Source organism: Oratosquilla oratoria, chromosome 41, assembly GCF_046742065.1.
Source record: "Oratosquilla oratoria isolate Oo_2021 chromosome 41, ASM4674206v1, whole genome shotgun sequence".
Taxonomy (NCBI): domain Eukaryota; kingdom Metazoa; phylum Arthropoda; class Malacostraca; order Stomatopoda; family Squillidae; genus Oratosquilla; species Oratosquilla oratoria.
The window spans coordinates 34,000,745-34,072,833 of record NC_134817.1 but is presented as its reverse complement, the minus strand read 5'-3'; the positions used below and the strand labels follow the sequence as shown (position 1 = coordinate 34,072,833).

The window sequence follows — 72,089 nt, the reverse complement described above, 5'->3', positions numbered from 1 at the left end:
TTGAATTATCCATCTAGCTGTCCTAGTTCTCGAGATATTGCATTTTGAATGGAATTAAATCGGGCCTATTTTGTCCGAGGAAATCGGGCCGAAACGTGCGGTCTGACTAATCGCCGATCAAACGTAAACAATGACAGTTTTTACTGACAGGCACAATTTTATATAAAAAATTAGCATATGGTTGCATTATTTGACCTATTTTCTTTAAGATGTGTGATTTCCATGTAATTTGATCATAGAATTACGTTTTTATCCTCTGCAAAATTACCCACCACAGCTACGAATACCGTCAAAATTACATGAAAATCACACATTTTAAAGAAAATAGTTTGAATAATTCAACTATATGCAAGCTATTACACTAATAACCCAATAGTAACAAACTTAATAGTGTAGTTTGATCCATACCACCAGTGATCATAGATAGCGGGCAGGACGAATCGTAGCTGTGGTTCGTAATATTACGGAGGATGAAAACGTAACTTATCTTTGATCAAATTACATGAAAATCACACATTTTAAAGGAAATATTTCAAATAATTCAACCATAAGTCTATTACACTAATAACATAATAGTAAGAAACTTTATAGAGTGAAGTGTGGTCCATACCACCAGTGATAGATAAGATGGCGAGATGGATGTTGATGTTATCCGATAATCCGACCCGATAGAAAAACACTAATTAAAACCATCGATTTCTCAACTCTACCATAACACGCTGCCTTTATTTTGGTATTAGAATAATCCGCGATACTAGTAGTTTTGGTTCATTATGGTCAGTTGCCCGCACGATAAATTTGTTAGCTCATTTTTTACTTTGAAACATATACCAATTTTCGATCTACTGCTGTTTATCTTATGTTTTTATTGACCGACATGTAACTGATGATGTGAATGTTTGAAATTTACTATGATCATAGTAAATACACTCGCACAACATTTTTATTAATTAAATTTCCCGCGGTATGTAAATTTGGCCGTTTGAATGGCGTGCGCATAAAATGACGCGCTATTGTGCTCGTCATCGACGGTGGCGCCTCTGGTGGTGTTTGACCTACCTACATGCAAAGCATGCAACTAATTCAGATTGATAATCTATCTGCCATCATCAATTTTTTTTAAACACTTTTGTTACACATTGCCTCTACTTAATTCTTCCATAAAATTACGAACCGCACCTTCTCTACTGGTATATCAAGCACCACCATTCTGCCCCCATATCAATTACTCACTGGTGAATTATTATTTCTCAATAGTTACAATTTTCAAAAAACTTTTTTTCTATTAAAAGAAAATAAACAAAAAATAAAAATACAGAAGTAAATAAATTATCACTAAGAAAAACTACATCTTGTTACACACACAAGTGTGTTGGATCAGTTGGGGTGCATGCCTTGTCAGTGCATGCCTTGTCAGAGTACTTCCCTACTAGTGGGGAGACTGGTGGGGAGGCATCATTTTGGTATTCAGATGGGAAATGGAAATACCACTTCAGTTCACCAAAGGCCATCAAACACTGGTGAAGTGTAAACCTAATTGGACACGGAGCAAGCTTAATTTACGTCGTCTTGTGAACATTTCATTTACAAAAACGCTTGCAATGATTTCACTAGGGTATGAAATTTTTCTCCATTCGAATTTGAGTTCATTTTCCGATGGAAACTGCCACACAACTGACCCAGTGTGCAAGATACCAACTATTCAATGCAACTGTTGCAATGCTGGCACCCAAATATACTAACAGAAGGGGAAGTAAAATAGCCTACAGGTTGCACAGCGTCACTAATAAAAATTAGTTTCTGGTTTTGTGGTAACTTAGCTATACATGAAACTGTTCAATCTACAAAAGATCACAATGCAATTAAGAATAAAAAAAAAAAAAAATGCCCACATTGAATCTAATAGAAATTTTCGTATAATAATACCACTATACTAAGTCAAAAACCCTAGTTAATCCTTACTCTCAAATCAACCCAGGGATTCTCACATCGACCTAGGTTTCTATTAACACTACGTACTTTTGATATACATAAACATCTTGTACCCATTTGAATAGCATGTTAATGTAATGTTTACAAAATGTTTAAAAATCACCTTGGCCATGCAACAACCAATATGCTACCACGCCCAAACCACCTATCAGATACTCACCCTTTGCCCTACTTTCGAGAGCCACAGGTCTAAGTATTCGTCACAAAGAGAAAGCATTAACCTGTCATAAGCATGTTGCAACAACCACACTGGATAAATTGTATACATATGGCATATGCTATCATATCGCCCCTTTTGTTACCTATATCCCATCCGCTTTGGTCTTTTAAAATGAAATTATACCATACCTCTTCTTGCAACGGTATCTACAAAACCTACCTGGCCTCACCCTTTCTTTGTACAATTTTATTCGTATTCTGTGAATCAGAATATATTCAAACTTTACACCCAATTCTGAACCATTCATTGTATCTATTCTATAGTATCTAAATGCACCCATACCTCACCGGTTCTTTAATGTATTCACAGAATGTCTTCTTAATTAATAGCTGGAACATTCTCCCTTGTCCTTTCCCGTTTCTATTCCAGGGAGTTTTACTAACAGGTCAGAAAATTTAAAGGTCTGACAATCAGCTGTCACCTCTAATATTTCACTTTACCATTACACGAAAACTATGGCTCAATAAGTCTCACAAATAGATTTAATATGATCTCCGATCATTGGACTTCAACTTACCACTTATTATATCCTTGAAGACCTTCATGGTGAATAGATGATAGCCGATTGAGGTGAAGCACTGATGGACGACACTTCACCCTCACAGGGTAATTTGGAAGGAACAGTAGATTCAGAGTGGAGAGAAAATAGGAAATATCAGATACGGTGAGTTGAAAATTGAGAATACAATACGGATAATTATTTGCTATTTAGTTAGTTACCTAAAAATCACATATCACAATTAAAATATAATTATTTTAATGATATATTTTGTTTATTTATTTTGTCAAATTTAAACTATATGTTTTATTGAATAAAAATATAAGACATTTTATCCGTGTTTTAGTAGTATTGCTACCTTCACCGTATGTGATCCTACGTCGAAAATCATAACAAACAAATGAGCAACGTACGAAATTTAACAATGGAAAGAGGAAAAATAATTTCTTGGATAAAGAGACAAAATATATAATAATATTGAAAATTTTACTGAAGATATATTTATTCTATATAATATTCGCCACATATATAATGAAATACCCTTGCCTGTGTGTCAAAGAAATATTCTGGGACACCAGTGAGTCCAAATAGGGTAAATAACGTCACTTTATAAAATGAGTTTATGTGACACCAACCACAACAATACAAATTTCCATAAACTCTTCATTCTATTACCATCGTAACATAATTGTTTAATTTATGTGTTATAGTGTTTGTGTTAGTAAGTCTTATGTTGACATTCAAATTCAACATTCTAAATAACTTATCGCCGGAATACATATAATACCGTAAAACTATTTTTTCTAACCTAAATAATTATCTCGTACTGAAATGGAATATAATATGGCATGCAGATATACAATAAAATAGGAGTGGGAGGTCGATCAATGCCTGATTCAAAGGTGGAAGTGACCGATATATAAATAATGTTATTATCATGTTCTTCAGAGACATTGGTAGACGCCTGATCTTTTAGATACACCACTCCAGTACTATAGAATTAATACGGATAAATAGAAGAAGTAGTTTTTAATAACTACATCCAGCAGAATAGTGGAAAATTCAAATGGTGAGTGAGTAAACGTTGAGCAGCGTTTACCGTTGAGTGGGTGTGACGGGTCATACGTTTTTTATTGATTTTTTACTTTCCAATCGTATATACAAATATGAAAATACACGACATAAAAATCAAGGATGGCACAAAAAGCACGACACTTATTTCCATAGTAGTCGTCCTATAAACAAAAAATCCATATACATTTAAACAATAAATCTTTGACATGTTTCTATAACAGAGAAAGAAATAACTAATGTATATAGCTAAGATCATAATATATTACTACAACCCTGCAAACATGATTTAGTAGGCCAACATTGGCCCTAGGTTGGCGTATATCGGTAACAAATCCAATGTTGGCCCACTAAATCATGTTTGAAGGAAAATAATAATCACTAACGCTGCTGAAGTATTAAACATATAAAATATAGCAATAATAGTGATAACAAAAAGAAAGGAACATTGGTAATATGATACAATAATAATGATATAAAAATAGTACTGATATTGTCAATTATACATAAAGGATATATGTAGAGAAAATGGACATCACAGCAGAAAGACTACAATTTAACTGACTATAAAAAGATACATGTAGAACTACCACGACCTAATAAAAAAAAAATCAATTGAGGCATCTAGCAATGCGACAAAAAAAATGTTAACATTACTGGGTGGAATGTTTAGTTTGGCTAAAAATGAGCCAAAGCGGATTGTCTGGAATACGCCACGATTTGAGTATCCATATAGATGAGTAGCCTACGCCAGAGTATGAAATGTGGTTTCCGACATTATTATGAAAGACTTATTCTATCCTTTTTTTTATACCACCAGTAAAATTTCTTTCCTTGGGGACAGACTGAACAACCTCACTAGCCATTCCACAATAAAAACAATAATTATCTAGCCCAGGTGCCGTAGGCAACTAGATTTCATCTCCCTCATTGCTCTTTACATTGCCTCTTTCTATAGCTCTAGCATTCTCCTCTTCAAAGTCATTTTCCCAGCATCTCAAGCTCCACAATAAAAAACTTCACTAACTCTACATTCAATATATTCTTGAAATATTCCCAATCCCCTTACCGTCTTCACCAACAACAGACCATAAATGGGATGTGTTTTTGGGTGTTAGTTTAGACATTAGTCTCGCTAACTATAATAATCAGTGAGATAGAGTGCAGGAGTAGGTCTATGGGTGGACATCCTAGATCCTAGAGTTGCTGTAACGTTTCGGTTGCTCCGCATAAAATGTATTCCATTCTATGAAGATAAATGAATTAATGATTCCTGATTAAAAATTGAATAAACTGGAAGTTGAAACTCAACCAGCATAATTTTCGCCTGTCTGGAGTGTGCATCATCCCTGTTCAAACCTCCTATCTTGTTAGAAAATAAAATTATCTTAAATTCATCACCATCATCACAGCTATTACTATTTCATAGCTTTTTGATTTGGCTTGCCCGCGTCAGTTGCACGTCCTTGGTCGCTTGCACGAGCGACCTTGCGTCATTCGGAACCCACAAATGGCGGCGATGAAAGCTTCATGACGTCACCGAGCGAGAGCGCATCCGCCCAAGTCTCCTACTGGCAAACCCTGCTTGGCGAGAGTTGAGCGCGGAGGGCATTAACCCGCTGACACACTTTGTAGATTTTCTTCTCGCAGAATCTTGGCCATATTATCCACCGGCGAGGGGGACCCTCGGACTGCAAAATTTGAAATGACATATGTTAACTTGCTCACTGAACTCTGGACATCTCAGGACATCACCTTATGTTATATATATATATAATATATATATATTTATATATATATATATATATATATATATATATATATATATATATATATATGTGTGTGTGTGTGTGTGTGTGTGTGTGTGTGTGTGTGTGTGTGTGTGTATTTACCTAGTTGTATTTACCTAGTTGTATTTTACGGGAAGGGGAGCTATGCTCGTGGGGTCCCGTCTTCATATCTCATTTTATCTAAACTGTTTTTAAATTCATGTATTGTTTTTGCACACACCACTTTCTCATCTAACTTGTTCCAACTGTCTATTACTCTGTGAGGAAAGCTGTTCTTTTTCAAATCTCTTCTATAGCTGTCTTTTTTATTTTCTTTCCGTGTCCTCTTGTATTTCTGTCATCCCATTTTATCAGATTCTCTCTATCAGTAATTTCTATGCCTTTCATGATTCTGTAAATAGCTATCAAATCTCCTCTCTCTCTTCTTTGCTCTAGTGTCTGTAGTTCAAGTTTTTCTAGTCTCTCTTCATATGATAGTTTTGAGAGTGTTGGTGCCAATTTTGTAATTGCTCTTTGTATTCTTTCAAGTTTTTTTTATACATTTTTTTGTACTTGGTGACCATATCGTTGCTGCATATTCCAATCTTGGTCTTATCAGGGTGATTAGGATTTTCTTCACCATTTCTTCATCCAGGTATGTAAATGCAACTTTGATTGTTCTTATTAAATTATAAGTTTCTCCAAAATTCTTATTTATATGTTTCTCAGGTGACATATTATTCATAACAATGACTCCCAGGTCCTTCTCATTTTCTACTTTTTTTATTCCTTCTTCTCCCAATTTATATGCTCCTGTTATTCTGTTTTTGCTTTTTCCAAATTCCATTATACTACACTTTTTTGTATTGAACTCCATCTCCCACTTCCTACTCCATTCTTGTACTTTATTTAGATCTCTCTGTAGTGATTCACAATCTTCTTCAGTTTTCACTCTTTTCAGTGGTTTGGATCATCTGCAAAGAAGCTCATATAGCTTTCAATTCCTTCATCCATATCATTAATATATATAGCAAACATTATTGGGGCCAGAACTGTTCCCTGCGGAACACCGCTTATTACTTCATCCCATTTTGAGTGCTGGTTTCTTATCACTACTCTCATTTTTCTTTCTTGCAAAAAGTCCTCCATCCAATTTAGTAGTTTGCCCTGTATTCCTCCTTCAGTTTCTAATTTCTTAAGCAACTTCTTATGTGGTACTTTGTCAAAAGCTTTCTTTAGATCTAAAAATGCACAGTCCACCCATCCATCTCTTTCTTGTATTATATCTATTAGCCTTGAATAGAAACATATTAAATTGGTGACGCATGATCGTCCTTGTCTGAATCCAAATTGCCTTGGATTTAACACTTTGTTTTTTCCTAAATATTTTACCCATCTACTTTTGATAATTCTTTCACAAATTTTTGCTATTGTACTTGTTAGAGAGACTGGTCTATAGTTTGTAGGTTCTTCTTTATTTCCTCCTTTATATATAGGTACTATATTTGCTTTTTTCCAATCTTCTGGAACTTTTCCTTCTTTCAAGGAACTATTTAGTATGCTATGTATTTTGTCTGCCAGTTCATTCCTGCATTCTTTCAGTATCCAGTTTGCTATTTCATCTGGTCCATGAGATTTTCTGACATCAAGATTACTCAAGTGTGTTAATATTTCATTCTTTGTTACTTCTATTTCTTCCATAGGGGGGACTTTCTCTTTCCATTCGTTCTCTTCAGGTTGCATGTTCTCCCTTGTAAACACTGATTTAAAATGTTTGTTCATAATTTCCGCCATTTCCATTTCCTCAGTGTATTCAACTCCCTCCTGTCTTAATTTCTCCAAGTCTTGTTTGTTTTTCAGTTTATTGTTTACAAATCTGTAGAATAGTTTTGGTTTATCTTTACACTTTTCTATGATATCTTTTTCATATTTTCTCTTTTCCTCTCTGCACATTTGTACATATTCATTTCTATAACAGGTATATATTTTCCATTTTTCAGGTCTTCTGTCTTTTTTCCATCTGGTCCAGGCTTTGTCTCTTTTGTCTTTTAACTCCCTACAGCTTTTGTTGTACCAGCATTTTACATATTCTTTTTCTTGTTTTTGTCTTGGGACATACTTTTCCACTCCTTTTTTGTAAATTTTTGTCAAAATATTCCATTTCTCTTCTATTGTTGTTTCTTCTTTGTATATTTCTTCCCAGTTTTCCTTTTGAAAGAATTCTCTTATTTTATCAAAGTTTGTTTTTTCATACATCATTCTTCCTTTTCTATATTGTTCATTTCTTTTCATATATTTTTCTTCATTAAGTTCCAGTTCAATCAATATGTGGTCACTTTTACTTATTGGTGTTTTATATTCAATTTTGTCCACTATTCTAGGTTCGGATGTAATTACTAGGTCTAGTCTCGATGGCTCTTCTTCATTTCTATACCTAGTGTTCTCCTGTATCCATTGTGTCATTGTATGGTCAGTAACCATCTCAAGTAGAGCATTTCCCCATGAACCGTCTCCACCCTTTACAGTCATTTCTTCCCAGCAGATTTCTTTGCAATTAAAGTCGCCCATCATAACTATTTTTCCTCCCTCTTCCATTATCTTGTGTAATGTTATCTTTGTGTCCTCTAACATACTTTTATGTTCACTCTCTTCCCATGAGGCTGTTTTCGGGGGCACATAATTTATCACAAACTTTCTGCTCTTCTTATCTCTGTCTTCTACTTCCATCATTATCATCTCTACTGTATTCTTTCCATATGTGACACACTTCACGTTTATATCCTTCTTAGTCAGGAACATAACTCCACCTCCTTCCTTTTTCACTCTGTTTCTAATCCAATAATTATATGCATCATGTCCTACACTGTTGGGTGGTAGTGGACCTTTTAATTTTGTTTCTACAATTCCCATTATGTCTGGTTCTTTTTCTTTCAAATAATCATTCAGCTCATTCAATCATGTTATTAATCCATCTATATTTGTGTAAGACACTCTTAGTTTTCTGCCACTTCCATTGTGTTCTCTGTTTCCCTTTTGTTTTTCTCTTGTATGTCGACTTTCTTTAGTTTTATATTCACTACTCTCCAATAGAATATCTCTTTTTCTGACTCCGTTCTTATCTTGTTTTTTTCCTTTGCTTCAAGGCTTTTCTGTTTTTCCTCCTCTATTTACTATTTAATCATTTCCCTTTTTATCCATACCTTTTTATATTGTTCACTTATTGCTAGTTTCCCTGTTTTGGATAAGATATTCTCAGCCGTAGTTTGTGACCTGAATTTAATCTTAATTGGTCTGGTCTTGTCTGTACTATATTTCCCGAGCCTGAATTTTTCTTCGATTTGTTTCATTATTTCTGGTTCATCTTCCTGAACTAATTCTAGTAAATTTCTTACTTTTTCATTTTCCTCTTTGATTCTTGTGGTTCTATCTGGGTTATGTTTCTCTTCCATTCCTAATATAATTATACATTTCTTTCTGTCTGCTAAGTCTCTTACTATATTCTCCTTCTGTCTCATCACTTTAATAACTGAGTTTTCAGTTTGTTCATTCATTTGCTGTCTGATTATGTCAGTGAATGCAACTTTGCTATTTTCTTGAATTTTTTTTCCAACCCTCCTTGTTCTCCTTATTATTCTCCTTTAAGACTTTATTCTCATCTTTTACTTCTTTTAACTGTTTTTTTAATTCTTCAATTTCCTTAGTTAAGTTTTTGTTCGCCTTCTCTAGTTCTTCCAATTTTTCAACTCTCCGTATGTGTGTGTGTGTGTGTGTGTATAAACACTATCAACCTCTACACAACATAATCTGATTTAGGGAGGCGAAATATATTTTTTTTTCAATATATGTATAAAGACTATACATATATTAAATTAATGAAAAATAAAGTATGTTAATGGAATAATGAGATTGGTCTAGTTATTGTCATCAATCACCTGTCCATCACTGCTAATTTCTCATCTAATCTGAGAATGGTATGTAATATACCAAATTAAGTGCATTCCATTCTAATTCTTTATGAGTTACATATACCACACTTGTAATGACATTAACTTTTCGCAGGTGTAATGACGTCATATCGGCAGATGTTGAACTAACACCGACACGTGATAAAAAGTGACAAGCAATCACGTTTTATTTTATCCGCTCCAGCAGAGACAAATTAACATATTCTAAAACTCCATAAAATATTCAATCAATGAAATGTACGACAGGAAACAACATATTGCCATAAATGTTTGAAAATATTATTAATTAACAAAATAGGGGATTTGGTGGGCCCAGGGAAACCACAATGACCACATAAGGTCGAGGGAGTAGGAGAAAGTTGGAGACAAAAAAGAAACGACTTTTGAGTAAGAGTTATGTTGTGGAAGAATAGTGGAACTAGGAAACACAGACTTGGCTTGGTAGAGAGCAAGAAAGAGAGAGAGGAGAGCAAGAGTGAAAATGGCTCTCTCTTTTTGTGTTGTACTAGTTCACCAGTGGTGAATCAGAGGTTATCGAATGAGGCGGGAAAACCTCTTACTCCCCTCCTGTCCCCTCCTCACCGCGTCCTCCATCTTCTTTGCCTCCTCCACCCACTCTGCCGCACTTCCTCGTACCTTCAATCCCTTCCGTACCAGATGTCATTTTATCTATTTTGTTATGACTACCGCCAGACCATTTCATTCGTCTCCTTGGTATTAATGTCACACCTCTCGTGCACTGGGTTTGGCATCTTACCTGACTGCCGCCAGGCGATTTTATTCACCTCCGTGACACCTCATAGGTAGTTAAAATGGTAAAGTTTCGGTGCTACTATACGGGTCGCGAAGTGTTCAAGAATGGGTCGCAAGACCTTGTTAGAAAAAATCTTTGTACCATTGTATTTTCATTTCATTGTGTTTTCAATAAAAGAAGACTTTCGAAATTGCTTTTTAATGCTTGGGTCGCCACATCTTCACCAGACCTGGATTTGGGTCGCGGCCAAAAAAAGTTTGGGAACCACTGTACTATAGCGTGAGGTCTAGCGCCATATGTCGCCTAACCAGGTGAAGCCGCGTGATCGCTTTCCTCCGGGACGACTCACCTGTCCAAACATGTGTCCTGCCCAATTATATATATATATATATATATATATATATATATATATATATATATATATATATATATATATATATATATATATATATATATATATATATATTATATATATATATAAACGTGACCTGTCCACGTGAGCTAACCTAACATATTTGTGTCATTCTTAGATGATGTACGAAGTGTGTATCGCTAGAATAAATGTATGGATATATATATGATAACATTTTTATTTTTACATTTCTTCCTTTAATATGAATGTAATTAGAAATCCAATTATCTAAGTCATTCCTACGATATGTACAAAATATGTGTTTATCGCTAAAATAAATGTATGGAAATGGTAGACCGCACGCCATGCACGACCAGTAACTAGGCGATTATCCGCATTTCACAATATTATTGAGAGTTTGGATAAAGTACCGATGAAGCCACGTAACTTTCGTTGGATCCTGTCTCTTACTCTCAAATTACACAGGGGAACACTTTTTCAGTAACTTTGAGTTGCATTGGATATTTTAACGGATTTTGAAAGAGTTTTAGGCGCTGATTTCAAATCTGAAATTAGTTTTTCTCTACAAGCTCTAGTTTGTATGCAATTTGAGGTTAATGAAATTGTACATATGTGAACTTGCGTAAACCATGTATAAGCATTTTAACGTCCATATATATAGATAGCTTCTAATATTTTGATCATTCTTCTTTTGTTTCAGTTCAAACATGGCTTCCAGAATGAGACATCATTGCAGAAACAAGCCTGATGCCTTCTGCTACATATGTGGATGCTACACACTCAATCGTCAGAGACGTAACATATCCTCGTTCGTCAAGCGTGCCTACAAGGCATATTTTGAAGTTCATCTTGGTGATCAAGACAAGCAATGGGCTCCTCATGTTGTGTGCCACAATTGTGAGGAAATGCTTCGAGACTGGACCAAAGGAAAACGCAAAGGTCTGCCTTTTGGAGTTCCAATGATTTGGCGCGAACCCACCAACCATGTAACTGACTGTTATTTCTGCATGGTAAACACAACGGGTGTTGGGAAGAAAAACCGACATAAGATTACGTATCCGAACATTCCCTCAGCTATTCGGCCTGTTCCGCACTCTGAAGAAGTACCTGTTCCAGTTTTCAAAGGCTTGCCTTCATTGGACGATAAAGACATTGGACATGATACAAGCCAGCAAGACAGTTGTGACAGTGAATTGTCAGAAAAGTGTTCACAATCGGAGGACTGTTCTTCAGACACTGAACCTTTCCCCGTCCCTAAGCCTCTTCCCCAGGCTGAACTGAATGATTTAGTGCGGGATTTAGGTCTTTCAAAGAAAGCAGCAGAGCTTTTGGCATCAAGATTACAAGGCAGAAATCTTGTTGATCACTCTGTTAAAGTATCATATTTCAGAAAGCGTGACCAGCTTTTTGTGACCTTCTTTTCAAAAGACAGACAGTTTGTTTACTGCCATGACATCCCAGGGCTTCTCAAAGAACTGGGTGTACCTTACTATAGTCCTGCTGAATGGAGACTCTTTTTAGACAGTTCAAAACGCAGTCTAAAGTGTGTTCTTTTACATAATGGCAATGTTTATGGAGCAGTACCTGTCGGTCACTCAGTGCATTTGCGGGAAGAGTATGATGATATGAGAATGGTCATGGACTTATTAAAGTATCATGAGCACAATTGGATAATTTGTGTAGACTTAAAGATGGTCAACTTTCTTCTTGGACAACAGAAAGGTTTCACCAAGTTTCCATGTTTCCTCTGTATGTGGGACAGCCGAGCACGAGACAGACATTGGGTCCAGAAGGACTGGCCTATTCGTGACACCCTTGAAGCAGGCATGCCAAATATCATACAAGACCCAATTGTAAACAGAGATAAGATCATCTTTCTTCCTCTTCACATCAAATTAGGTTTGATGAAACAATTTGTCAAGGCACTGGAAACCGAAGGTGAATGTTTCCAACACATCATCACAGCTTTACCAGGGTTATCATTTGAGAAGATCAAAGCAGGCGTGTTTGATGGCCCACAGATTCGAACCCTAATTCGTGATGATCAGTTTGTTACTAAGATGACCGCTTTAGAAAGGGCAGCATGTTTATCCTTTGTGGCAGTCGTTCAGAACTTCCTTGGAAACAATCAGGCGGCTAACTACAGTGAACTTGTGAACAGAATGCTCCTCGCTTTTCGTGATCTCGGGTGCAACATGAGCATCAAGCTTCATTTTTTGAACAGCCACCTTGATCAGTTCCCTGACAACCTGGGGGCTGTGAGTGACGAACAAGGAGAACGATTCCACCAAGACCTAAAGATCATGGAAGAACGCTACCAAGGGCGCTGGGACAAAAGTATGATGGCTGACTACTGCTGGAGCATTAAACGAAATTGCCCAGATGAAATGTACAAACGCAAAAGTTACAAACGCAAATTCCTGCCTGAAAAAATACACAAAGAAATTGATAAGCTTCCATCAGCTGTGGTGATGTTCTGAAGGATGCTAATCTAACTTTGGGATAGATGTTCTGTTAATGTTCTGTTTCTTTTGCCTTAATAAATGTACAGAAATGGCTTTCATACTGTTATAAGATTCAAGTGAACAAAAGAATTGTGGCTGATATTGCAATTTCCTATAATAACGAAAATTTAAAAAATAAATAAAAATGTCAAATTGCATAAAATCTGTAGCTTGCAGACAAAACCCGACTTCAGATTTGAAATCAGCACACTCAAGTTGACTATAGAAAAGTCTTTTTTTAAATGCAACAAAATGAGTGTTCCCCAGTGTTATCATACCTACCCAAAAATTCATGTAGTTCCAACTTAGTCTATATCCTTGATTTCCAAATGTTCTACTTAGATTTGAATATGTGTATTTCTCCATCTCGGGCTAAATTGCCCATGTCATCTCTACATTCTGCGTTCGCGCGCGCGCCTAGATACAGTGAGTGAATAAAAGACTGAACTATTGACCTTGTCCGTTCATCATAGGTTTTGTTGGCAGTTAAGGTATCGGAGGACACGTGGTTGAAGACTGATACTCCACTTCCTTTGATGTTAAACGTTTTTTCCTTCGGATTTTCTTTTTCTCTCTCACATTCTCTTGATCAAGCTAGGTAGTCTTTCCACACCTCATCTACGACTTGGAAAGATAGTTTTACATCTTTGTTTCTTTTTCACATAATTCATTTGCACAATAATGCTGAATAATAAATTAATCTTGAACTTAATTTGGGTACGGGTAGAAAAAAAGTAGGCAACTAAGGGCGAGCCTAACGCATGAAATATAGAAATTACACAAATATATATTTCTTTGTATTTGAATTAATGCAATGATGTTCCCGAGAAACAATTCATCCAACGAGAAAATTACTAAATATGTTGTAATATATTAGGTTCGCACATACATACATATACCAAGGCTTTTCACCCCTTACAAGGGAGGTAGTCAATAAGGAAAAGGCATAAAATCATTCCCACCCATTCCATCCCTGAATACACTCCACACCCCTCCACCCTCCCTCTCATCTTAGCACTTCCTGGATGACGGGTCATCCCTGCACCTTGTCCACTGCCTTGGGTCAGAAGCAGTGTCGCAAGACACAGCACATCTACAACAAGGCCGCTTCATTAAATCGGCGACCCATCCCCCCTCTCCGTCCCCCCATGCATAAAGGAGAAGACGGGGAGAAATCCCTTCGGGCTGCGTCAAAATTTGCTCACACATACTACCTCACCCCCCATTCCACCTCATGCATCACAACATCATCCATATACAACCATTCTCCATTCACCCCTGTCTTCTGTCCTCTCCCGTCCTTCCTCAACAGACATTCCCCTCTTCCCCGTAAAAGTGGAATATATGTTTGTAAAATTCTGGTGTACTCTGGGTGTTCTCAAATAGTACAAATCGGGTTTAACATTTTGCAGTTAAAACAAACGTTTCATCAGCCACAACAGCATAAAAGCACAATCTCAACATTGCGATAAGATAAGGATTATCTCGTACCTCTAATGTTGACTTGTTCGTGAGGTTTTGTTTTCTATTATTGGTACCAGGTTGACGTTGTTGGTCGAGAATAGTGATCAACTGCAGTACTGCTACCGACAATATTTTTTTGCCTCATTAAATTACTAAATTGGCAGTCAGTGCTAGAATGACTTCATCAGTGGCAAAACATCTTAGACAAACTTTTTAATATGCCTCTTAGAGTAATTGGTCGATTGTCTGTGTTTTTAACGGCATTTCTACTCTGGTCAGGTCTAGATTCCATACTCGCTAGTAGATGACGTCACGTTTTTGTGTTGTTATCACTTCGGGCAATGTCGGGTATTTTCGGAAGTTTCCGAAGTCCTATGTGACGGAAGACATTCAGAGGCTCAATAAAACGCAATATTAGACTTCAAGCTTCTTTTGTGGAAGAAAATTAAAGTATCAAAACTTTATAACATTTTTTCACGTGGAATGATGAATTATATAATATATAAATATATTACTTTTACTGGGTGGACGTTTTTTACATTAAAAACGTTTGAACTGCTAGGAAAAGACAAGAGACTTGAATTTTTTTTAATATAAAAATGGTCTTATTTTTATTTACAGCAGAACAATATTAAAATACATGTATGTGGAAAATCTCAATATTAAAATACATGTATGTGGAAAATCACTTATTCTTATTTACAGCAGCACAATTAAAATACATGTAGGTGGAAAATATCTACTGGTAAAAACACTTTATTTTTATTTGCAGCACAATTCTCAATCATCCCTACATTGAGGGCAAGTGTAAGTGTCATCTGTGCACATTTCCCTGACATCATGCACAGACAGATTTACACAGTTGTTATGATACCACTGCACTCTATCATCAGTTTTCCAGGACGATAGACATGACACTTACAATATTTGGTGATAGTTTCATACCTCTCATTTTGTGGCAATCTAGCTTTATTGAGTTTTTTATGTGGAAACATGGTGAAATCTCCCTTTTCAAGACATACTACAAGGTGTTCCCTCATTTTACTAACATCAAATGTTACTGACAAAGGATCAATGCCTGCATGGTCGCCGCCATCTTACACAGGAACTGATGACGTATACATCCTTGCATATGATCCCGTGACGTCATCTACTAGCGAGTATGGAATCTAGACCTGACCTTTCTACTCTGGTAAATACATTCTCGCCGCTGACGTACATTCATATACATATTTCAAGTATTGTTCTAGTTAGTAAATATATCTATATTTTGGTTAATTCATTTGTATAGGGTGTTGTGGAGTGGAGGACTGAGGTGTAGATGTTTCATCGCCCAAAATAAGCTGTGGTCTCATTATTGTTTGAGGGAAGAGGTGAGAGTTGGTGATAATATTTTACGGAATGAAGTCCGTCATGGTAACAGCATATCTGATATTATGATTGGAGTTTCTATTGGCAGTTGGGAGTAGGGGGGGGGGGTCCGCCAACGTATCGTAGTTATTCCGTGTACGTGGTCATCTTGGATTGTGCTTGGGCTCGAACGTTTGTGATGCTCATCTGTTCGAGTCTTCAGGATAGATTTTTTTTTCTTGTTTCTTCTTTTCAAATTGGTACAATTAAGAGTGCGAGGATGACGCAGGATGATTTTGAATGCAGGATGTACACAGTGGCGGATCCAGGATAAAAATTTGGGGGGGACTAACCTGAATTCCTTCCTCTGAGTAGTCTGATGTATCAGAAGTCTGAGGTATACTTAACTTAATAATATTTATCAGATTTTTCTGTATTTTAGACGTATATAATAGAATGTATATTCGTTTTATATTGTTACACGCTTGTGGCTTGTGCTAGTCAGTGATAAGGCACTGGCTCGCATTGAGTAGAGAGAAATTATTGCAGGATCCGTGTGTAGTGTTAGTGCACATGGACTCATGGAAGTAATAAAAAATAAAAGTAGCTTTAAAAAACAGAAATACAAACAAAAACGTGTATGAACCTCTGAACCTGTTAATAAAAGTATCTAAATTACATTAATAACACAGCATTGTTCATGGGATCTCACACGAACATCAACCTCCTGTTTTTTTTTTTTTTGCAAATATATTAATTACACTGTCTATTTCAATAATGATTTCATTGTGAACGCCGAGTAGCGCCGAGTAGCGCCAACCCATAGTATTCCTTAGGTAGGTCTTCAGTCGCTTCAGGGTTGAAAATGAACGCTCGGCCTCTACGTTCGAGACTGGGAGCGTGATTAAAACTCGGAGGGGCTTGGCCAGGTTCGGATACATTCGGGTCTGGGCGTAGGCAAGGGCATCTCCAATGGATTCGAACTTCATTGTTGTTGAATACCAGCGCTCTGCTTCCGCCTTCACGAGGCTCAAGGTCTCGATGTCAGCCACATAAACCTTTGCCGCTTCCAGTACAGCAGCAACATCTCCGTCAGCGCTGCTGAGCAGATTCTTGATCTTGAAGCCAACAGGAATAGCATCGTTCCCGAACCGGGTCTGCAGCTCAGTCAATACATGGTCGAGGAATGGGACATATACAGATCTTCGGTAATACTCCTCAGCTGTCTGGAAGGGTAAATTCGCTCGCTGCGTTTGGCGCTTGCAAACTCGAGGTACAGGAATGGTGTCGTGTGATGAATCGATCTCCTGGAGGAGCCCCTCTGCCTTCTTGAAGATGTCCTGGAAGTTGGTCAGTGCACCTTCCCGGGTCTTGATTAGATGCGTCACCACATCACCAATCGTAGCGTGCGCTGAGACTAGATCGACCATAGGGGACTGCAGGGCTCGGCTCGGCTCCACAGTGTGAGCTAGCACAGACTCAGCGACGGCGAGACCAATCAGAAAGCGCGGTGTGTGTGTGTGTGTAATTCGGGAGTGAAGCTCCCACGGGCTTTTGATGTGAGCCCGTTTGGAGGGTGATTTTACATATGAGTGTATGTGGGCCCAACCACACACACTCATACATTCACAAGATGTGCATACGCATGTAAAATACGTATGCACATCTCGGCGATTGCACCCTTTCTGATCTAACGGTGTTTGGTGTTACAAGAGGTGATGCAGTGAATACATGTATATATATATAGATTTACAGGGGGGGCTGACACTCCACCAGCCGACGCAGTTCATAATCGCTTAGGTGGCGGCATAGGCGACGCACAAGACCCTCAGATGTTGTCGGAGGCCCTCTCCTCAGAAAAGCAGTTGCGGGGCAATCCTTGAGGTAATGCTTCAGGGTGGCTTCAGGGTGGCTACAGTGGTGGCATCTTCTTTCTTCAGGTGTTGGGTTACTTTTGATTTGCCTGAAATAACGGTCCTCCAGTCGCAGACGGAAGAGCAGAGTTTCCACTTTTCTAGGTGTGGAGCGAGGAAGTACAAGGGGCTCGTAGTCTGTGACTGCCCTGTACCACCTCGCCCTCTCTGACAGCTCTGCCTCCAGTCTGTGCTGAAGGAACCGTTGTACCTGATTAAGAGCCCTGGTGCGTATGCGCAACTGATTTCTGCTGAGAGGGACGACAACATCGACTTCGGGTCTTTGGCGCGCCGCTTCAGCTGCGGCGTCGGCTAACTCGTTACCTGGGACACCTACGTGGCTTGGCACCCAGTTGAACGTAACACTCCTGCCTTGCTGATGCAGCTTCAGCAGGAGTGCTAGGATGGAGGTCAGTAGGCGTACATTGTCGCTGGGCTGTATCGATTCCAAGCTGCCTAGCAGAGACTGTGAATCCGTCTGGATCACCACAGGACCAGCTCGAGATATTACAACATGCTCTAACGCTCCTTGGACCGCTATGGCCTCAGCTTGGAGAGTGGACGCATGATCAGATACTCTCCTGCCGTAGGTTAAACCATCCGTCACGAAAGCAGCCCCCGCACTACGAGGCCTGTTGGGGTCTACGGAGCCATCCGTATAATAGACCGCCATTCCAGGTTCCGACAGTGCGCGGATGCCTTGTAGGGCCTGCGCTCGTACTCTTTCCTGGTCACATAACTTCTTCTTACTGGGAAGCTTTGCGACAACGAAGGTTGCAGGTATCGACAGCCATGGTGGTAGGGGCTTGAACTCTGGGTGTGGAGAGTCCCTACCCTTGTCAAGGAGAACGCTGGTGAGGTTGAAGGAGTTCAGGAGCCCAGCCGCCTGTGATAGCCAGGTGTCAGAGTGGATAAAAGTACCCACCCGTCCCAGAGCTATCACAAGGCTCTGACTCAGCTCGGTTATCCTGGGGCTCTGGACTATCTTGGCAAGAAAGCGCGGCTCTCGGATTGCTATTAGTAGTAGTCCCGCCGTCGCGTCCGAGTTGCTCTCGTTCTCATTATACTTGTCACCACAATGATTTCGCCAATTGTTTGATAACTATATTTAATGAAGAAATTACTAAATTAACGACTAAAATAACATCAAGAAGAAAGATTCCAATCAAACCTTGGATAACAAATAACTTATTGAAATGCATCAATTTAAAAAATAAACTTTATAAAAAATACATTAAGTGCAACTCTGAACTTAATAAACACAATTTTATCAGATATCGTAATGTTCTCAACTCATCAATTAAATCGGCTCGCAAGCAATACTATCTAAAAAAAACGAAGAAAATTCATCGGTTCCGAAGAAATTCTGGTCAATACTTCTTGAAGTAATTAATAAAAAGAGAAGTAATAATACTCCCAATTTGTTTATTCACAATAACAGGCAGGTTACTGACAACCATGAGATCGCTGACATGTTTAACAACTTTTTCTGTTCAGTTGGTAGTTTATTGGCTGATAAGCTGCCAAATGACCCAGGAAACCCACTTCAATATATAACTCCAGTCTCATCACAATTTAGTCTAATAAAACCATCAACTCACGATATTTTGCGTATTATAAATAATCTTAAAAATAAGTCCAATGGCTATGATTACCCTAATACAAAGATCCTTAATTAAACTTGCTGCTCCCAAAATTATTCATTTACTCATGCATTTAATCACTTTGTGCTTTCAACAGAGTTGCTTTCCTAATGTCCTAAAAATTGCTGTAGTACACCCGATCCATAAAGATGGGCCCACATCAAACGTATCAAATTTTCGTCCGATTTCGATCCTTCCGGTATTGTCTGAAGTACTTGAAACCGTTATTCTTGAGCAATTGGTACTTGAGTACCATGGGATCATTTTCGATAATCAATTTGGATTCCGTGAAAAACCACTCAACATATATGCCTGTTGCTCTCTTACATGAATATATTGCAGCTCGACTATCTAATAGAAAATATGTGCCGCAGTTTTTCTAGACATTAAAAAGGCTTTTGACACAGTTGATCATAGTATTCTATTGATGAAAATGGCTGAGTACGGAATAAGAGACTTTGAACTTCAGATGTTTCAGTCATATTTATCTAATCGTAATCAAGTTGTCTTATTTAACGGTATTAAATCGAGATTAATGGGTACCTCAAGGTAGTATTCTAGGTCCTATTTTGTTTTTTATTTACAGTAACGATATCTATAAAGCCTGTGGTATTCCTGAATGCTTACTGTTTGCAGATGATACTTCTTGATTGATTGCTTCAACTTGATTGCTTCAACAACACAAAACAATCATATAGGTGACAATACAGGTATGTTAAACGGCCAACGAACGTGGTATATCTCCTTTCTATCCCTTTTCAGCACAACTGAGATACAACCCTGGCAACCCTACAACACGCGCAGCACAAAACAGATAAATGGAATTAAACAAATGCCAAACACAGCACAATTCCGCCCAAATACCGCACCCATGCTGTCAGTTTATTTAGCCCCCGGACCTGGTAAAACATCAGAAAGTACTAAAATCGATTAAATGACATCCGTACAATGATTCATGGAAGAACAAATTTGGGGGGGGGGCTTCAGCCACCTGGATCCGCGCCTGGATGTACATTTAGCTCGATTGAGCATGGGGTACCATGCACATGCGCTCCATAGACGGCGACATTGTAGTTTAGGGTGTCTAAAGCGCCTGACAGTTGCAACTATGGCATAGATGTGGGAAGTTCTAAACTTCATATCATAGGTAACCTACGATTAGATAAGTTGTAAGTAGTGGTTATAAGTAACCATGGATGTAGGTGTTTCGACCTTTATACGGTTTATGGTTGTCTTAATCCGATATAATCTTATTTATAAAACCCTTTGGTCGTCTTACCATAATTTCCATTACTTCCTGTGTGGTATTGTGGTTGAATATGAATTACTCCCTGGCTGGGAGAGTCCTTACCCCGATCTCTATATGACCACCTGTATTGCAGCATTGAAAACAACAAAACAAAGAGGAAGCAACAGTTCTTTCAGATTTCCCAAATCCAAAGATATTTTGCTGGATTCCCACCCATTTCTGCAACACCTCTCCATGGATGGAGTGAGGAGGTTTCGACCAAAATCTTGGAACAATCTACTACAGGTATATCTGTACAATGGTAACTGTCCATCACCGTCACAGACGAAACCAAATGGAATCGGAACAATTCCATTATGCAAAATTGAATTTCCGACCTTCACCCAACTCTACCAGCTACCACTCGATTCATACATAAATGAAAAGGAACCTGATTTTGATTACCTAAGATTATCACATGTAGTGATGAAAAAAACATTTTATCACTGCACGCGGAAAACCCCGACAATTCAAACAACTGCACGTTTACCAGATTTACAAGGTACACATACTCCCGCCCCCTCATTTAAGAAATTATATTCTATAAATGACCACTCCTTTCTCAAGCCAAACGAGAAGGAAAACAATCCTCATTTACCACGGTATCATGTTACCAATCCCACTCCATACCTACCTTCAAACCATCACTGCCAGACTCCTCAAATATCACCCAGTAATAGTCTGCTCAATATATCCCTCAGATAACATCACTTCAGAAACAAGCGAATTATGTTACCTAACTACTCCTTTTACCTTCTACTAGATGTCACACTTTTTTTTTTTTTTTTTTTGGAAAGGCACTAATAATTCTCTACCCTTCAAGGTATGTCTTTTTTCTAGCCTAATTTCCATGTGGGGTTAGCAGAGTGGATCCTAAATAGGGCTACTCAGTCATCTAGGCTGCTGATGAGGAGTTCCAGATCATCATCTGATCCCATCATCATGCACTATCGCCAGAGAAGGACTAGGTACAATAAGTTATGATTAGATATATGGAGGAAATTTTTGGCAGTAAATGAAGTCTCTGATCACTACCTCATGCTTAGCATCAATTCCCCTGGGGTCACTGATTCCAGAGTGCTGTGAAGTATGGAGGAGGCATGTCTAGCTTCTTTCCTGTTAATTCAGGAGCGAGGCAAGAGTGTGCCTTTGCTTCAACACTTTTCAACACCTGTATGGACTAGGTATTGGACAGAGTTGTCAATCACTGTCATTGCGGAGCATCTGTTGACAACACCAAGGTCAGGACTGCTCGGACAGACAGTCTAGGGAACGACAACACCACCAAGGTCAGTGACCTTGTTTGCTGATAATGCTGTTCTTGCAGTTGTTGTTGGTCATGGTTGCATCCCTTGCATCACTGTACAGGGAGGTGAGACCGCTTGGACTTCAGGTCTCCTGGACCAAGGGAGTTTGGGGAATTACTGGGCGACAGTTCATTCTGTCCATGCATGTGACAAGGAGATTGAGGCCATGGAAAGCTTTACATAACCTTGGTAGTGTAGTGCATAACAGCTGCAGGTCATATCAGGAAGTGCTTTGAAGGACTGACATTGCTCAGTGTTATGGACTCATTCAACCAGATTATATGGCATTGTTGCCATTAATGCAGGTGGGCTAAGATTTGAATCTCGGTCACTTGTGCTCTCTGTCCTGCTGTATGGCTGTGACATGGACATTGGATGCTGACTTGAAGAGGCATCTCAATGTATTTGATACTAATTGCCTTCAGAGAATCATGCAGTATAGCTGAAATGTCTTCATATCAAACCAGAGACTGTACTGTGAGACTAAGTCTAGGCCAGTTATCATCATCATTTGTAATATCTGGCCATGTGGGGATATGGAGTGTCTCTCTGATGTTGATCCTACTTACAGGGCTGTCTCTTGTGGAGACAACTCTCCATGGAGGATATGAAGGGGGAAACTGACACAATTTATGGCTGGGGCAAGTTGATTGAACCTGTCTACAATAGTTTGGAGTGGGAAGGGTGGCTATATGGGAGCTTGCTTGGAGAAACCATGGGGGCTGGCACTGGCGTGCGAGTGAAGCAACATGCTTCCTGTTGTATGCCCCCAAATGATGATGATGTGTGATCCCAGGGTTACCACACAGTAGTCCTGGTAAGGCAGCAGTTGGTCTTCCTTCAGGAAAAAAAATCCGGATGAAGTCCTATTCTTCTTTTACTTCTGTACAGTCTTTGGACATATGGGGATGATTTTAATGACAAAAGACGTTTTTGTTCTCTATGTAAGCAGCAAACAGCATAAGCAAGTACACAAAAAACCATAAATCCTTCTTGGTATATATTCCTAATAATACTTTTGCACTTTGGTAATCAATTATGTCATATCTAAATAATACTATGAATAGCTTTGTATGATTCTTGTGACAATTGCTGTGGTCATAATCAAACATAGGGTGACAGCTTGCTTTATTGACATTTCCATTTGTAGTTTCTAACACTAAGACAAAATGTACTGGTGATCCAAGCATAGTAGCATTAGATCACACAACATGGAAAGAGATCTTTACATTTAACATGATGGGCTATCTGATATACTTCTTTAGAAGTTATGGCCATGAAAAAAATTTATATAAGGAACAGGTCAATGCAATAAAAAAATATCTAAAACTGCACAGAAAAAAAAAAACACAGGTCAAAATCTGCCACTTGTACAATCAAAAAGTCCTGATGTAACACAAAATGAAATGACAAATGGAATTAACACCAATTTCTGCATACCAAAAAGCAACATGTTCTGCCTTGCTGCCTCCTGTAACTGCATTTTAAACAAATTCTCTTCAAATCTAAAGACAATTTCATCTGTAAAATGACAAGGTGAAAAAGGAAAGAAAACAATGAAATGAAAGAAACAAAATGTATATCACCCATGAACAAAAAAATTCCGAATCCGTTTCTTGCACATTCCATGCAAAACCTTGTTTTCTAAAACCAAGATATCCATATTCTAGTTCTGCCCCTGCAGTTGCCACAAATTTTGATGACGCATGTGAAATCAATATTCTTTCAACAGGTTTATCCTTCTAACAGTGTCATATTTCAAATATTTTATTCAAACATAAGACAACTGAATTTTGCCAAGGTGGAACCAGGACTGGAGGGTGAGGGGTTAAAAATTTTCAGAAATCCAGTGTCTCTTGTTTGCTCTCTGGCATCAGCCAAAGACAAAAATACTGAGGATGTCACTGTACTGACAAAGTTACATCACAGTTTACAAAAGCAAAGAGTATGTTTCACAGATTTACTGTTCTTCAGTACAAAAGGTGCCACTTGTCTACTGTATCTTACTTTCTCAGATTACATGCTACCAAATTTTTTTGTCAGTACACATTTTGTATGTATTTACAAACCATATTTTATATCTACATATAGTACTGCTATATGCACATTTATCAGTAAAAAAAAATAGATGTTGAACAGTGCTGGTTACCTAAATACTTCCCATCTCGAGTGAGAACCTGGGCTGGATTGACTGATTGATTGGCTGAACAAAGCCATATGTGCGAGTAAATGGGTTGAGCCAAATGAAGTTCATTTGGTAATGTTATACACCACATTCATATGGTAACAATACATACTAAAAATAATGGCAGGACTTCTGAAAACATCTGTATAGTGTACAGCTATCAAATGCACACACAAACACAAGTAATTGTGTGTGTGTGTGGGGGGGGGATACCTAGTATCTGCCACTGTGTAATGGTGCAAAACAACCTGCTCAGAACTGGAATAGAACCAGTTAACTGCATACATCCTTAACCTTTTCATTGTCATCCAGAACTTGTACACTTGTTTTGGGTGATAATATCCTGCCCCTATACAATAACAGTTAAGCCCATGTCAACCCTTTCACTCCAATTGAAAGCTTTTCCATTGCTCTGGCTTCTGCAAAGTGATTTCATAAAGTTCAAGGAAACCCCTTGTACACTGAGAGTTAATGTCTAGTTTTTGGTAGATACCACGGTGATTGACCACATAACATGTATGGAGGATTTCCTCTCCAGGTGTAGTGGTGCAAAACCAATGCTCAGAAAAGGGGCAAAACAACTAATAAATTGAACATTTTTGTGCAATGATTTTGTGTATACCACTGTGGCTGACTATACTGACATTAAATGGCTGATTTACACCCCATGAAATGAGCAAGCTCAAATTATAGTTCTGATCTGAATTTCCATACAGAATTGTAGTAGAGGCTGACTTCTCAGGGTTACAACTCTGTATGGAGGCAATGTCATGGATGAATTCTGGTAACAACTGGTTGAGAGACTATTCTTTCTGACATCCATCTTGCAGGACTTTCATTTGTACATACACACTGTTGATCCCAATTAACTGAGAGAGAGAGAGTGACAGAAGGAAAGTGAATGTATGCAAGTGTGATTCAATACAGTCTTGGATCACATGTTGGACTTTTGATCACAAGTTACTACCCACCCATTTGAGAGCTCAAGAACATATATGGGCTGATCTATGAGCAATGTTGTGACCTTAGAAACCCATACCTCCAATTTCTTGCTAACCATAACTGGAGCACTAGCTTGTAGTGTTGTGATATTTTTAAGTCCTGACCAGGCACTCAAACTCAAACTGCCACATTAGCAGTTGTGGGAGGTACCATTACACAAGCAAGCCAGTGTGTGTGTGTGTATACATATACATAATGAGAGAGATGGGTGGATTATGTATATTGGCTTTGGAGAAGGCATTTGACATAGTGCTGCACAAGAGATCAATATGGAAGTTACAAAATTTAAGAGGCTTTAATGGGAGTACACTACAATGGGTACAATACTTTTTAAGTGACAGATGTATGATCATATCATTATGTATAATATATTTATGTACTGCATTGTAGCCTCATACAGTTATTGTAGTGGATTATACTTGCAAATTGTTCAAATGTGTTTGTGATTTCCATTACATAATTATAATAGATTTTGTTGTATACTAATTGTATTGATGTCATTGTATTATTTAATCACAATTCCATGTGCATTTGTAAGGAGAACTAAATGAATTGTGTATGTTTCCCGCATCAACTTAGGGTTTGGCACCCCAGCTGTTACTCTGTCTCCTTACTATTGGCACACATTGGTTATTGTGGTGCTTTGGTACATTTTTATACATGTTCATTTGTAGTGATTCATGTGTTTTTATTTAGCCACCCTATAACAAGAGTAGTGAGAGATCAAAAGTCTGACTGGTGAGGAATGACTAGTGGGGTACAACAGGGCAAAGTTCTAGCACCTGTACTGTTCCTACTGTACATAAAATCTTGGATCATGTGTTGGACCTGTGATTGACAGCTATTTCCCTCCCAGAAGAGAGCTCGGAGCTTCTATATGACTGATCTATGGGTAATGCTGTGACCTTACATGCACACACACCCACAAGAGTTGGAGTGATAACCCACAGCGCAGCGATACTGAAATTATTTCAGCCCTGGGCGGGATTTGAACCCAAACCTCTGTTGTGGCAGCCGGGAACTCTACCAACTGTGCCATGAGTTGTATGTGTGTGTGTGTATAAAACTGATGAGAATATAAAAAAAAATATGAATTACTAGCATAGGCAAATGAGGAATAGGAGGATATATGAATTTCAATAAGGGAGAATGTATTACCTTAAGTCATATAAGGAAAATAACAGGAGAGATTTGTAAACTCTTTTCAAGAATATAAGAGTATCCTTTCATTATGGAAGAGGACATTATGAAAAAATTAAAGAATGTTCAATTCATCCCAGGTTGGATATCAGTTGTGTGGTCACCACACATGAAGAAACATTACAGAATACTAAGGGCAGCAACCAAGTCTAAACAGCAAGTCAAACACAGACACTTGGTCACGGGTCAGTCCAAAATCCATCCCAACTTCAACTGTATCACCTTTTCATGCATGGAGAGTTGATAACTGGTGACTTCTCCCTTCCCCTAAACACTTTCTGCCAGTGATATAGAAATATTCCCACACTAATACAACACAGATAAATATCTGAAGTTTCTTCCTAGGGAGGTCTGTGGGGGAAGGTCTTAGGACCATTGCTATGAGGCTGTGGGTTTTCCAATTAGTGAAACTCAAGGCAACAATTGATAAACTACTTGGAAAGACTGGAACTTCTGACACTGGATGGAAGATCAAAGAACGGCAACATGATAATGATATTTAGATCAGAGAAAGGTATAAAAAATGGAGAGAGGATCTGCTGGTATGTGATGAAAGATCAACAAGAAGTTGTAATAAAAAGCTGAAAAACCAAACTTGTTTGATGGATATTAGGAAGCATAGCTTTCCACATAGTTCCATATGTATATGGAACATGGATGAAAATATAACCTAGGGCAAAATGAACAACACACACACATACACAAAACCTATCCCGGAGCTAATACCTTAATGATTACAAGAGTTATGTCAATTAAGAGATGAAAATATATCTAAGGTCTCCCACATCAAACAGGTTTTGTATGACAGATGAGATGAAAATGAACTTGTATGCAATGACAGTTGCAAGTCACACTAATCATGTGAAAAACAATGCAGCAAAGCACACCTCTTTCAGTCAGGCCCACAAGCTACAGTTGGTTCACCACCACAATTATGCAAGTTTTTTTTCTCCTTACATGCCCCAATTCAGTCAGTAAATTTACCTGTGAGTAGTGCACTGAAATTAATAAGAATGAAACCAGGAAAAAACATCTAAAGAAGACGGTGTATCAACAGATTTTCAGAAAGATGCAATACTGTTGACCAGAAAGACCTTAGTAATTACCAACCAATTAGTTTATCAATCATCTGCAGACAATGAATCAACTGAGAAAATGACAGAATGCAATACATTTGTGTTTAGTTTTTGTAATTTTCAAAAGACCTTTGAGCAGACCACTAGGCAATACTAACCTCTATGCATCAAGAATGCAAGCATATTGTAAGGGTTCAACAGAGCATTTATATGCAAGGAACTGCTGTACTATCTATACAGAAAAATATAGATTCTGAAAGTAGTAAGATGATATAATTTCACTCAAGTTACAAGTCACCTTGGAGGGATTTTCAGTCAATTTGGGATGGGAAAGGTCAGTACATTAATGGGGTACATTTTAATCACCTGAGATCTGCAAATAACATTCTCATTTCAGAAACAGCAAAAGACTTGCACAATATGCTGCTCTTAATATCCTATGTCTCACAGTAAGTTTGAAGATAAGTGTAAAACCAAAGTAAAGAAGTTGAAAAGCATTATTATTTAGAACAAATACAAAAAATTGAGCACAGATAATGAAAATTGAACATGGATGAAATGGCCCTTTGGTATTTGTGTACAATTGGTTGGTAAATGTTTGGTATATACAGGAACATGTCTGAAATGCAAAATTTAAGTTGCCAGTTTCCTGGAGGCCGGATAGCTCCTGCAAGAGAGACCAGGGGCAAAGGATTGATTGATTGATTGCAAATTTTAAAATTTGTCTATGATCCTATTATCTATAAATGTGAAACTTAGAAACGGATGAAGTGATGGAGATAAAAGTAAAGTGTGTTACAACAGCAATGGTGAGATCAATATTGGAAATAACACAAGAGGAAAAGAAAAGCATAAGTTGGGTATGAGAACAGGTTAGAGTGAAAGATATTGCGGAGGCAAAAATGGAAAAGTAATGGAACTGGGCACAGAAAGGAGTATGGCAGATGGAGTATAAGAGTTAAAGATTAAATCCAACTATAGGATAAGCATAAAAGGAGGAGACTAGACAAGGAGGGGAGACCACACTCAGCTTTTCATTTGACAGATTTTGGAGGCAACAGACAAAATCCAGTAACTAGGAGTCACCTACACAATTACAGTATATCTTGAGCCCATTTTCACAATCTCTAGTAAGTCTGATATCAAATTAGAGTAAATATGTTGAAATTCCTAATGTTTATTGGACTGATAGTTCCCCCTTTATCCATTAATTTGTGGGATGTGTGTGTATGTGTGTGATTCACCATGGTCTTGGATCACGTGTTGGACTCACGATCAACAGTTATTAACCTCACAGATAAGAGCTCGGAGCTTGTATGACCAATCTAAAAGTAATACTGTGACCTTACATGCACACACCCCCAACTTGCTGCCCATGAGAGTTGGAGTAACAACCTGCAGCACAGTGATATTGAAATTACTTCAGCCCTGGGTGGGATTTGAACCCGGACTGCTGTAGTGGCAGGCTAGAACACTAACCGCTGCGCTCCAATTCCCAGCAATGACTATTACCTGCCCTAATAATCCAAGTGCATGTGTGTGTATGTGTGTGTGTGTACACACACATGTAATGTATACTAAGTTCTTGTTGTGCACCATGATGAATGATCATACTGTAATTTGCATCCAGATCATTTGGAGCTCAAAAGCAAATATTAGTTTGAACTGAATGAATGAACAGACAGGACATCACTCACCTACCCACACACATACTTATAAAAACGTACAAAAAAAAAAAAAAAAAAAAAAAAATTTGGAAAGAATGTGATGTTTGTGTAAATAGACAAAAATGAGATAGATGGAAGAATGACATAAGGTCAAGATAAAAAATTTGATTATGTGCCTGAACAACCTATAAGAGAAAGTAGTCCAGTCAAAAACCATAAATGAATTTATGTCTAAATTTGGTAAATGGAAACAAGATATACTCCATGAGCATCTTTTCTTGTGCATTACAATTAGGTAAATACACACACCCAAAACTGACAAAGAAAACATTATTTTGGGATGGGAAGGCAACTAAAGGTATTTGAAATGAAATCTATACTGGTTCATAAATTTATGGAACAAAAAAATGTCTCTCAGAAGAACCAAGAACCACTCTGGCATGCTTACATTCAGGACACCATGGTGGGATGAGGAAACAAAGAAGGTTGTAGAAGAGAAGAAGCGAGCTTTCACAGATTGGTTACAAAATAGGACAAGGGAGTCATATGAGAGGTACAAAGAAAAGAAAAGAGAAGTAAAGCACAAGGTAAACGAGGCAAACAGGAGAGCAGAGGTGAAATGGGGTAAGAGTATGACAGAAAATTTTGAAAGTAATAAAAAGATGTTTTGGAAAGAAATTAAGAGGAAGAGGAGGCGAATCTAGTAGAGAAGAAAAGGTAAAAGGTGCAGATGGAGAGATGATAATGGAAGAGAAGGCAGTAAGGGGAAGATGGGCAGAGTATTTTAGGGAGTTGATAAATGTGAAGGAGGATAGGGAGGGAAAGGTAGTTGCAATGGGAAGTGCTAAGAAAAGGACTGTGATGAGTGAGGAAAATGGAGGAGAAATAAGGAAGGATGAAGTGAAGGCAGTTAAGATGATGAGAGCAGGTAAGGCACCTGGTCTGGATGGATGCCATAGAGAATACCTAAAAAAAAGGAGGTACAGTGATGGTGGACTGGGTGGTGAGGTCATTTAATGTTTGCTGGAGAGAGGATAGAGTGCCAGAGGACTGGAGGAGTTCCTGAATAGTCCCACTCTACAAGGGAAAAGGGGAGAAGTGTGAGTGTAATAGTTTCAGAGAGATTAGCTTGTTAAGTCATGGAAGGCTTATGGGGGGATCTTGATTGAGAGGATTAGGAGAGGAACAGAGGGAGTAATTGGTGAGGAACAGTGTGGATTTAGGACAGGTTGAGGTTGCATAGATCAGATTTCTGTGGTAAGACAGATATGTGAGAAAGCTATAGGAAAAGGTAAGGATGTTTTTTGGGCTTTTATGGATCTGGAAAAGGCTTATGATAGGGTAGACAGGAAGGCACTGTGGGAGGTTTTGTAGATATACAGGATAGGAGGAAAGCTTCTAGGAGCTGTCAAGAGTTTTTACGATAGTAGTAGAGCATATGTCAGGATCAGAAATGGAGAGAGTGAGTGGTTCGAGGTAAAGGTGGGACTTCATCAGGGATGTGCTATGTTGCCCTGGCTGTTCAACTTATACATGGATGGGGTGGTGCGAGAGGTAAATGCCAGGGTAGTGGGTGAGGGATTGGAGATATTTAAAGAAAATGGAGAAAAGTGGGAAGTGAGCTAGCTGTTGTTTGCGGACAACACTGCACTTGTAGCAGGATCAGAGGAGGGATTGAGGAAGTTGGTGACAGAGTTTGGGAGAGTGTGAAAGAAGAAAGTTGAAGATAAATGTGGGTAAAAGGTGATGAGATGTACAAGGGGTGAAAGTGGCAGCAGACTCGAAGTGAGCATTAAGGGAGAGCGACTGGAGGAAGTGGATAGTTTTAGATTCTTGGGTGTGAATGTGGCAGGAAAGGGTGGAGTAGAGGTGGAGGTAGAATGTAGATTGAGAGAAGCGAGTAAATTCCTTGGTGGATTAAAAAGTGTAATGAGGAATAGACATTTGGGAATGGAGGCTAAGAGGAGATTGTATGAAGGAGTGATTGTGCCAACAGCACTGTATGGGGCAGAAACATGGAACATAAGAGAGGAAGAGAGGAGTTTGAATGTGTTTGAGATGAGGTGTCTGAGAAGTATGATGGGGGTTACTAGGCTGGATAGAATGAGAAATGAGGAGGTGAGGAGGAGAACAGGTGTGGTAAAGGAGTTGGGAGATAGGGTAGATGAAAGAGTATTGGGATGGTTTGGACACATGGAAAGAATGAGTGAAGAAAGACTAGTAAAAGAGGTATGGAAGGCAGATGTGGAGGGAGTGAACATGAGGGGGCAACCTAGGATGAGATGGATGGATGGGATGAAAGGGGCTTTGGGGAAGAGGGGAATGTCTGTTGAGGAAGGGTGGGAGAGGACAGAAGATAGGGGTGAATGGAGAATGGTTGTATATGGATGATGTTGTGATGCATGAGGTGGAATGGGTGGGGGAATGGGGGGTGAGGCAGTATGTGTGAGAAAAATTTGACAGCCTGATGGGATTTCTCCCAGTCTTCTCCTTTTCTGCATGAGACGGAGAGGGGGGCTCGCCGATGTAATGAAGCAGCCTTGCTGTGGATGTGCTGTGTCTTGAGACACTGTCTATGACCCAGGGCAGTGGACAAGATGCAGGGATGACCCATCATCCAGGAGGTGCCAAGATAAGAGGGGGGGGTAGAGGGTGGAGGGGAGTGGAGTGTGTTAGGGATGGAATGAGTGGGAATGGTTTTTATGCCTTTTTCTTTTTGGCTACCTCCCTTGTAAGGGGGAAAAAGCCTTTGGTATATGTATGTAAATACACAAAAGACTTGGCCACAGACTCAAACTGCCTAAGATAAAGCCACACTACAGAAGGCATAGAGCATCTCATTTTACAATGCCCCACACTAACAATCCCTACACAAACTATTTCCTCCCTGAGTAGGTTTAGGCCCCACCAGCTGGGTGTAGTTACCTGGAAGCTGTGGGTCTCGTGTAAGAAAGACAGGGGAAAAAGAACTTATTGGAAGAGCACCTTCAAGGCGGGACTGGTCTAAACAAAAATTGTAAATAAATTTAAAGCCAAAATTTGCTCAATGGAGACATATGGTTGTGACCCAAGTAATTTCAATGGGATAAATGTATATACACAAACTGCCACTATATATCATATCCAACTGTGTTCATTTTACAATAACAATGGAGCACAATACACCAAATATGAACTATATATCATAGTTGAAATAATGTATAATAATAACTGTTCCCTCCAGTTTCACAGAGTGGAAACCTACAGCCACACAGTAGCAACGTTTTCAGGCCCTCCCATTAATCTGTCAGAAATTAAATGTTGAACTGCTGTCTGTGTGTGTGTGTGTGTGTGTGTGTGTTGATGTCACAATCAGAAGGATGCACATCCTGCATTTTCCTAATCATGGGTTCAAGTCCCAGACTTCCCCGGTTTCCAGCAATGACAATTACCTGCCCTAACAATTCAAGTGCATAAATCTAAGACGACTACTTTGGCCACAGCTATGCATCTTTTGATGTATGCTCCTCGTTACCACCTATGTCACTGGTTGATGCAAAGCAGAGGAGAAGGAAAAGGAAGTAATGATCAGCTCTCCTTATGTGAAAAAGTGGATGAGGGATAGAGATGATAAAGAGACATCTCAAGTCTGGTCTGGTGATGGTGTGCCAACCCCTCATAACTGTACTTTCAGATGGATGCACAGTGTTGATGGGACTTGACAAACGGTGGGGAGACAATGTTCTCTGAAGGGCATCTCACAGTACCATCATATCCAGGTACCTATTGCTGGTCCCAAAATGCACAATATATGATATACAAACACTGCATAAATTCCAGAGCTGTACAATTGTACAATAGCATTCGAAACCACAGTTACAACAATGTATTAATGATCAATAAATGAGACTTCAAGTTTCACTGACTGGGCACCCTCAGTCCGACAATTGGCAATGATCTGTGTGCCTTCAATCAATCCCCCTGCAAAAATACTTTGGACTGCTGTATGTGTTGTGTTAGTGTGAGACCATTTCTATGTCATTAGATGACGGTAGTACTTGGTGGGAAGCAGTCTTCACTTGTGAGCTTTCCTTATGTAAACATACTCTGCTGACTTCGTATAATGACCAAGTTTTACATCAGTAGTCTGACATTAAGTACATTGACACAATCTTGTTTGGCTTACGAGAACAGTCAACTGCCTTTTTCTGAGAAAGCAAACTGTTGTCTTACTAATTGCAGATCCTTAGTATATTAAATACTTTTAATTTGTAGAATTTCAATTAAAATAATACCTAACCTGGCTGCTAGTGTGCCTGCAAGCACCCTACTCCTGATCCCTCAACCTCCACTGACAAGACTGTTTTGTTTGATCTAAATTCATGCTTTAACCTCCTTCCATATCTGTGGTATTTCATAATCTTAATCTGGTTACCACCCAACTCCCATATTTCATTCAATGAGATGTAAAATGTGCTTCAATAAATCTTTCATACCAGCTGGCGGTACTTCTATTTTGACTGCTGTCTGGTTATTCTATTCGGCTTGGTTATGTTTATTATATTGACAAGGGGTTGAAGATGGCCATGAGAGATTAGGAGCCATGTGAACTTAGGATAGGACAAGGGTGCATTGATCCAAGTTTTTGTGGCATGATAGGCATGTAAGAAATGTTTAGCATAGGAGGGATGTGTATTTTGAGCTTTCATAGACTTGGAGTAGGTAAATGATAGGTCTGTTAAAGCTGGTCTGTGGAGTGTATTATGAATACAGAGACTAGGGAAATGTTTGATGAACTTAAGAGGAAGAAGTGGATGGATGGAAAAAAGGGAGCTTTAGATGAAAGTGGAATATCTATCAAACAGGAATTAAACTGCACAAATGACAAGTGTATGAATGAAGAGAGAATGTGGCCTCAAGGGCTCATCTGCTTTTTAAATCATTTCATGTGGATGAGGAGAGGGGTCAACACATGATGAATTTGTGGGTGTAAATCTGCTCCAGCTATTGGGGCCTGCTGAGGAAGAGCTGTGCCTTGCTGCATTGCCCTTGACCCATGCAATGTGATAGGAAACAAGGCAATTATTTATCCCTAGGTTGCTCAGATGTGAGACATGGCTGAGTAGGTTTTAATCCCTTCCAGATGATGATGCCTACATAAGTGTTGTAAGTGAGCATGGCGGCGTTGGCATCTTGATTATATATTTTTTTATAGTTGTAGCTAAGTGGCCCCATATTCTGTGAACTGGCTTGATTGTGTTCTCTGTGGTTATTAATAGTCAGTGAAAGAGAATGAGTAATACAGCTGTAACTTTATATCTTAAAATGTGAGTATTGTGATGGATTATTTAATCATCATGCATCAGGCAGCCAATACTGCACATGAGAATTTGACTCATATTGAAAAGGTTAAATGTGTATGACACAGGTGTATGCTTGGACTTGACCATTCCCTATTATATGGGGAAAGGCTCTTTACAGCAAGCAAGCAAGCAAGCATATGTGTGTTGTGTGTGCATTCCACTGGTCTATACATCAGTACAGAAAATTGGATTTCTTTATATCCTTGAGACATGTATTTATGTATTTTTTAAGTTTGTTATTATGCCCTTAAGGTTCTCTTGTCCCATACTATGAGATCATCTCTGTCTGACTTGTACCTCCCTTTTAGGGTTCTAAAAACCACAATCATGTCACCTCTTTTCCCTTGGTCGGAGTGTGAACATGCATGCGCGTGTCTTATAATCTGGGTTCATAAATTTTTCCCAACAAATGAAGAATAATAAGTTGTCACAGATTATACGAATATTTAAACTGATTTGTTTTTCCAGTATAATTCATAGCCTGCAAACTAGTTGCGACACTGTACTTTCCATACATTGTTGATATGCCATGTATATAAATGATGATATATGCCAAGTACTACTTATTGTGAAAGTTAAGGGGATGGTGGTTCCAACCCTGCAACTGGTTCATTAAATTCCATGCTACAATGTTCTCTGTAAGGGGTACTATCCTAGCCTCCCGATAGGAGGAATTTTGTGACATTAAATTATATCAACATCATCAGTACAGAGGAATATCATCACTTCATATATCATGTATACATGCATGAGGCCATGGGTCTTCTACAAGAGAGACCAAGGGCAACAGATTGATTGAATATATGTGCGAGTTCAATCAATGAATTGAGCGATTGATATACATGCAAGATTTTATGGCAGCCTGTCACAAATAGTAATGTACACAACACTGTTAGCAATACTGCACATAGCATACATGTATGGTTGTACTGTGAAAAATACATACATATTGCTTATGTAAATGTGAGATAGGACTGTCAAATACGTACATATATTGCTGTATAAGGCATTATGTATGTATACACATATTATGCTGTATACAACAAACATATGGTTACTGCATACCACAAATTAAAATTATTCTATAAACCACAAATTTAATGCTGTATCCCATTTATATCAAAGAAATAATTGAAGGGGGTTTTGATTTTCCAAATTAATATAATTGACACTGTTAATATGATCTTAATGACATTTCAATTTCTTCTCTTGTAGTTCACTGGCAGGGATAGCTTTCAAACAAACATTATTCCCACAGCATCATGAGCTTTTTCCAGTTATTTTATATGACATTTTTACACACAAAAAAGTAGTATAACAAACCTAACAATATCTACTTTCCTCATAAGTGTTTTTTTCTTTCCAGATTAATCACAACTGATTCATCCATTGCGGATGTCACAAGAGCTCATCACTTGCCAGATGACGCCACTGTGATGTTGAGTAACGTGTATGCAGGGTTGCTGCTTCACAAGAACTAAACAACATGAAAGTGAAGGTTCGGGCATTTCTAATTTTTCTGTCATTCCTCCACTTTGTTTTGTAGTCACCTGTGCCTCCCTCATCACGACCTCCTCCTCCACCATCACCATCGTCACTTTCTCTTCCTCCTCCACCTCCTGTCTGTTGTTGAAACACTTCAATGGTGTCACCATCCTCCATTTCTAGCCCCTGCGGGGTGTCGTTTTCTGTAACAGGCTGGCCGTCAAACCGAAACCTCACCGTTGAAACAGCCAGTTTCTGTTGGAAACAAATAAAGTGAGTATTTGTAACTGCAATAATTAATACATACCAATAATGTCATGTTTCTGTTATAACGAGTCCATACACTGAAATAAATTCAATGACAATTATGCATTCCACTCCCTGCTATTAATTCTATCTGGCATTACGGAAAAAGAAAATTACATTTGCAATTTGAGATATTCAACACAATGACTTTTTTTTATTCTTATTTTTGCAAACTTCCTGTTTGGTGGGAAGAAAGTCCTAAATCACTTGAGGAAAAATCACATTTGCATACAAAACATACATTCATATATGTATTTATAGTGTATGATATGAGTTGATTTCCAAATTTAGTGACCACATTCAATGCTCTCCCTTCCAGCATGCATTTATGGGATGAATTAAAATCACAACAACTCTAGCACCTTGACCACATACTTAGCAACCTTGAGATGAGAGGGAGGGTGGAGGGGTGTGGAGTGTATTCAGGGATGGAATGGGTGGGAATGATTTTATGCCTTTTCCTTTTTGGCTACCTCCCTTGTAATGGGGAAAAAGCCTTGGTATATGTATGTTACCAGAGCTCAACATCACACTGTACTTTCGTTTATCTTAAACAAGATGAAACTGATATAAGATGTGATGGAGGACTGCACTCATGCAGCTGTAAAGATGCACAATTATACCTCCACTTGATTTTTTTCCTCTAATCCGTAAACAAATACATTTCACCTTTTTCATTTTGATCTAAGCCTAGAACTTATTTTTATCACAATATTATAACTTTCCTCCATCCTACACTTTTTGTAACGCTCTCCATTTCCGCATTGATTGTATAATTTTACCAAATGTTTAAATGTTGGTTATTTTTATTTTAGTTCATAGAAGAAAATGAAAAAACATAGAGACTAAACATCTTCACATCAGGCTTAATGATTCCCTTATGGGTCGATAGCCTTAAAAGATAATAATAATAATGATAATAATAATAATGTTATTTTGAATTGATACATTAAAAAAATACTGCTTTCACATTTTTTCATGCGTTACATTTTCCATCGAGTTATGTTGATACGTGTAACTTTTCTCCACAAATTCTATCAAAATTAAAATAATCAGCATTTGCCCACAGCAACGTGTGGGTATTTTGGTTAGTATATATATATATATATATATATATATATATATATATATAAACATATACACACATATATATAAATATACATATATACAGGGTGCGGCATATGTAACGCCCTTTTTATTTTTAGTCTTATAATGAATATATATATTTTTTTTAATTAATTGCTAAATCTCTATTTTTTCAGATATCTTATACAACCATGAGATTAACAAAGGAACAGAGTAAAAGTTATTCAATTGTACTATCAAAACAATAAAAATGGTGCTGAAACTGCAAGATTGTTATCAGTTGAATTTAACATCCCAAGGGTGCAAAGTCGAAATATCACAAGCTTGATTAGAAAATTTGAATCCACAGGAAGTGAAGTTCAAAGAGTGGGCGGACCTATTGTTGCAACAAGCTTAGTAAAGTCCAGTGAACTACAAGAATCGTTGCTGCGTTCTCCTAAAAAATCCAGTAGGCGTCTTTCTGCCGAGTTAGCAATTGGTGATAGGAGTGTTCGCAGAATGTTGATGGAGATCAAGACAGACGATTGCAATTTTGTGAAATCTTTATGACTAAAGTTAATGTTGATGTAACTTTCCTTGAAAAGATATGGTGGTCAGATGAAGCAACCTTTAAGTTAAATGGACACATCAATCGCCATAATTGTGTGTATTGGAGCAATGATAATTCTCATGTCATCTTGGAAAAGGATATTAATTTACAAGGAGTAACAGTTAAGTCCGCCATTTCTTGCATGGGATTAATAGGGCAGATATTCTTTTAAAGTACTGTGAATCAAGATAATTATTTGCATATGCTACAAACAGAATTTTGGGCAAGAGTTGAAAATCAAAATTATATTTATTTTCAACAGGATGGAGCACCTCCCCATTATGGGATACGAGTTAGGGAATGGTTAAATGAAAATTTTGAAGGTAGAAGGATAGGACAAAGAGGACCTAACACCACTGGATTTTTTTGTATGGGGTGTATTAAATGATCAGGTTTACAATCTTAAGCCAAAAAAAAATCCAGAATTAAAGAATGCAACTTCAGATAAATTTCATGAAATTACCATTAAAGTGTGTCAAAAAGTTTGTAAAAGTGTTGTTGGTAGGGTTCAAAACTGTATGGAAAATGAAGGGGAACATTTTAAACATCTCAAATAAATGACTAATTTTTAAAGGTCCACAGCTTTTGTTACTTTTATTTTTTTTTCTTAAAGTTGGTTTTATTTTATTTTCACTGACCATTATTGAACCCAATAAACATTCTATTAATTTTGTTAATACATTAATCTATTAACCTGTGGAATACATTCATGTTAAAAAAAATAAAGGATAAAAACGTTAAAATTTTGTTTCACTTCAGCAAAGGGCGTTACTTATGCCACACCCTGTATATATACATATACACATATATATATATATACATAAATTCCTAAAAAAAAATCGTATTATATATATATATATATATATATATATATTCCAAAAAGCCCTTTCCAGTCAAGGCACACACACACTTCACCAATTTGTTGTCCTTTTTAACTTCACTTTTTTTTTAATATTGTATATTCCTATATATTATTGTATATTGTCATTTTCTTAACACGTTAGCCGCGTCTGGCAACTCAGTACACTTGCCCACACCGCGTCACATTTATAACCCGGCCACGCCAGTGTCCGTTGGACTTTTGCAGAGTGAGGAGGTATGTATCACTCTGAGAGCGTGGCCTGTAGTGTAGAGCATAAAAACCCATGGTACAAATATATACCGAATCGCGGACCAGCAATTTTTTCCCCTTCTAACACGTATTGGTACACCAGTGTACCAGGCATGGGTTATAGCATATGATTTATATATATATCCATTTTCTCCTATTTGATGTTGTTTTATGATGTATATTTGGGTTAGTATTGATACAATAACTTAAATTTTGATCAATTTTGCATAGGAAAACTGATAATATTGTCTTTTTCACTCTAAACAGACATGGAGACGTCTTACTTTTATGGAGAACAATCACATACTTCATCTGATGATTCTGATGATTCTGACTTTGTTGTCAGTAATTCAGATGATTCAGATGATAATTTCTCTGACGAAAGTGAATCTGAAACAGGTGCAGATCAAGATGAACCTGTTCAGCCACCAAACTCTGGGAGAAATGGAAACAACAACAGTAACAACACACAATGTGAATGGTTGTCTGTGTCCTCAAAACAACGCATGCATACCTTTACTGGCAAGGAAGAAATGAGAGTCACTATCAGTAACACAGGTGACGAAACTGAGGTACTGCCTATTGATGTATATGGTCTCTTTGTATCTGATGATATCATTGATATAATTGTTCAAGAAACCAATAGGTATGCACAACAAGTAGTTGATGCTGCAACAGTAACACGAAGGTCACGACTGATGTTATGGAAACCTACCAACAGACAAGAGATAAAGATTTTTTTTTGTATTGTGATGTACATGGGATTAACTGTAAAGCCTGAAATTCAACTCTACTGGTGTAAAAGTGTGTTATATGATGATCCCTTTGTACCAAAGCTAATGTCAAGGGAAAGATTTGAGTTTCTCTACAAATTTTTGCATTTTGTAGACAACAGATGTCATGTAAATTGAGCTACTTGTTAACAATTCTAAAGCTGTGTACAAACCTGGCTCCAAACTTGTTGTTGACGAGAGCATGGTGCCATTTAGAGGGAGATTAGGCATAAAACAGTACATTCCAGGAAAAGCTCACAAATATGGAATGAAAGTGTACAAAGTTTGCACACCTGAGGGATATACATGGAATTTAGAGGTTCATGTAGGGATGAGTGACAAGATTGCTGACCTAAATTCAACTGAATCACGTGTGGTGAAATTATGTAATGAATTGTTAGGTATAGGATGCACTATATACACTGACAACTACTACACCTCAATAACCCTGGCAGAGTACTTGTTGGCCAAGAAGACCTACATTTGTGGAACTGTAAGAACAAATAAGAAATATTTGTGCCAAGTAGTAGTAAAAGCAAAGTTGAGGGTGGGAGAAATGAAAGCAGCAGAAAACAGACAAGGTGTGAAGTTATACAAGTGGAAAGATAAGAGAGATGTCTTGACACTATCAACAGTACCTGAGCATGGTGGTGACTTAGTTCCAAGTGGAAATAAAAACAGAAAAGGAGAAGAGATTGTAAAACCTGAAAGTGTCATTGCGTACAATAAGGCTAAAAAAGGTGTTGATGTTGCTGATCAACTCAATTCCTACTACTCACAACTCCGAAAATCAAGAAGCTGGCGATGGAAATGATTGCTGGGATATCAGTGACAAATGCTCAAATTCTTTACAATAAATACTGCTCAGCAAAACAAGTATGTCTGAGAACCTTTACTGAATCTGTAATCCTCTCTCTTACTAAAAACATTCCTGGGGAAATAAGAAAACCAGGGAAGAGGACCTCTGATATATCGGGTGCAAGAAAAGACCATACCTTACAGGAAGCACATGGTCCAAAGAAAAACACAAGGAAGCGATGCAGAGGATGCTATGAAAAAATCTCACTTTGTGAGGGATACAAGGTGGCCACAAACAAGGCTAGGAGAGTAACCACCTATTGCAATGAGTGTGAGGGTCAACCACACCTTTGCATTTAATGTTTCAATGAAAAACATGACTAGTGTTATAAATAAATGATCAATATTTTGCTAAAAAACATTACTTGTATTTCAGATTAAATTTTTTCTTTTCAACAAATAAACTTACTGTCTTATTATTTTCATTTTGTTTTCCAGTACCATAGCAATGCATCTGCAGTCATAATAAATAAAAAAATATACGCAAATTGTTTACATACTCATGTTTGTGATACTTTTTAGAAGGTAATATTCGGGCCACAGATGTACCAATACGCAACAAGTGAAACATCTGCTCGGTACACGGGTGGCCCAGTACGCGGTTAACGTGTTAATAAGAGTGAATTAAAGAAAATGCTGGTTAAGATCTCTCGTGCATCTTGACATACACATTTTAAATCTGGTATACAAATTTAATGACTGACATTTACTTTTATTTAACCAATAAACATGCCAGTGATAGACAACTGAAGAGAAATTTATGATACAAAGGTTGTATATAATAATTTTTTGTGTTACCAAAGACATATTACCAACACAGTATCATTGCTTTGAGACATAACAAATTACAAATCCTAAAGTCTTACAGATCTGTCACAATATGCATTCATGAGCTTCTTTAAGGATGTATGCTTCTTGATTTTGAAATGCACTGTCTGCCCATCTTGTCCCACCACTTTCAGGTTGATGTGCTCTGTAGATTTTTCCTCCTTCTGTAAAATAAAACAAAAGATTTTAACCCAAAATGTATACCTTATATTGACAACTGTTGCCTCAAGTTTCACTCATTGACACTTGCAGCCCCATAATCTTCAATTCTAAGACCTTCCCAGTGATCTCTCAGCAAGAGATACGAGACTGCTGTGTTGTATTGGTGTGCGATTTTCTATGTCACCAGTTTGCTGAAGTAGAAGGGGAGTAGTCTACATTTATCAGCTCTTCATATATGAAAAGAGGGAGGAAACACAACTAGGTCTCTTACTCCATCACTTGCCAACCACCACTTGTGCTGACATTTGGGCCCACAACATAAACCCACCTCAGGAATTGGCCCAGGACATAAACCACCACCAATTTCCAAAGAGAGTTTTTGTCCTGGGCCCAAACATCTGCATAAGTGGTGGATTAAGAGACCTATATGTATAGTCAAAATTGAGAGAGAGAGGTATCTTGGACCTAGTCTGGAAACAGTGTCTGCCCCTTGGAGGTCTACCTCCTAGTGATGGCGAGGGTGCCCACAGGATTCGATGATGGGTGGTCACTTTACTCTTTAATTTCTCTTTCTTGTATGAATGGCTATCTCTAGTGTGTAGCTGGAGCTATATTTACGAGTTTTGTGCATGCTGGGCATGTGTAGGAGCCTAGATTGGCTTATAACACTGGTTAGGTGTGGGAAGGCAGGTGCCAGAGCACCTACTTGTATTTACTTAATTGTAGTATACAGGAAAGGAGCAACGCTCGTTGTGTCACATTATCTATTCTCTAACATACCTACACTCAAATTCATGTACAGTTCCAACTTAATCTATTGTATTGTTTGAGCTTGGGCTATATCACCTTCTAAGCTATTTCACATTAAAGTCCTCCCATATTTAATCAGGAGCTCTCTTCTGTCAATGCAATACATCTCCATTAGTAACCTGAAAACTGTAATCATAACCTCTCTTTCTCTTTGATGTGTGTATGTGCGATTCACCATGGTCTTGGATCACATGTTGGACTTGTGATCGACAGCTATTTCCCTCCCAGAAGAGAGCTCAGAGCTCATATATGACTGATCTATGGGTAATGCTGTGACCTTACATGCACACACACCCCCAACTCCTCACCCACAAGAGTTGGAGTAACAAACAGCAGTACAACGATACTAAAATTATTTCAGTAAGTCCTCGTGTGTATATGTGATTCACCATGATCTTGGATCATGTGTTGGACTCATGATCAACAGCTATTTCCCTTCCAGAAGAGAGCTCAGAGCTCATATATGACTGATATATGGGTAATGCTGTGACCTTATATGCACACACACCCAACTCCCCACCCACAAGAGTTGAAGTAATGACTCTCAGCACAGAGATACTGAAATTATTTCAGCCCTGGGCAGGATTTGAACTTGGACCAATGTATTGTGATTGCACCATCAAGTCATGTGTACATGTGAATGTGTATGTGTATGTATGTGGAAAGTGAGGAGTTTATGCCAGGAGGCTGTGGACAAACCAATCATCTTTGCCCTACGTGCATGGACTACTGAGGCAGGTAACAAGAAAGTGAGAGTGAAATGACTAAGTTTTGGGACCTGTTCCAAATACTAAGTGCCAGCCCCTTGGGGCTCCACTTTTGGGAGGAGGTGAGGCTAGGAATTCTGCCAAACATTTCATCACTTGTGTGTATTTTATTCTTTTTATCAATTTGCTGTATTTTTTTTTCAGGTTTTCCTTGGGGATGTGTGTGAAAACTTTATATCTATTGCCACCATTATTACTGTAGCACTTTCTTGTTGAAGCCTTCTAATACTTGTTGATTAAACTTAACTTTATGAGAAGTGTGTTAACAGTGTTCTTATTTCATGACAATAATATATACGTATGAACAGCTATGGGTCACATTCTTTGTGAATCACCTACTCTTTTGAAAGACACCCTTACACTGCCCCCAAGCACTATACATGTCCCTAATATGCAAATCCACGTGTAAGCATTGAACCCATTCATATAAAGCCCTCGTTGCATGTTGTGGAAGGTGGTGTAGCCCTATTTTTTCCAATTAACTATACATTTTAACCCTATATATCCCAACCTGACGAATTCGTCAGTCAAGCTTCGGGTGAGTCTCACTGGCATAGAAAAGCAGTTATAACCGGTGTGTCTGTCCTGACGAATTCGTCTAGGCTTCCTCTCTCAGAGAACAACACTTGAAGCTGATTGGTCGAGAGTCCCTTGGGCAGTTCATCATCAGCTGATAACATCAACAGTGGTGTGAAACGTGGTATTTCTGGTGCTATTTATTTCATCATGGAGGAGTTGTCAGGTATGTTACATGCTGCAAATAATTTTTTTCTGAAATGGGAATAGTTATAGATATCTGAGAATGTCATACTGTTTCTTTTTTTGATGAAATAAGGACACTATAGCTCATTTTATGTCGATGACAAATCCGTCATGTTGGTCATATGGCGCACACAAAGAAACGTATGACCAACATGACGAATTCGTCATCTACATAGGGCATACAATATTTCTTATCAGTATTTGTGTATTCATTTGTTTATTACTAATATTTTTTGTATGTATGCCTTTGTTTGCAGGGTTTGATGTATCTTCATTTTACTCAAGAGCTGTAAGCAGGCAAATGTGCAGGGAAAATTCAGAAATTATGCCAATTGAACAAGATAATGGGTTGAGTGACGAGTCTGATGGAGAGGAGGAAGAGGAAGTAGAGTTAGACTCCATTCACACCCCAAGTTTCAGTGATTTCGATCAAGGTAGGGAGTATTTTTTACCTACGCTAAGACAAAGTGAGGACTAAAACCAATAATTGCCTTGCCTGCTGGCATCCCCACCCATGAGAAATACAGAGAGGTCCAAAAATGTGTGTGTGTCTATTTACCTAGTTGTTCATTATTTCTGAAATTTTAATCAAAATATGTATTTTACAGAGGTGCCACCGGATGTCAATGTGAACGAAAGGGTTGACGAAATTATTATTGACATCCCTAGTGGTCACTTAGAAGAAATAGAGGAAATACAAGATTCTATTGAACGCCCATCAACTAGTACACAAGCGTCTCGGCCCTCTAGAAGACGTTTTTGGACCAGAAAAACAGAGTACACCCCTTCACCTTTACCAAATTTTATGCCTGGCAATGAAACAGCTTCAGTCAAGTGACTTGAACCCATCACAGTCAAACCCATTATGGTATTTCACACAGTTTTTCACTCCTGATTTTTTAGATATGATAGTCTATCAGTCTAATTTGTATGCTACACAAAAAGATGTGAACAAACCTCTAAACCTCACTAAGCAAGAACTTGAACAATGGATAGGTCTACTTATTCATTTCAGCATTATTAGGACTCCCCAGACACATCTCCATTGGTCTGGTGAATTATTTGGGAGGTATAGGGAGTATACTGCTTTAGTTATGAGTCGCAACAGATGGGAGACTATAAAATCCAACTTACATCTTTGGGACAACACTGATGAGGTAAACAATGATAAACTGTTCAAAGTCGCCAATGGTAGACCATTTGCGGAAAAAATTCCAAGACCTTCCAATGCAACAAAACCTCTGTATTGATGAACAAATGGTGCCTTTCAAGGGAAGGCACTCTATGAAACAATACATGCCCATGAAACCCAGAAAATGGGGTTTCAAGTTCTTTGTTCTTGCAGACAGTGGGGGGTCTTATTCATGACTTCATACCATACACAGGTTCAATTCAACCTGTGAATGGAGACGGTATTCCAGATCTGGGTGCATCATCTAATATTGTCTTACATTTGGCTGAGACCATTCCAAACAATAAGAATCACCTACTTTATTTTGACAACTGGTTTACATCTTTACCACTTGTAGAACATCTGGCTGACAGGAATATATGGTGTTGTGGGACAGTCCGGGCAAATCGGCTCCAAGGCCTCAAGTTCACATTGGACGCTGACATGAAGAAGAAAGGCAGAGGTACATTTGAGGAATGGAAATTATCTGGTGAGGGCAGCCAGGCAACAACAGTCAAATGGTTTGACAATAAATGTGTGACATTATTGTCTTCCTTTGCTGAGGGCAATCCAACTCACACTGCACGACGCTATGATAGAAGTCAGAGGAAAGTTGTGGAAATTCCACAGCCTAACATCGTACATTTGTACAATAAGAACATGGGAGGTGTAGACCTGGCTGACTGTCTTCTAGCACTATATAGGATCCCGGTACGTTCTAAGAAATATTATCACAGACTCATCTATCACATGATTGACATGACTATCAATGAGGCAAGGCTGGTATACCGAAGAGATTGTGAGGCCAAAAGTATTCCCCAGGAAAAAAGACATTCCCTACTGACCTTCAGGATGTCCTTGTCAGAATCACTCATCAATGCAGGGAAATATATCCCCAAGCGAGGTCGTCCATCTTCAAGTGAGAGAACTCCTCCACCATCAACAAGAATTCAAAGAGTTGGCCAATTCAAGCCCCAGAATGATGTGAGACTAGATAAAGTAGGGCACTTCCCAGAGGTGAAAAATCCTCGTTTGTACTGCAAACGAGTTGGATGTGCGGGTCGCACCAATATCAGGTGTATCAAGTGCAAAGTGAGTTTGTGTCTAAATGAGAGAAACTACTGTTTTTTACAATTCCATACTTAAGATAGTGTGAATCCCTCCCTCTCATTTCCTAGTGTAAGGAGTGAGACAAACAAATACATGCACTGTATTTTTTTCATGGTAATTATTATTTTCCTCCTTTCCAACAAATTTCTCACTGAGGAGTTCAGGTGTTTTCTTTTCTAAAGTATAATATTTTGAATAAAGGTGTTATTGATGATATTTCTACAATTTTCAGCAGGTTTTTCACTGCTAAGAACAGGTATATTATTTTTTGTAATAACCCATATTATATAAAAAAGATATTTCAATTATTTATATACTTAAAACAATTAATTTTCATTAACAAGATGTCAAGCTATCAAAAGAAATTGTATTCAAGTTTAATTTTTCAATAAGATATTCATTTTTGCCGAGATAAGCAACAGAATTGCTTTCTATATTCTAATAATTTAATAAATCTTGATAATACAATCTTTAGCCAATTTCATTTCCCTCGTGACCAACATGACTAATTCGTCATGGTACTGTATTATTGCATAGACTGTAGCAATTGCCAGGAAAACTTATCTATAACATTCCTCAGGTCCATAATAGCCTAGAAACAAACGCATGATTTTTTTTGTCCGGCCAAAATATATGTGGTCCATATAGGGTTAAGCAAATTCACATCATGTGACTATCTTTCTAATGCATCCCTCACATGTGTGGATCAGTGTATATAGGTACATTTACCATACTCCTGTTGGGCATCAGTCAAATATATTCTGGAGTTAATCTCCAATCTTAGTTTCAAATCCTAAAGTTTATTAGGACACTCTCAACCTCATTCTCTTATGTTACCACACAATTTTCTATTTTCTAAGACTGACAACTTTATTAAAAATGTTAAAATAAAATAAAATAAAATAAATATATGTTGTGTCTTGTTGCATTACTTATGACCCAGGCAGTGGGCAGGAGGCAAGGATGGCCTTCATCCACAAGAAGCTAAGTTGAAAAGGAAACAAGGGTGATGGATGGGAGTGCAATGGGCACGTGCCTCTGACTTGGCTACCTCTCTTATAAGGGGGAAGAACCCTTTGGTATACAGATATATAGATATATATATTTATCCCATATATTCACCATTTAACATGTGTTTATTCTAGTTTGTCACCACCAAAGTTATCAAGTGACCTTGCAAAATGTGCTCTACACTATGAACCCACTTCCACTTTGCTCAGCACAACTTTCTTGAAAGACGCAGAGTGCGGGGTGATCTAATAGAAGTGTTCAAGTGGATCACAAGGGTGATGCAAACAAGGTCATCATAATAAAACAACAGGGCAGGACTCGCAGTAATGGGTATAAACTGGACAAATTTAGATTTAAGAAGGAAATAGGCAAGAATTGGTTCACTAATAGGGTGGTCGATGAATGGAATAAACTTAGTAACCATGTAGTAAGTGCTGAAACTATCAGTTGTTTTAAAAAACGATTAGACAACTTTATGGATGGGGATGATAGGTGGTGATGGATACGGAGCTGCCTAGTGTAGGCCTTATGGTCTTTTGCAGTCTCCTTTATTCTTATGTTCTTATGTTATGTTCTTGCTATTTCTGGGTTTCTCATCCTGGGAGGTTGTCTCTGTTAACAAGTTTTCCACTTTTTGGTTACACATATGCCTATTTTCTCATGCCTTTTAACTTGAGTATCAAACTATTCATTCAAAGTTTTCAATCTTAAAGAGAATCTTCAATTTAGATCTTGTCATTAGGATATGAAAAACAAGTTCCACACAGTTAAATCTCCAATCAGTTCAAGCCTGAAATTTACAATGGATTTCTCTCCGGTTTATCTAAATGAAATGATATTGTCTAATATGCCTTGATGTTTATTTGGTATTTGTGTGTATTACTGCAACAGGTTTGTGTCGTGTTGGGAGGTAAAGTTAAAGGTAATGGGCAAGGGACTGGAAATGGTTAAAGAAAATGAAGAAAAATGGGAGGTGAGCCACCCGTTGTTTGCTGACAACACTGCACTTGTGGCAGAGTCAGACAGGGGATTAAGACAGGCGCGGATCCAGGAATGTTATTCGGGGGGGGGGGGGGAACTGGTAAGCAATAACTGATACTTGAAACACGCCAATATTTTAACCCCAAGAATAATGCTGTTGGCTTGGAGATTGGTCCAGAAACCTAAGTCTGTTTTACTCGTAATTGTATGTGAAGTATATAATTCACAAATATAATTCAAATCATAAATTCACACTAAAAAGTGTTTATCCAAGGAGAATCAAACTCGAGATGAGTGTACCACACTTGGGGGCGTTGGGGGGGCAGGACCCCTGGGCCCCCTCCTTGCATCTGCACCTGGATTAAGACAGTTACTGATGTAGTTAGGGAGGGTATGTGATAGGCAAAAGTTGAAGGTAAATGTGGTTAAAAGGTGATGAGATGTTCATGGGGGGAGGATGGCAGTGAGTTGGAAGTAAGTCTTACAAGAGAGAGGCTGGAGGAAGTGGATAGCTTTAGGTATTTGGTGTTGCATAAGGCAGGAATGGAGGTGGAAGTAAATTGTAGACTGAGAGAAGCAACTAAATGCCTTGGGGGATTAAAAAGCATAATGAGAAATAGGCATTTGAGAATGGATGCAAAGAGGACTATATGACAGGGTGATTGTGCTGACAATACTGTATGGGGCAGAGACCTGGAATTTAAGAGAGGCTAAGAGGAAAAGTTTAAAATGTGTTTGAAATGAAATGTCTGATAAACATGGTTGGGGTTACTAGGCTGGATAGAGTGAGAAACGAGGTGGTGAGGAGGATAGCTAGGGTAGAGAAGGAGATGGGAGATAAGGCTGATTAAAGAGTATTGGGATGGTTTTGACACATGGAAAGAATAAGTGAAGAAAGATTAGTAAAAGAAATGTGGAAGGCAGAGGTGGAGGAAGTGAACTTGAGGGGATGACTGAGGATTAGATGAATGGATGGGGTAAAAGAGGGGAATGTCTTCTGAGCAAGGAAGGGAGAGGACAGAAGATAGGGGTGAGTAAAGAATGGCCATGTATAGATGATACTGTGATGCAAGGGATGGGGTGGGGAATAAGGGGTGTAGTAGGAAGTGGTTATGTATGAATGATATTGTGACTCAGCCTGAAGGATTTTTTTTTTCCGTCTTCTCCTTTTTCTGCATGATTCAGTGAAGTGGCCTTGTTGTGAACTTGCTGTGTTTTGCTGCATTGCTTCTGACCTAGGGTAGTGGACAGGATACAGGGATGACCCATCATCCATGAGGAGCTAAGATGAGAAGGAGGATTGGGTGGTGGATTGGAGTGGAATGGGTGAGAGTGGGTACTTGTGTTTTGACTTGGCTACCTCACTTGTAAAGGGAGAAAAAAAAAAAATGTATATAGATGTGTATTCGGTCTTCTGACATCATCTATCAAAATCAATTATAGTGTGTCACTTCTTGATGAACAAACACCTCATATTACTTGCACTTTACTCATGCACTATGTTCTCATCAGTTGCTCCTTCCATCTTTACTCCAACCATTTTTCCTTACTTCAGTTTTTTCTTTATATGCTGATTAAGTTCCAATATATCCTCTAAGATTCCTCGAAACATTGAATTAAGTTTTAATTTCTTCACACAGGCATCTCTTTGATTTTCCAGTTTATTCACATCTTTCTTGCCGCCAAAAAAGCCTAAATATTTGGCCTTGTACTTGATAAACACATGACCTATGAGAAACTGAACATACTTAAGGAAGTTGCAAGAACATGATTTGGAAGTTGAAAAAACAACAATAATAACTACTAACAGAATACAAAAAAACCCATAAGAAACTAAGATAGAAGGGACAACAAATGGGTTTTGGATAGGTGTGGGGATGGGTACAGGGGGTGTATGGTTTGACTTGGCCAACCCCCTTATTAGGGGCAAGAAGCCCTTTGGTATATACTGTATACATATAAAAATTACCTTTACCCATGGATCAACTATCAAAATCAAGACTACCTATAAAAAAAAAATACAGCCTCATACAACTGTCCGCACTAATCAACAACAAAGAAACTCCTACATTCAGAGACCAAAATACATCCCATACAACATACATGATAACAACAGGCATACAGTTCTATGCATTTATTTATGTATTTCATTTGTTATTTACATTATAGTTTTTATTTATTAATTTATTATTATGATTTTTTTTTTGCATCCGACCTAGATATGGACCAAAAGGTCTCCTGTTGGCATGCTCCGCCTTTGTAATCCTTTGTAATACACCCAACACTATCATATCACACACAGTTCACTATACGCATAAAAAAGTTACTTTAATATCAACAATAACCTATCCCTTGCATCCCACAATACATCCATAAAAATGCACATACACACAGATCACAAAACAAGTATTCCTTCACAGGCTGCCAAATTCTACACTTCACCATTTTCCCAGAAACTAATCCAACATAGAAATCAGCACCAAAGAAGGCAAGAGTTGTAGTGGTATGCAGAAATTCATGTCACCAATTATGCACTAAAATAGTACCAACACAGAATTCATGTGTCAACATATAGCATCTACCCAAGATGCAACCATCTCATGGAAGACGTAGCACAACTATTAATACATTGTCCTTCCCTCATCTGACAATGCAAAATCTCCTCGCTGAATGACTCTGGGATGAACCACTGGCTCTGGCCGCTTTGGAAAACCACGGGTGTCTTGCATGAGAGAACCAGAGCAATGAAATTATCTATAAGAGAAAGGATCTCGCCAATTCATACCACTAAACAACAAATTGGATCACACCACTAAACAACAAATTGGAGACCTCTTATCACAATTTAATATTCTTCACAGGTGGAACCAATGATGGGTACATGCTAATGATGGTGCTGTGAGATGGATGACAAAGAATCATTCCCATACTGACCATCTTCAAAACTTATGAACATCTTCATATCTACCTAGATGATGAAACCCTAGGGGCTGACACAGTTTAGAGCAGTAATTCTTCAACTGTGCACCACAAGTATCCCCTAAGTGTGCCGCGTATTTTTTATGGATAGATATGCGTACTTGAATTTATATTACTACACACACATGCATGCACATATACTAATATCATGTCAAATACATATTTCTGTGTCAATGGTATAGGTACCAAACTTACACTATACTGAGCTGGTGCACCATCAAGGTCCAAGATGTGTCATTAGTATGTCATTAAGCAATAAAGTTTGAGAACCTCAGGTCTAGAGACTGTGTCCAGGATATTTCTCCGCTTTAACTATGCTTTCTGTATTTTTTCATATACAGGGGGCTAACAACCAGGAACCCTTCCCCTTCTATTATGGTAAACTAATGATATAAAAACTGTCACACACTCATACAACAGTCCAGTTTTAGCAAATGTTCAGGATGACATAGATTATAATTTTCTACATTAAATGTATTTATCCAAACTTAATTAGATGAAATAATGGAAGGACTTTCTCTAATATTTTTTTTTTGTTAGAAAAGGATATATTTTGTTGTGATCAATATTGAAGAGGGAGAAAATTGTGCTTACAGATGGGACTTCTAGGATTCCCAAGCTCATCTGAAAAAATACAACAGCTTCTTGTCAGAGATATCTATGGGAAGGTCCAAGGACCATTGCAAACTATAGTGGGGCTATATATGTCTTTTTGTTTTAAATTACACGCATTTCTCTGGTGATATTTGAAGTTAATTGTGACCATACAATATAACATTTGAAAGACACTAAACACCATAATAAGTACTTAAACATAGAATATTCTAAACTGTGAGCAGTTAAAAAATTGCAACAACATTCAATATTATATAAATAATAAACAGGGCATCATTCCTCTGATGGTCAGCGAAGTTTGTTGAATACAATATTTATATGAGAATCCTTTATGACAAAAACACTGATATATGCATGGACAGATAAACTACATTGACTGCAAGAAAATGTCATTAATAACTCATAATTTCTCACACATAAGACCTCAAAATTATAAATAGTTCCCACAAATTGCTGTCATTACTTTATCCCAACTATGTTGAGAATATAACTAGAGGTTCATATATAAACTGTAGATTGAATACACCACGTATCTAATCATCCTATTTACTATAATTCAAAAGTTCATTACTCAAATTATATTTCATAATCTGGCTGATTGCTAGAACTGAACTTGTACTACCACAATTACACTTCTGTGACTTCAATGATTTTGAGTTGTCATACGACAACATAACGAATTAGTAGGTTTATAATTTTTCTACGTAATAATCCTCATATTACAGAATTCCCAGTTTGTTCAACTATGACATTCTCATAATCATGAATGTACAGTATATGATTAGTATCTCAAGCACCTTTTTTGATTAGTGACACAACTCCATGTAAGCCATGCTACCACATCTACTTAAGTTTGGTGAGCTCTAGAATTTTAATTATAATCTTATCTAATCTTACAAACCTTGGCTTCTTCAGACATGATACGAAATCTATTAATTCGCCCTATGAGCAAAACTCCTTCCCCGTTTGTGTATACTGTGTTCTATTGCAATCACATTTAAAGGGGAAACATTTTTAAATACATTTATACGGTTTGAGAAATATAAATGCAGTCTTTAATGGGACTGGTATTGCATAATTATATAATATAAATATAAATACAATAACGATTTATTGTATAATATACTTGACATCATTCATTACACAGTGGCTTTCCTCATTATTTCCTAAAGATGATTAACCCAAGCCTATCAGCTTCCAAACAAACAACCTTTCGAAGTATCTGTAGGCGGGACTGGGTAATTCCTGCTGGTTTATTGCAGATAACCATTCCTTATATGTAATGTCTCGTCTCTCAGAACTATGTGCTGTGCATTTCTTAAGTAATCTGTAAGAATAAGCATTGCATGTTTTAATCATGAACATATCTCATTATGAAATGAATTAAAATGGTTGCAATTTTCTGTAAAATTACGTACACAAGATAAATATATGCCACTGTTTAACACATTTATTGTACTTTTTGTCAAGCGAACTTGTATTATTTTAACCATCTTTTAAGAAATTTATGTTTTTTCACCCACGAAAATATACTTATGCAGACCGAGTTCAAGCCTGATAACGGCTTGTACGCCGTATTTGGTTATTGCATATTCAGTCTCTACTTGCCATGGTAACAATAAATGTATAAAACGGAAGTCACCGAGGACTGTGATTCAGTAATCATGTAATTGAGATTATACCAATGTCTTTTCCTGTCCATTCAAGAATTAATGAGATATCTTTTGCATCTAATGCAAATAATGACGTACCACTGCGATAAGCGTCCCAATACTTATTTAAATAACAGTATCAATGTGATATTTTAAGCGTAAAAGTTTAATTTCATGGTTAACTCATAAATGGGCGTTGACGCCTATGTTAATTTTTTATTGCAGTTGAGCATCTTGGAGACAGCTGTTGAAAATGATATGATAGTAATTGCAGGTCTTGTAGTCCATGCGAGAGGCGTCGGCGGGCCCGCCAAACGCCGCCCACCGTCAATGAAGGGTGGGGCAGTTGCATACCAAAATCACCATGGGCAGAAACATCAAGAACAAATTCTTTTATTTACAAATATACAAGTACACACATAAATAGCATTACATTTATTGTTCCTAGTATTCTTATCAGTGATTTTTGTACGCGTAAAGGGCCTCTATTACCCTTAACATACAGAATACAGTTTAAAATAATGGTTCATATACAGAAGACAGACCCATTTTCCTCGCTGCGTCAATAACTCCTCTGCTTAGTTTTTTAATTCTTTTTCTTTTTTTTAGGGTGGAGGAGGGTAGGGAAAAGATGTGAACTCCCACCTCGTCCATGTATAATCTTGTAAGAGTTATACCCTGCAGGACATGTGAGATTTTACGTGCTTGCTGTACCCGACGTGCCAGGACGCTAAGAGTTCCTCCTCCTCCTCCCCCACCCCCTCTCCGAGTTGCATTCTCATCCACGGCCACAAGTTTTCATATTTAATATTATCTATTGATTTATTTATTCGCATATGTATTTATTCACTTGTTTACTGTGATATATGTTTTATTTTTAGTACTGCCTCAGCCATTGACTACGTTTTTTGTTCTGTAATGAAGAATTAGAATTGTTTTTGCAAAGGATACGAGTCAGGGACTAGTTGCTCGTACAACACGGACGGCAGTCAAAAGGAGGAGCGTTGGCGGCTGGCGAGGGGCTACGGGTCACCAGTAGATAGTAACGAAGCGAAAGAATTTCCTCTCATTGTTTGTGTTTGTCTACCAATTTCTCTCAGAGGAATATGCAGAAATGTACGAATGATGATAATATTCAACTTTATTGCAGTAGTTGAATTCAGACATATTTAGTTTTGCTCCAAATTTGAGCATTCTCGGAGGAAAGGAGCTGATGTAGGGAATGGCGTGTTCAGGAAACATTGATATTTCACATAAGGTTTGATATATAATTCTTTATTTTTATTTTTTAGAAAAAATACTTAAGTCAAAGAATACATATAACATTGGTATGCTGATATAATGGGTTATGGTTGGCAGTAAACAGCGGGAGTTCGTGGAGTAATTGCATACACACAGACATACACAGGCACACACACACACAGATACACGCGCAGATACACACACATACTTTTCTTCAACATCGATATAAGAACATTCTAGATACAACGGAGGGTCGTTCGATTCGTCAGTAAATGTAGAAAATTCTAATAAAAACTAATAAGTTACCACTGAAAGAATATGTACTATTTGGGAATAGTAATACATAAAACCATAGTTCAACAGCTAATGAATTACTGTGTATAGTGTTGTAAATAGTTTTGATATATTACGGTAACTCTATGTCGATGGAAAATATAAAAGGATGATCATGAAACACTAATGAAGAGTTCACATGCACTCCAAATAATGACGCATGGGTGACTAAGGCGGATTCACAATGCATCAACAGCCAACGCATGCGCAGTAACATATTCTCGCCAGAAAGTGTCTTGAGTTGTTCTTATATCGACATTGATTTTCTCATTCACATTAAGGTCCACTCACCGATGGACACAGCATGACTTGAGGGTGATACGGTTTCTCTGTGACATTTCATAATAAAATATATTTGAAAAACCCGCGCTGCGCGATGACATCATACATCGTTCCCATTTTCTGTGGTGAGGTGACGCCGGCCGAAAATGACGTCATGTCGTCGGTCGATTCCGTTTTCTGTGGCGGAGCGACGCTGATTCTCGGACGAGTTTTTGTTCGACGGCGGGGTTGAGGTCATGTCTGCAAAAAAGTTTATTGCGAGGCTTGTGCATCCTTCACATGAACGGGTGATGCGCTTCTGTCTCTTAAAGGGAACTTAAAAATAGAACTATTTTGGTGTCTCTCCCGCTGCTCGATGCCATTTTATCACAAGCTGCTTAGCCAGGCAAATAACGCAGCTAAAAGTACATCACACATTCGTCGTGTTTTCATTAAAAAAAAAAAATACTTTTGGTCTGCACCCTGGGTGCCATCTTCCTAACTATTGCGAATTCGTTTCACATGAGGAGACCCGGGAGACAGTATTTCTTTGTGGAATTTTCCACAGCTCAGTCTTTTTATATCTTGAAACAGGAAATAATGAGTTTGGTCAAATGCAATCTTATAGATACATTGTCACGACTATTGTCATAGGAATAACGATAGTCATAATAATGATAACGATGGAGGTGATAATGATCATAATAATGATAATGATAATAATAGTAATACTAATGATAATAATAGTAGTAATAATAATGATATTAATAATGATAATAATAATAATAATAATAATAATAATAATAACATTACAGCAATAACAACAATGATAGTAATAAAGCTAATAATGATGTTAACGATAACAACAATTCCAATAATAATAATTATGACAGTGATACTAATAACACTACACTAGTCTCCATTGGTGAAACGAAAGCGCACTAGCTTTGCAAAGCGTTCCCAGACATCCGGAGGTGTGAGTGTGAGTAGGTGCATCCACAGTCTATCACAAACCCGTACTGCAACGCAGAGGCGCCTCCACCATCGATCACACTCCCGGTCGGCGCTAGAAGGAGCACTGGCAGTCTTTCACGACCATGTTCGGCAGTATGGTGTCCTGGACGCTGTTGTCGGAGGACATTAGTAGGACTTGCAGAGGCTCGAACCGGGTCGGGGCGCAGCACGGAGTGAGGGCGGCTCGCATGCTGGCATTGAAGGGAGAGTTTTCCGCTCTCAGAATCGTCTGTTAATAAAAATAAATGAATAAATAAAAATAATAATGTTTTATGAATAAACAAAGAAAATAATAATAATAGAATAACAATACTAATAATAGTAGTGGTAGTAATAATAACAACAATAATAGTAGTTGTAATAATGATAGTAATAATAATAATGATAATAATAATAATAATAATAATAATAATAATAATAATAATAATAATAATAATAATAATAATAATAATACTGATAATAAAATAATAATAATAATAATAATAATAATAATAATAATGATAATAAAATAATAATATTAATAATGATAATAAAATAATAATAATAATAATAATAATAATAATAATGATAACAATAATAATAATAATAATAATAATGATAATGATAATAATAACAATAAGTAGGCCCCCTCCCCCGAGGTCGTGACATTTGTCTTGTGTGTTTGGGTGGCCATATACATTATATATATATCATATATGTATATATATATATTATATATGTATATATATGTATATATATAAATATATATATATATACACACACACACACACACACACACACATATATATATATATATATATATTATATATATATATACATATACATATATATATATATATATATACATACACATATCCACATATATATACATATAAATATATATATATATATATATATGTATATATGTGTGTATATATATACACATATACACACATATATATACATATAAATATATATATATATATATATATATATATGTGTGTGGGTGTGTGTATATATATACACATATACACATATATATATACATATAAATGTGTGTGTGTGTGCGTGTGTGTGTGTGTGTGTGTGTGTGTGTGTGTGTGTGTACGCGCGTGTGTATGTATGTATACATGTGTGTGTGCGTGCGTGTGTATGTATGCGCGTGTGTGTGGGTGTGTATGCATGTATGTATGCATGCATGCGTGTGTGTGTGTACACATCTTTATGAAAATATTTGTATAAATATATAAAAATATTTAAATATAACAAATTACCTTGCCCGATCACACCTATGCACCCACCCTTCGCGCATAAGCATATTTATGCATCAATATATACAAAAAACATACATAGATACATAATCAAAGGATATATGAAACTAGAGAGTGGTATGCATTGTTGATTTTCTTCTTGTTTATTACAAAGGATTTTATTCGTATAAGGGAAGAGCTGGGTGAGGTTAGACCACACACACACACACACACACACACACACACACACACACACACACACACACACACACACACACACACACACACACACACACACACACACACACACACACACACACACACACACACACACACACACACACACACACACACACACACACACATCTCTCATGGCGCACACACCTCTCATGGCGCTGTGGTTAGAGCTCTGGCCTGCCACTACGGAGGTCCGGGTTCGACTCTCGCCCGGGGCTGAAATAATATCAGTATCGCAGCGCTGAGGGGTGTTACTCCAACTCTCGTGGGCGGGGAGTTGGGGGGGGGTGTGCAAGGTCATAGCATTACCCATAGATCGGACCTACGAGCTCTGAGCTCTCTTCCAGGAGGGAAATAGCTGTCGATCACGAGTCCAACACGTGATTCAAAGACCAAGTGAATACACACACACACACGCACACACATACACACACACACACACACACACACACACACACACACACACACACGTTCAGGGATAAGGCAGGTTACTTGGTGTGATCTGGCCTAATAATGCATGATTTCTCTATTGGCACAATGCTAGAGTGCCGTTTCTAGGATCTCTGTGGCGAGAGAGAGAGAGAGAGAGAGAGAGAGAGAGAGAGAGAGAGAGAGAGAGAGAGAGAGAGAGAGAGAGAGAGAGAGAGAGAGAGAGAGAGAGAGAGAGAGAGAGAGAGAGAGAGAGAGAGAGAAAGAGAGAGAGAGACTCACCCTAATCAAGGAGGAGTAGTTATTAGACTTCGGGAGCCCTCCGAGGCAGTCGCCGCTACAGTAGGAGGCGCTGTAGCTCTTCGGATACACGACGTATCTGTCCCAGCCCAAGTCCTTGAAGTTGATGTGGAGCGGCTTGAGGCAGCACTCGGAGGACGAGGAACACGAGGGCGTCGAGGACGAACCGCCCCCGGAGCTTCCAGTTGACCGACGAAGGCGCTGCTGGAGGGGAAACAGAGTTGGGACCTTGAAACTGACGCTTCGGTCTGCTTGGGCGGGGAGGGACTTGCTTCCGAGGTCGACCTTGGCGATTACCCCTTCCAAAAAACATCTGTGACTCGACCGTCGACCTCCAAGGGTCGAGATCTTGTCCGTCGACCTCAAAGTGTCGAGATCTTGTCTTTAAGATCGAGTGCGTATAGTGGAGATTTTTTTTTTTTTTTTTTTTTTCGGTTCGACTTCCGGAGTTGCGTTTTGTCGCTAAAAGATGGCGGTAGTATTAGACTGTTCATGTATCTATTTATTTGTTTTTTTATTTGTCTATTTGTTTATTCAATTACTAATTTATTTATCTACTTATTCATTTATTTACCTATCTATACATTTGTTTACGCATCTATTTATATATCTATTTATTTATTAATATATTTAGCTATTTACCTATTTATGTATTTATCAATGTATCTATGCATTCACTTATCTATCTATCTATCTATCTATCTATATATATATATATTTATATATATATATATATATATATATATATATATATTATATATATATATATATATATATATATATATTTATTTGTTTATCCATGTAGGCGTTTGTGAAATTCAAAGGTGGTTGCAAGGCAGGGGAGGCGAACCGATTTCGGTCACTAAATTTGACTTGTTATGTTATGTGCACGTATGTCTCACAGGCAACCCCCCCCCCCCCCCGCCCCCGGCTCCCTCATCTCCAGGAACCCCCGAAGAACCCTCCTTCCCCCTCCCCACAGGACCCTTCCCCCGTGGGGAAAAGGTCTTCTCCTGACGATACGTACCTGCATGTCCGTGGCCTCGACGCCCTCGACCACCAGGAAGGGCCGGTGGCGCTTCTGCGGGTCGATCGGGAAGGCGTGGCGCGGAGAGGTGCACGTCGGGCACGTGACCTCCAGCTCGAGGGTCTTACTTCGTCGGTAGCTCGGCGCCTCCCTCAGGCTGTGCTTCCACTTCCGAAGTGCCTGACTCACGTCGAAGTGGACCCAGCCCTCCGACAGCCGGGTCACGTTGTGGCTCACCGTCCAGCCTCGTCTCCGGGGGTCGCCGACCCCCCTCCCGGCGTCCCCCCTGCGGTCATGCGACCCCGACATCTCCCGCAGGCGGAGGAGCTGCGGTTCGTTGTCGCCTCCGTCAGGGACCTTCCAGGCCCAGAGGACGGCGACAGCGTGGCGGAGTGCGAGGAGAGACTCGTCAAGTGTTATCTGGAAGGAGGCTGACGGGTGCTGCGTCCTCTCGTCGCACCAGAGGCCTGCAGGAGGGAGAAGACAGACCTTAGCGCCATTGTTCTTTTGTTCTTACAAAGACCTCGCCGTTTCACTCAGTCGAGGTCAGGACCCCGCGCACAGCAGTTTCAAGGACTCGAGGGGAGTCGAACACACTTGCCTGGTGTGTTTGGACAGCCAGGGCGAATGGCAGTCACCAGGTCACTCAGTGTCAAGGGAGTCGTGTTTGTCCTTCAACGAATTGAAATTTTCTGGTGTTAGACAAAACCAAATGCATAATGTGTGTCACGGCTTACGGGATGCTCCCAGCTGGTTATAGGAAACGGCTTCATAGTCTCTTAAAGAGGCAAAGGACTGCGCATGAGACTGAGAGGAGTAATTAATAACTAGAGCCCGGATTTCTAGCATTTATTCTATTTTTGCTATTACGACTATAAATGCAAATAAAAATTTGCATTTATTGCAAAAAATGCTACTTTACTATATACGCTATTTTGACCAGACACAAAGGCAAAAAGTAGTCATTATGCAATAAATGACTATAAAACCTGCACAAAGAAGTAGTACGTATCTGTACCATTAAACATATAATAATTTAATTATCAAGTAACGCTGAATAAATAATTGATATAACTAAGTTTGCCATACTTCAACTTTCTTTAAATTTCCTATTAAAGAAAACGTAAGAAATATAATTGAGGAAATTTTTGAAATATAATTAAAAGATAAAAGTGGGTTTTTTGTCAAATTAATGAAATTATAAGCAACAAAAATTAAAAATGGGTTATGTTTACATATAATAGTAATGTATTATAATACATTGTAGCAATGTATAAATATGTGTCACGTGTGTACCTAATCTGCATTCCACGTGAATTGTGCAAGTCATTGTTATTGTGGTCATGCCATTACCAGTTACACAAGTGCTTGAACCTGCTATAAAATGCCAAAAGTGAAGCAATCCGATGGAGTGCGTATCAGAAAAATACTTTAAGTATGCTCCTGTCACTTTAGTAGAAGTTGAGCGGACATTTTCAAAAATGAAAATGATTCTTTCAGATAGAAGATTGTCGCTTACAACGGAAAATATAAATAAAATGTTAATTATTTCTTGCAACAATGTTTAATTATTAAGTATTACTTTGTTTTGTTATCTATTCTATAGTTTTTTAACTATATGGTTTCCGATTAAAATGATAACTTTCAGTTTTTATAGCTACCTACACATGAAAAAAAAAGTGCTGAATTTTAGACAAAAATAGCAAAGTTTTACGTGCAATTTTGCTACAAATAAGAACTATTTTGCTAGAAATAAAAACTATTTTGCTATGATACCTGCAATATCAACTTTTTTAGTCCTATTTTGACCATATTTTTTGCGCTATTTTGACCACTTTTTTAGGACTAGAAACCCGGTCTCTATTAATAACCTAATCAGAAGTACCCAAGTAACTGGAAATTACTTCGAAAAAATACATAGATATATATCTAAGAGGCGGGGAATGAGGGACGACAGGAAGAGGATGGAGGAGGGGAGAATGGGAAGGGAAGTGGAAGAAGGAAAGGGAAGAGTTTGGGGCGAGGGAAGCGAAAATAAGAGATGAAGGGGAAGTAGGAGAGGAGGGGAGGGGAGGATATAGAGTGGAGGTGGAGGGAGAGGGGGTGGGGAAAGGGTAGATGGTGACGGGGAGGGGAGTAGGAGTGTAAGTAAAATGGAAAGGCTGGAGGCTGGGTGGAGAAAGAGGAGGAGTCGATGGGGAGGAGAGGAGAGAGAAGGGGAAGTGGGAGGAGGTGGAGAGAAGAGGGGAAAGGAAGGGTAGGGGGAGGGGAGAGGAGGGGTAGGGGGAGGGGAGAGGAGAGGGAGGGAAGAGGAGGGGTAGGGGAGGGGAGAGGTGGTGTGGGGGAGGGGAGAGGAGGGTTGGGAGTGGGGAGGGGAGAGGAGGAGTGGGGAGGAGAGAGGGAGGACGGGTGGGGGAGGGGAGGGGAGAAGAGGGGTGGGGGAGGGGAGAGGAGGGGTGGGGAGGGAAGAGGAGGGGTGGGGGAGGGGAGAGGAGGGGATGGGGAGGGGAGGGGAGAGGAGGGGCAGGGGAGGGGAGGGGAGAAGAGGGGTGGGGGGAGAGGAGGGGCAGGGGAGGGGAGGGGAGAAGAGGGGTGGGGAGGGGAGGGGAGAGGAGAGGGGCAAGTGAAAGGGAGGGGGAGTCCAACAGACGTACTATGGGATGTGAGTATTTCATTTCGCTCCGATGAGAAGTGCGCGTGTGGTGGAACACGGACCGGGGTCAGCAGGAATGTGTGCTTAGCAAGCACGCGTCTGCCGGCCCACTGTACAGATCAGGCACTGCAGAATTGCACCGCAGCGTGGCACTGTAGAATGCCAGCTTACGGCAGCAGTGGAAGGGGATCTCTCTCACGGTGTCCATGAATGGCTGGCTCTACACAGGTAGTGGGATACAGACACACAAACAGTTGTTAAACGTACACACGCACACACACACACATACATACACAAAGAAAAGAAAGAGGTGACCTGCTGACCATCTACAGAATCATGAAAGGCACGGAAGTCCTTGGTAGAGAGGACTTACTAAATTGGGATGAGAGAAATGCAAGGGGACGTGAAAAGAAACTCAAAAAGGACAGTTATAGAGGAGACCTGAAAAAAAGTTTTCCACACAGAGTGGTGGATGTCTGGAACAAACTAGACAAAACAATAGTGTGTACAAAAACTACAGGCGGATTTAAGATCAAACTAGACACTGCGAGACACAAAGACGGGACACCACGAGCATAACTCCCCTTCCCGTAAGATACAACTAGGAAAACACACACGCACACACACACACACACACATACATACATACACACACACACACACACATACATACACAAACACACACACACAGACACATGCGGGATCGTCATCGGTGTTTCTCGGGTTTCAGGCCGACTTTCCAGGAACTTCGGTCAACCCCGTCAGGTCGAGCGAGGTCAGGGGTCGGCACCGTTTAAGTCCACGCAGGCACATCCTTTCATGTCTACAGTCTTGAGTGCCAAGTGTGTGTAGTCTTGGATGAAACTTCTCCCGCGGTGGTGGGCACTTTACTCCATTTATTTTGGCTGCCGCCGGGTGATTTTATTCATCTTTGTCTGCGGCGCTAGACAATTTTATTCATATCCGTAGTAAACACCTCCCCCCCTTTGACAGTCAAGGTGGGTAGAGGGGGGTAACATTCCTTCATTACCGGGTGAAGACATTTGTAAAAAAAAAACAACCAGTATATATATATATATATATATATATATATATATATATATATATATATATATATATATATATATATATATATATATATATATATATATATATATACAGTATATATATATATATATATAAATTATCATTGTCTTTGCCATCAACTTTGATCGTCCAAATATCACATTATTAAGGTGTCAAGACATTTCGAAACACTGTTGCAAATTGAGTGCCTCCACGTGGTTTCATTGCATTGTTAAGGCGACCACCAAGCCGAAGAGACAATAAATCATAGTGAACAGTGACATTGGTGATATACGGATGGTTTCAAAGAACAATACTATTGAGTCAACATATCCTGAGGATGAAAGGATCAGGATACCGTTCCAGTAGGGTTACCCCCCCCCCCAAAAAAAAAAAAAAAATATATATATATATATATACATATACATATATATATATACATATATTGTATGTACGATAATTTCTGTTACAACATCGGACATTATTTTCTCTTTGTTCTCTTTGCCATATTTTTTTTCTTTTTAGGTTTCGTTAAATTTGGAGCCCAAAATCCAAAATGCACGATAACTAGCGCTTATATTAGGAGGACAGGCCTCTTGGCTTCTTTCCTGTGAATGGCATTAGAAGAAGAAACGGATGGAAATTATATTCAAAACATGATCACCGTCTGTGGTCAAATCTAACACAAGGTAAACCTAGCCTAACCTCGCCTAACTTTGTCCGATTCCGCTAACATCTCTCCAAATCGTTTTCCTAAACGGTCCTGTTGGTGTGTGTAGTATGAAATACAGTAGTCTTCTGGCATGGGCAGACTGTGCAAGATGAAGGCATTGTGGAAATCTTTTCATGAGATGAGAAAGCGCGCGCGCGCGTGTATTCACTTGTATTCACTTGGTCTTTGGATCACGTGTTGGACTCGTGATCGACAGCTATTTCCACATCCTGAAAGAGAGCTCAGAGCTCGTAGGTCCGATCTATGGGTAATGCTATGACCTTGCACACACACACACACACCCAACTCCCCGCCCACGAGAGTTGGAGTAACACCCCTCAGCGCTGCGATACTGATATTATTTCAGCCCCGGGCGAGGATCGAACCCGGACCTCCGTAATGGCAGGCCAAAAGCTCTAACCACAGCGCGCCATGAGAGGTGTGTGTGTGTGTGTGTGTGTGTGTGTGAGGGAAAGAGAGAGAGAGAGGAGAGAGAAGTATGTCCAAGAATTAGGACTGCACGGATTTTATATAATCAAAAAGACTTCTTGTATTCCGCCTCCCTCCTCCTTCGCTCCCTTAAAAATCTCCTTTACCAAGTCCATGACCCCAGCTTTACAGTATGATATTGTATCCAGGAATAGAAATGTTGGTTATAATAGCGACAAAATACGATACAATACAATGCAATTCAGTACAATACAATCCATCACTATTATCACCTATTCAGTACAATACAAGCCATCGCTATTATCATTATTATTCGTTATCGTTCCTACCCAAGTTGACAATATCCCGCTGCAATACAATACAATACAATACAATACAATACAATACAATACAATACACTGGAATTCGACGCTGGCTTTGGTCTGCCCGATTTGCTCAGCGCAGCGTCAGGTGTCCTGACGTTATCGCCGCTGACAGGGCGTGGGAACCATGCTGCTCCCGCCGACAGCGCTGACCGTCAGCATGGGCAGCCTTACAACTGGGCATAACAGTGCTGTTGCTAAGTATATGGTCGTGTTCGTGGACTCCTTGATCACAAACAGGGGTCACGTGTAACCGAATAGAATTGGCTAGCGTCAGAACTAAAAAAAAAAAAAAAAAAACGTTAAATATATCGAAGCCAAATGGAACCGTCAAATGTTAATGTCAAATGTTAGTGCCACCTAAACGGAATAGATTTTAATTTCACACCAGAATAAAAATGTAAAGTTTGTCACATGACTTGTGCATTTGTGGTGATCCTGCTAGGCCTGACCCACTAACCTCCAAAAGTTGAATAAGTTGACTACAATGAAAGTTGAACACCGATGCATGGTAGAAATAGTAGTAACAAATAACGATTGTGATCATGATAATATTGTTAGTTATCAGAATGATAATAATAATAATAATATTGAAACAATGATAATGACAATAATGCAAACACACACAAATGTAATCCCCGGTTTGGGTACGGCTTGGACGGCTGCTTAATTTAAAAAAAATTGCCTTAATTCCTCGCGGCAATTTATTATTATTACCTTAAAATGAATTGTATGTGTGTGTGTGGGTAGTCCCTCCGCTCCGCCTTAGCCTTTAGAGTAGAATGAAACGTAGATTTCTGACATTGATTAGTAAGACCTTCAAGACAGAAAAGTAAAGGGGTTTTTTATTCGTGTTTGGGTTGACCCATCGTATACATGCTTCTTGGTGTTGCTTGTCCACAGTAAACTTTTAAGGTTCGATTTTTGTATTTTGTACTCTTGACCTCATTTCATCCTGTTCTGATATCTATTTCTTATATAAGTCTGTCACCGTCAAAAATTATGACACTGACCTACGAAACATCTAGACTGTAAGCACGCTCAGGATACCCGGCGTGGGAGTTACCAGTTATTATTAAAAGTAATTATTTAACCTTCGTTCAAATTAAACTGTCAGTCGGAACAGTACATACTTTACATTTCTATAAGTATTTACACGGGAATTAGAATATCAAAAACATATTGTAATGCGGTAGAAGAAAAAGGGAATAAAAACAATTCAATTCAATGTTTGGCAACTTGTTCACTCTTGGTCCCCTTGTGTAGGCGTTTAGCAAATGTTGCAAAAATCACGCTTTGAGACGCAATAGAAAAAAATACATTTCTGTAACGCATCCTAACGTGACACGTTGATAATTTTCCCACTGAAACACACTGATAAAATAACGCCTTTGTCTTCCAAAGATAACGTGAAGAGCGCTTTGCTACGCGATATTTCTAACGGTCATATCACACTGTGGCAGAATTCATTAGGCGACGAAGACAACTGCCGTGACAATATAGTACATTCGTCCTTCCTCTCCAGTCCTTTGGGTCACCACTGGCAGGTTTCTGCCCCATGCCGATAATTTCCAGAATGATATACAATTGTGAATAGATGAATTTGTCTTATTAATTTGTTCTTGTTCAGATTTACAGTAGATGCTGAAGAGTGCTTCTGAACATTTTTTTTTTGTACTGAATCACAGCAGACGAGTCTATTCGAGGGAAATCTCCATTGCTCAGTGTTAAAGATTGATTTCAAAATTATGAGGATGTGGTTGTCTTTTCATATATTATTGTGGCCAGCATCAGATGTTTCTAGTCTGCTGGGGTATCATTAAAGCTAGATTAGAGTAGACTAGGAATGGCTAGAATAATAATTACATGAATACGAAATCAGAAACCCAGACTAGCATTTATCTGTTCATGTCAAAGTATACATACACGATTTACTGATGCATCGTTATAGGATCCAAAAATCAGTCGTCTGTGTGTGCGTGTATTTTGTTGGAATATTCATATAATTTGTGAAAAAAAGGTGAACGATTAATATTATCATGTTCATCTTATCCTCCGCACGCCATATAATGTGAATAAAAATGTGTGAAAATAACCTTAAAAAACACTAGGGATATGGCAGACTGTAATGTAAATCTAGAGTCTACGACAAAATGGTAGTCACCATTATTTTTCAATTTTACATTATATCTTACCTATACGAAAAAAAATGTTATAATGTTATTCGATAACTTGTTAGTATATGGAAACATTGTACATCTGGCAGAACTCACTGATGTAAATAGTAAAATATTAGATATCTGTCATTCAAGTGACGTAGAAGGTGTACGGGACAAGTTTGTTACAATCAAGAAACTTTAGTACGAAGTATGGGTATTTTGATTACACTTGTGCGTTATTATATCGGCAAAGTATAGTGTATAAAAGAATTTATTGGTATATCAATACAATTTGTTTCCTAAATTTTGAAGAAACAAGATCATCCAGAAGTTTGGTCCGTGTTGGTGAAGAAACTACGGTTCCAGCCTATGAATCACCGTTGGATAAACAAGTAAGTGTTATTCATGTAATTTACCTTTATTTATTTCCGTCTTGCTATAATAGCAATGCAAATGTATTAAGCAATCAAATAATCCGACGTGTTTCATTTTTTTTATTTAGTAACGAACACAAATGGAACTCGATTTGGTGTCGGTTTGGCTCGTGCGTTCCGTGGGATCGACGCTGGCGCGAAGGCTTTCATTTACCCGATTTGCTCAGCGCAGCGTCAGGTGTCCTGACATTATCGCCGCTGACAGCTCATGGGAACCGTGCTGCTCCTGCCAACCGCGCTGACTGTCAGCATGGGCAGCCTTACAATTGGGCATATCAGTGCTGTTGCTAAGTATTTGGTTGGACTATGATAGCAGTGTAGATGTATAAGCAATCAAATAATCCGACGTGATTTCCGTTTTTTGTTTAGAAATGAACATAAATATTGGCGGGAAATGAATGTTTTGAGCACTTCTGGAGTCTCGTATGGAAAAACTATATGCTTACCTACCCCTCTCATTATAAACGTGACAGGATTAATTACCAACAACCTGTTTAGTCACCAGAAATTCAAATTACTTTACTTTGAATATGCAAGTGAGAACTGGTTATTAAATTGGCCGTGTTAACACGGGTAGGGTGGGTGAGAAAATTGTTAGCCACATTCCCCACGAAAACCCAATCTGTATACACGAAACGACCCATAAGTGTCGTATAAGTTAAAAGGAGAAGCAGTGTGTTTTGTAGTTAGGAACTAGTATGTAGTATTCAGGGCCGGTACTGCTGTCAAGGTCAGCTAGACAGCTGCATAGGTCTGGATATTTTAGAGAAAATATCTTGGTGCAATTAAAGAATATCTTATTAACGAAGGGAACAGTGGGTATGGAAGAAGACCGCGTTGTCAAAAATGTTGGAGTGTTTTTTTATTATTATTAATATCGAGTGTAATCTCGTGTAATTTCTTTATTAAAATTTATTGATATGGGAGAAGGGTGGGGGGTAGAGAGTTGTATACCATGGCGATGGCCCTGGGAACATTGCCGCCACTTCAACGAAGTCAACAATGTTGAACATTATGAATGGACAGGTGAGCTTTGTCGATGGGATTCACTCGCTTGAGATACCTATTAACGCCAGATAACTTATTTCAATATTCATTGTTGTGGCTCGGTTGCTAATGGGTTTGGGTATTTCTTTTATATCAGTTGTGAGTAAACTCTTATCAGTCATGTTCTGTGAGGCATTATTTTTTTTAGAAAGTGTGAAATGTTCGTTCCACTAAATATGATGCAGTATTTTTTTTTAGATTTTAATAACTACCAAAACTCGTTTCAATAACATCACTTGTATGGCGACAGCTGGCAACCGAGTGATTAGGTCCCATTCAGTATTCACAAGAAAAATTACTGATTACCAAGACGAAAAAACGAAGTTAGTTGGAGTTAAAACTTGAAACCGCTGGGCATAACAGAGCATGAAGTGTATAGCATGTACATACATACATAAAGAGACTTTTCTTCTATACAAACTCCATTCAAGACAAACGCAAGAGTTATGGCCGCCCGAGCGCATCTGCTAAAGACGCAATGTAAACAAATACCTACGTTGGAGGGATGCAATGGTGCAATTGTTCTTTGCCTTTTCACCACCACTCCCCCCCCACCCCCGTCCGCTAGTAGTAAGCTCTTGCCCTCCGCCCCCACATCCCCCAACTTCCCCGTTAATAACTGGCTCTTTCCCCCGTCGCGGAGCCGGATTAAGGCATTGAAACCAAAAACACTGAAAATATCATCGGTTGCCACTGGTCATTGCGAGTGACCATTTCTTGGTGGCCAAGTTGTTTTCATATAAATATTAACGCTTTCGCTGAGTGCAGGGGTTTCTCTCTCAGCTAAATTAAATCGCCTGACGATAGGCAGAACAAATATAAAGTAAACAAAAAAACAGTAAATCTGTGACCAAGTTTGACGCGTGGTGGTGTTGAAGTAATTTTAAACCTTTTCTCATGAAATGGACAGCATATTTGTAAATGAAACGTGACAGTGGCAGGGACGGAAGGAGTATATAAATCGAGATGGATCTAACCCAGTGTTTCCCGACCTTTTTTCAGGCGACCCCCTAACATGATCCTCATGATATGGACGCGACCTCTAATCTATTTGTGTATGTTAATAATATACATGACTAGGTGTTGACTGTAAAAGGTAAATAAGTATAATATACGTGTGAGAAAGGTAATGTGAGGTTATAAAAGACAAAGTTAACATCATTATGGTTATTGTATTGAATTAATCTAATTTTGCAACAAATAAATTAGCATACAAGATGTCTTGGCGACCCCAGGAAAAACGCTTAGCGACGCCAGGGTTGGGAAACGGTGGTCTAACCTATTCCACGGGGATTAATGAAATAGACGACGGCCAGAATAAAATAAAACGTGCTGCCACATGGTATTGACGGTATTAGGTCCTGTAATTCTGTCTAACGCCAGGCGAAGGTTGAACTGGTTTACTTGAATGAAATCGCATGGCGGCAGCTAGCATAAACGACTGGAGTCGTAAGACGCGAATTGAAATGTTACTGTGATTGGCATACGGTTTATGGAACTGCCAACAGTGAAATAAAATTAATTACTAACCCCCCACCCTCACCCCCACTCCCACCTTCATCCCACCCACGATGACGTATGCCAATGGGCAGTTTTGATTGGTTCTCGCTAGTTTTGTGTCCAATCGCAGTGCCTCTGGGTATGTGACGTCATGGAGAGGAGGTGGGTGGGGGCTGGATGGAGTTCTGGCAGAGTTATAGATTTGATTCCGGAATTTAATAGTGTCTGTCGATAGTCGTCGATCGAGCTGACTGGGTTCAGGCTGGGTCATGTGGCTAAATATATACTGTTTTTTTTTCTGGTTTCCCTCGGATGAAATTTAAATTTTAAATGGGGGAGGTGGGTTTCTAGGCCTGATGGTATGTGTATATATATATGTATATATATATATATATATATATATATATATATACTCTACATATATATATATACACGTGGTTCGACTTGTTTGAGAAGGCTTCAGGCATATTTACTAAATGAATAGATAAATTAATAAACAAAAATAAAGAGGTGGGTAGGAAAATAAGTATTGAATAGATGACTATATAAATAATTTAAATAGATGAATCGATGAATGAAATCAAGCCAAGAACAGTCTACTATTAGCAGCTGACATGCAAACACACTGCTAAACCCAGCGATGGTAAGTGGCATTTGTTGCAGTAAGAGTCGTTCTGAAGAAAACCGAAATAATTAACGACCCAAAAACGAAAAGTATCGTGTTCATTGAGGCTTATGGATGTTCACATGATCATACGTGGCTTCTCCTAAAAAAGATAACAATTCTTTCCCATCAGGTCCCTTCCCTGGGCGCGACGGGTGACGCCATGATTTATTTAATTTTCTCTGATTTTTTTTTCTTTCTATTTATCCTTTTTACGATGTTTTGCCGTGGTTGTTTGATTCATTCCACTTTTTTGTTGAAGGTTTGATCGTCAGGCGATTTTATTTAGCTGAAGGAAATAATTCACATCTGCGGGGTATGTCCAGATGAATCAGGGTCATTCTCCGGTGACTGCCACTTGCCCTGCATCTCTGAGTAACTGGGGCCAAGGTGGCTTCAACCGAGACAGATCTAATTTTGGCAGTCATCATAGCACACACACACACACACGCACACACACACACACACACACACACACACACACACACACACACACACACACACACACACACACACACACACACACACACACACACACACACACACACACACACACACACACATATATATATATATATATATATATATATACATGCTACATGTATGTATATATATATATATATATATACATGTATGTATATATGTATATATATTTATGTATGTATATATGTATATATGTATGTATATATATGTATGTATATATGTATGTATATATATGTATGTATATATGTATGTATATATGTATGTATATATGTATGTATGTATATATATGTATGTATATATGTATGTATGTATATGTATGTATATATGTATATGTATATATGTATATAAATATGTATATATGTATATATATATGTATGTATATATGTATATATATGTATATAATATATGTATGTATATATATATATGTATATATGTATATATATATGTATATGTATATATATATATATGTATATACTGTATGTATATATAAACAAGTAGTATTGAAGACGACAGCATTCTGGCAGTTAATAATTATTTTTATTATTATTTTCTAGGTTTCTAGCAAGGATCTTGTCATTCAGGGGGTGAGCAGAGACGAGTTCACCAAAAACATCGTCTTTGCTCACCCCCTGAATGACCAGATCCTTACCAGAAACCTAGAAAATACTAATAAAAATATTATTAACTACCAGAATGCTGTCGACTTCAATACTACTTGTATACAAGAAAATCTGCTCATTGGGAGATAGGGTTGATGAAAGAGTATAGGATGGTTTGGACACATGGAAAGAATGAGTGAAGAAAGATTAGTAAAAGAGGTGTGGAAGGTAGAGATGGAAGAAGTGAAT

General features: G+C 38.4%; 4 protein-coding genes across 5 annotated transcripts in view; 1 reads left to right on the top strand and 3 right to left on the bottom strand.

Annotated features, from left to right (window-relative positions):
- Window positions 1-2,884, bottom strand: part of Tctp (translationally controlled tumor protein) — a 9,548-nt gene extending 6,664 nt beyond the window's left edge. Inside the window, exon 1 of the mRNA XM_076178568.1 lies at window positions 2,730-2,884. Within this exon, the coding sequence (XP_076034683.1) occupies window positions 2,730-2,757 (28 nt within the window). The 5' untranslated portion in view covers window positions 2,758-2,884. The remainder of the gene's footprint in view (window positions 1-2,729) is intronic.
- A 20,344-nt stretch (window positions 2,885-23,228) lies between these two features.
- Sumo (Small ubiquitin like modifier) lies at window positions 23,229-52,981 on the bottom strand. The gene is made up of 3 exons (XM_076178566.1): window positions 52,890-52,981; window positions 41,659-41,784; window positions 23,229-36,324 (listed from the first exon to the last, which is right to left on the bottom strand). Exons 1-3 carry the CDS (start codon window positions 52,905-52,907, stop codon window positions 35,983-35,985), a joined length of 486 nt encoding a protein of 161 aa, XP_076034681.1. The 5' UTR covers window positions 52,908-52,981; the 3' UTR covers window positions 23,229-35,982.
- Window positions 41,834-45,154, top strand: LOC143021213 (uncharacterized). The gene is made up of 3 exons (XM_076178567.1): window positions 41,834-44,101; window positions 44,379-44,555; window positions 44,730-45,154. The coding sequence occupies exons 1-3, from the start codon at window positions 44,086-44,088 to the stop codon at window positions 44,957-44,959; spliced, it is 423 nt and encodes a 140-aa protein (XP_076034682.1). The 5' UTR covers window positions 41,834-44,085; the 3' UTR covers window positions 44,960-45,154.
- Window positions 52,982-54,954: 1,973 nt separating the features above from the next.
- Window positions 54,955-72,089, bottom strand: part of LOC143021315 (uncharacterized) — a 32,119-nt gene continuing 14,984 nt past the window's right edge. Inside the window, exons 2-4 of one of the 2 annotated variants that reach the window (XM_076178724.1) lie at window positions 59,713-60,179; window positions 58,668-58,889; window positions 54,955-56,719 (exon numbers count right to left, since the gene is read on the bottom strand). In XM_076178724.1, coding sequence (XP_076034839.1) covers window positions 56,543-56,719; window positions 58,668-58,889; window positions 59,713-60,179 — 866 coding nt within the window. In that variant the 3' untranslated portion in view covers window positions 54,955-56,542. The remainder of the gene's footprint in view (window positions 56,720-58,667; window positions 58,890-59,712; window positions 60,180-72,089) is intronic. The other variant, XM_076178725.1, reaches the window with a different exon arrangement.

Excerpts from the sequence above, each read along its gene's own strand:
- LOC143021213 (XM_076178567.1), top strand. Across the intron at positions 44,556-44,729 it reads TTTCAGTGATTTCGATCAAG|AGGTGCCACCGGATGTCAAT; the intron begins GTAGGGAGTATT and ends TGTATTTTACAG.
- Sumo (XM_076178566.1), bottom strand. Across the intron at positions 36,325-41,658 it reads ATGCATATTGTGACAGATCT|AAACTGGCTGTTTCAACGGT; the intron begins GTAAGACTTTAG and ends TGTTTCCAACAG.